Raw genomic sequence first — 72089 nt, 5'->3', positions numbered from 1 at the left:
TGGACATGAAACCTTTTATTAAAATAAAATCAATTATAGGTACAGCAAACCAGGCCCAAAAGTAACCTGGCCCAAAAATTAAAGCAAAATAAAGAATATAGGCAAAGAGACAGATCATCAGCATAATTAGGAAAGTAGGTAGAAAGCTCCACCCATTCACCTTGCTCAAACGAAATAACCATAGATTTGCTCAATTGTTAACTTGGTTTTGCGAAATCCTCCTCTGCTTCAATGCTCATCCTCAACTATCAGCTCAAAGCTCCATCTCTAAGCTAAGTGTAGAATCTTCCGTGTTTAATTGTTCTTCCTCTTCTAACTTGGTTTTGCAAAATCCTCCTCTGATTCGATGCTCATCCTTAACTATCAGCTCAAAGCTCCATCTCTAAGCTAAGTGTCGAATCCTCCATGTTTAATTGTTCTTCCTATTTTCTTTAGATCGACGGAATGATCTTCTAAGAAGCTAATACCACCATCAAATCGAAAGAATCGATTTAGAAACAATAAAAACTGACCTTATGATGCCAATAGGCTTTCATGTCTTAATAGTTATAGCTACATATCAGAAGTGGTGGATCTATTGTTTGGATACTCATATCATTAACACCCCAAGGTCTCACCGGGTGTAGGTGTTTGCATCCAAAGAAATCACTTCGAACAATAGGTATCACCTTTTCCTTTATTGTAACTCCTTATTTGAATGTTACAACGGAACCCAGTGCACAAATTAACTTCTTTGCATCATGTTTTCAATGTTGTCTGTGAAGCAAACGTTGTAAACATGGTTAATGTTCTACGTCTCGATACAAACCATCTGCAACATTTTCCAGTGAGTAATGATGTAATCAAAATTAACCTTCATTCAATCTCAAAACACTCTTTAAATTAATAAATATTAATTTATCGATTAAATAATACATCTAAAAAATAATAATATTTCATGGTCTCATCTATATTAATTTAGTGAGGTTTTACTGTATTTCGATGGTGACATAGGTCCAACGGAACTAATGGAGGAGTCAATGGATGAGAAACAAAGTACTTACATTCTTGAAGTTATCAAGCCAGAAATAAGCAACTACATTCTCCATCTGAAGGCTAAGAATTACAATAGACTATACTGGTCACTTGGCCTAATTTTATTTGTACCTCCACTGCTAAAGTATAGCCTCAAGCTTGATGCAAAGTTGTGTATTCAATTCATAAGTTTAAGGTGGAGGAAAAAGTTGATTATGTCGTGTCACAAATTTCAGTGATGTGCTTATTAGGAGGCAACCCACGATATTTATTATTACTTTTGTTTTATTAGTATTTTTGTAGTTTGTTTTTGCTTTTGTAGAAAGATGATCATGAAAATGTGTAAAAGTAAGCTAGATGGGAACTAAGTGTGGGTACCGCCAAGAAGAACCACTTAGGGGAGAATTATGAGTATCATATGGCATGACATGTCAATGTTTCTACCCTTGGTCATCCAGAGAGATTCTTTTACCCTCTTATTACTGATGGTGTATTGAGGACAGTGTAAAATTTTAAGTGTAGGGTGGGAAACTTGCTTGGATGTCTATCGGGTAGTGAATATCCCCCTCGATTTATTTTTGATCTTTTTTGGGGGAGTCTTATGAATTATAAGTTTTTTGTAGTCATAGAATAATAAGACTTTTCGGTGATGGATGAATAACGATCGTTTTGAGAGAAAATTAGTCTTTAGGTAGGTAAAAGAGAATTTTGGATGTCTTCAGAATGCTTGGTGCTCAATCCAGATACACTAGGACTAAGTTGATACCTCTCGTAACTTTGTGCATAAAAAATAGGATAATTTCATTGAGACATTTAGGCTCTAAAATCTCTAGACTAGTAAAATGGACTTAAAATGATTGTTCACTGAATACAATTGTATTATTAGGTAGAGTGTCAACAAGGATCTAGTCTAATCATGTATGTCACGAACTAGTTATATTTCATGTATATGTAGATATTTAGAACTTGTCCGGTGTGTTCGCAAAGTAAAATGAATTGTTGATTCATAGGACATGATCTAGGCATTTGTTTATGAAGCCATGTTTTGACTTTGTATTTACCTACCTTGACCATATCCATAGTTAGACCCTTGAGCTTTTTAGCTTATTTATTTTATAGTCGCTTGATTATCCATTATGTGTTGTTGATTATCCTAGCAAGAATTTAATCTCAAAGTTTCTAATGCACTTTAGACTTGAATACCTACAAAGAAAAGAAAAAGAGAAAGGTGAAAAACGGTTGAGAATATGTCTCAGGATATTGCAGAAATAAAACAGTTAGCTATTAGGATTTTTAAATTATGATATTAGAGTAATATTTGACTTATATTTAGGAGTTAGTTCATTTTATTTGTTATTTGAATTAAACAGATAAGTTAGTGACATTTTTTTTCTATTTTTAGTTAGAAATTATATCTATAAATGCAAGTTTCTAGATTATTAATAAAATAATTCCCTTTGATAATACTGCACTATTTTTTTCTCAAAGTCTTTCTCTGTTATTTTCTTAATTTCTTTATTAAAAAAAACCAACAATTGGTATTAGAGTCTTCTTCTTGAGAGACCTATAAGTAGAAAAATATATTCCGAAAATAGATTTTCACGAATGGCTCCTCCTATTATTGATGGTGAGAGTTATCAACTATAGGTTGTGAGAATGGAAACTTACTTGGAGGCTCTTGATCTTTGGGAAGCCATGCAAGAGGATTATAAAATTAATCTGCTGCCAAATAATCCCATCGTGGCCCAAATCAAGAGTCACAAGGAAAATAAAACAATTAAGTCGAAGGCAAAAGCAACTTTGTTTGCTGATGTTTCGACAACTGTTTTCATGAAAATCATGACTCTCACATCACCAAAAGAAATTTGGAATTATCTGAAGAAAGAATATGTTGGAGATAAAAGAATACGAGGAATGAAGGTATTAAATTTAATGAGGGAATTCGAATTGCAGATAATGAAAGAGTCTGAAACAGTCAAGGAATACTCTGACAGATTTCCAGGCACTAAATTTAAAGATACAAGAATTGTTGAAAAAGTTCTTGTTGTAGTGCCCGAAAGATATGAAGCATGTATAACTACCTTGGAAAACACACAAGATCTGTCCAAAATTACCTTGGCAGAATTGTTAAATTCTTTGCAGGCTCAAGAACAAAGGAGACTTATGAGGCAAGATGACATGGTTGAAGGAGCATTAGTAGTCAACCACAAAACTCAAAGCAAGGGTAAATTTTTGAAAAATTACCCACCTTGTCAGCACTGTGGAAAAAATGGGCATCCTCCAGATAAATGTTGGAAAAGACCAGATGCACAGTGCAAGATCTGCAAATAACTTGGTCATGAAATTGTGATTTGCAAAAGCAAATTTCAAAAAGATGAAACAGTTGCCCAAGTCACTAAAGAAGAAGAAGAAGAAGAAGAAAGATCATTCCTATGGAAAATAAGAAAGTCAGAATTGGGAATGGTGATTGTATTCCTGCAAAAGGAAAACGGTCTGTTTCAACTAAAATAAATTTAGGTACAAAAATAATTTCAGATGTTCTTTATGTGCCTGATATTGATAAAAGTTTGTTTAGTGTTGGTCAGTTAATAGAAAAAGGATTAAATTATTATTTGGAGACAAATATTGTTGAATCTTTGATTCTACTAAGCAAGAGATTTTACAAGTTGAAATGAGAGGTAAGATCTTCTCATTTAATCAAACAAAAGATACACACAAGTCTTGCAAGCAAAGGATGAATTGGAAGATTTGTTCACAAGGTCAATTTTAGATGAGACTACAATCTACAATTTCTGATCCAAGGAGGAGTGTTGAGAATATGTCTCAGGATATTGCATAAATAAAATAGTTAGCTATATTTAGGGTTTTTAAATTATGTTATTAGAGTCCTATTTGACTTATATTTAGGTGTTAGTTTCTTTTTATTTGTTATTTGAATTAAATTGATAAGTTAATAACGTATTTTTCTATTTTTAGTTAGGAATTATATCTATAAATACAAGTCTCTAGATTATTAATAAAATAATTTCCTTTGATAATACTGCACTATTTTTTTCTCTCAAAGTCTTTCTCTGTTATTTTCTTAATTTCTTTATTAAAAAATCCAACAAAAACAATGGGAATTGAAGTGGAAGTAGAAGAAAGAAAATCAATTGGTGTCCATGAATTAAATTAAATTATGTTGTTAGTAAGAAGTGAAAACAAAAGAAAGAATAAAAAGTTTGAAAATTCAAAAAATAAAAAGGAATAGAAAATTGCTCCTTACTAGCGATGTACAAAGAAAAGAGCAAGTGTAAAAAGATAAAGGGAGATAGAGGGGGGAGCATAAGAAAATTTGAAAATTTGGAGACATAAGAAAAAGATCTTAATTGTGTGAAGTTGAATGTCTTAAAGTGCTTAGAAAAATAGTCACTATTTTACCAAATATTTCCAACTTGTCCCTTAACCGACATTGCAACTTGAACATATGTGACGAATACTTTTGTTAATAGAGTGTGACACAAAGAGTAAGCTTATGATATATCTTACATGTATCATGAGAATTTCTTAATGAGAGTGAGTAAAATTGTTTTTCTTATATGCCCCCGAATTTGTGATATGTTGTGAATTAGTGAGGAAAAGTGAGGGCACATGAATGGTGAAAGTTTGGTGAACTATTTCATTTCTCTAAATAATGATGTGAATTTTTTTGCCCTATGTATTATGTTGGTGAGTTGGTTCTAGAGGCTATATCGTCTTGTTAGAATTGCCTTTGTATTGTGTTGCTAAAAGCTCTTACTAGTTGAGACTTTCTTGAGGTTTAAAATGTTTTGGTGATCCAGAAAAAGGTAGACTTGTCTGATTGGTAGTTGTTTAAGTAAAATATTTAGTGTTTAGTAGTTGTTCATTATCGAACAAATATTAAAGTGTGGGGTGGTGAGATTGGACATATTTACATATTTTTTAATCATGATTTGTCCATGTTTATATCGTTACAACATGTTAAATACTCTTGATTATCACTCACGGTAGTGTTTTGGAGCTAATACAATGTTGTAGCGACCTGAAAATCAAGCTCGTTAAAGTTTGTTCTAGTAGAGAAAAAGTTTCACAGGCCTTGTGGAGCCAAATCCAAAGCGAGGCTCCATCCCTCGCAGAGTGTGGCTAAAAAGACAAGGCCCAAAATCCTGTTTTGCCACCCCTTTTTAATTATTTCCCTCTCCTATTACTCTATTCTTAGTCGTTTTTTAGTTGGGTTGGGGGGGGGGGGGGGTCGACATATTGGAGCAAAGTAGAGATGACTTATCTTCTTCTTCTTGGATTACTTTTTTTCTCTTAATTCTTGCTTGAAACACATATCTTTGCAAGTGAAATCATATATATAATAAGCGGTTTAACACCCTTATTATAGGTTATGGCCAAAGTATGAATGTTATATCTTAATCTAAAGTTGTTCATATTTTTCTACCATATGACTTGTTATTTTAATTTTGCTATTTCTATTGCTTATTATCTACCAATAGGATAAATGGATTGTCATAATGGAACTGGATATGAAGAAAGTTAGGGATATAAGGTTGGTTAAAAGAAGTAGTATAACATCTCGCAATTTGAATTAACTAGAAGAAGCTTAAAATTGGAAACAGTCATTTTTGGAAAGAATTAAAATCTGGAAAATAAAGTTTTGGTCAACTTGAAACGACCATAATTCCTAGCTCAGGATGATTTAGGTGTACTTCCAGATATGGTTGCAAAGCTCTTGGAAGGATCTTTCCAACGCCACCGAGTTTGCACAAATCCGAGTTCGTATGACTGAATTATTTCCTTTGGAAGTTGGGCTGTTAGAATAAGGAAAGTCCAATCCGGATTTTTAAAGGGTAGTTTGGTCTTTTCCTTACCTTTTTATTTTAATTCATTTTTTGTAATTAATTAGGGGCCTAAGTTGAATTAGATCAGTTTACGCTTTTGGAAGAAGGGTTAGGGTTTTGAGAGAAGAGAAAAGAAGAGGAGAAAGAAGAAGAATCGCCAAGATCGTCGAAGTTTAACTTGTGGAATTCGCCGGGGGTGATCCCTACAAGGTATGTGAGTCTCTCATAGCGTTGGGTTCATTCACCCATGCGGCAATGTTTAGTTCAGTGAAATTCGTCCTAAAAGAGTTTGAAAGTTGATGTTCTTGATATGAACTCTTGAATTTGAATGTTGTTCTTGAATTGGGATGAATTGAGAAGTTTCTGAGTTCATTACGTCGCATTATAGAGTCGTTTCTAGTTAGGTTCTTAAGTACTTTTGCTGGGTATCTGTATCTAAAATTAATTTGAGAAAAAGAACCGAGTTTGGGTGAATTGGGGCTAGAAAACGAAGAAGAATTTTGTCGGACGAAATCAAAGAGTGGCCGCGCGTCGCACGCCTAGTGCCTAGATTTGAAGTTTCAGCTTCGCGTCGCGAAGCTGACACAAGGTGTTTTGCCTCAAAAGACGTTTTCGGAACCAAAATTTAATTATGCCTTCACGTCGCGGACCCAACTTTAAATGTTAATTTTCGGTCTTTTCTCATGTTTAGCTATCTAAAATCATTCCTAAACAACATAAGATCTTTCCAAACACTAATCATAATCCTAGAATCCATAATTCAATTCAAGGATCAGTTAAGAGTCAAGTCAAGAGCAGTTAAGATCAAAGTCAAGAGAAGTCAAGAGTCAGTAAGAGAAGTTCATTTCAAGTTTTCATAAGTCTTTTACAAACATTTTAACTTTGTTTTAAGATTTATGTTTTGAGTTCAATAAAGAGTAAAGTTGAAGTTCATTTCTTCAAAAGTATATGGGGACTGTGTATTTCAAAGAGTTTAAAATATTTTCACATTTAAACAAGAAAGGAAACCTCGATTTCCAAAGAGCCTTCGGGCTAGTTTTCAGAAAAGAGTAAATGCTTTCATAATTAAGCAAGAGGGGAAACTTTGATTTCCAAGATAGCCTTTGAGCTATGTTTTTGAGCACTAATCTCAAATCACAGAAGAAGTATGTTTTTAAACATAAAGAACTAAGTATATTTTTTAGAGTAGTATTGAGCACCGATATGGGGATGCGAGTTCATATTAACTCAAGTATCCATTAACCATGTAGCCATCATGGGTAGAAAAGGGTCATACTTTTTAGATGAATCATTTTCTCATAGACTAGTGGATCCACTTAGTGAGTTAGCTTCCTATATCACGGCAAGGTATAGGATGGGCCTTGGCAGCATGAGGTAAAGTGATGTATCATCACTATAGTTCTTAAGTGATGGTTGTCGGTTAGAGAAACTCCCACATCAGTAGTAGCATGGTTCCTTAAGGGGTTCTGCTTAGTGTGAATGGGGGTATGAGACTTCATTCATGCATTGTACAAGTAGACTTTGAGAGGGAGCATGGTTTGTTTTTTTATGATATTATGATTATGAATTGACAACATGTTTTCAACAGTTTTTCTTTATATTGCATTTGTTTTAAACTGCTTTATAATGAAATGAGTTTATTTAAGTATTCAGGAGTTGAGAAGAGCCAAGGTAAGTGTTTCTTTCATAATCTCTTTCGAGCCTATGTTGTTTAGCTTTCCAACTGGCATACTCGTACATTCAATGTACTGATGCCAGTTGGCCTGCATCGTCTTATGATGCAGATGCAGGTAACCAGGATTAGCATCCGGCGCATTCATTGATCCAGTGAGCAGTTCAGAGTCTGTTGGTGAGCCTCTTTGCATTCCAGAGGACTTATTTACATTGCTTTCAGTTTTAGTATTAGTTCATTAGGATGTCGTAGGCCTGTCCCGACATCCATCTTAGTTGTTTAGAGGCTTGATAGATAGTCAGACAGTCAGTTAGTTAATTCAGTTGTCTTTACTTTTCATTTCATATGTTAAAGACTTGAGTTTGCCTTAATGGCCAATTGAATGTTCTGTTATGACATTCTAGTTCCTTCATAAATGTTTATGTGATGAGTTAAGTCTTCTACTAAGTTAGTAAGCCAGGACAAGGGTTCGCTTAGGACCAACAATGGTTTTCGAGTGCCGGCCACGCCCAGGGTGTAGGCTCGGGGCATGACAAACTTGGTATCAGGGCCCAGATTTCAAGAGTCCTAGGGAGTCTTTGAAGTTATGTCTGTAGAGTCTTAGTTATCAGTGTGAAGCGCGCCACATCTATAATTAGGAGGCTGCAACATTTAGGAAATTTTTCACTTCCTTGATATCCATTTCGTGCGTTAGAGTTTATCTCTAAAAGTTTTCCTCTAATTCGTGCTTGCACGTGTTTCAGATAATCATGCCTCCATGAAGAGCTGTTAGAGGACGTCCTGCTAGGCGTAATGTTGAAGAGCAAGAGTTACCCAATGCACCTGAAGTGCAACCTCAAGGGGAAGTTACTAATGCTGAGTTCAGAGAGGCAATTAGGATGCTGAGTCAAGCTGTGACTAATCATGTTGGTCAGCAAAGAGGAGCTCGACAAGAAGTGGCTGACACTTCGAGGATTCGTGAGTTCTTGAGGATGAATCCTCCAAGTTTCACTGGTTCGAGCACTGCAAAGGATCCAGAGAACTTCATTGAGGAACTGAAAAAGGTATTCGATGTGATGCATGTTGTTGATACTGAGAGAGTTGAGCTAGCTGCATATCAGATGAAGAATGTTGCTAGGACCTGGTTTGATCAGTGGAAAGGGGGTAGAGTTGAGGATGCTCCATCTGCAAGTTGGGCCTATTTCAAGGAAGCTTTCTTGGGGCTTTTCTTTCCCCGAGAACTGAAAAAGCCTAAGGTGCGAGAGTTCCTCAAACTTAAGCAAGATTCTTTGAGTGTTCATGAGTATGGGTTGAAATTCACCCAACTGTCTCGCTATGCTCCTGAAATGGTTGCAGACATGAGGAGTGGGATGAGTTTGTTTGTTGTCGGGTTGTCTCGTCTATCGAGTAAGGAAGGTAGGGCTGCAATGTTGATAGGTTACATGGATATCTCGAAGTTGATGGTATATGTGCAGCAGGTTGAAGAAGAGAAGCTAAGAGATAGAGAACAATTTAAGGGCAAGAGAGCCAAGACAGGGAGTGAGTCCGGGCAGCAGAGGAGTAATGACAACCGGTCTTCTTTCCAACAAGAACAGAATGGACCTGCTCCATCATCTTCTAGTGCGCCTGCACCTAGGAACAAAGGTGAGTACAATGGTCAGAATTCCAGAGCTAAACCTGCACAGCCTTAGGATAGGGTGGCACAAAGAAGTAACTGGGCTCCTACATGTGCTAGGTGTGGTAGAACCCACCCAGGAAAGTGTCGTCAGGGCCAGAAAGGTGTTTCAACTATGGACAAAAGGGCCACTTCATGCGAGAGTTTCCAAAGAACATGCAAGGAAATGGTACTGGCAGAGGAACAAACCGCTTATATGCTATCAACAGTTGCCAAGAGCAAGAGGATTCATCAGATGTTGTCACTGGCATGATTCAAGCCTTTGACTTTACTATTTATGCTTTGCTAGACCCAGAAGCGAGTTCATCTTTTGTAACTCCTTATGTTGCTTTGAATTTTGATGTTATTCCTAAGTGACTTAGTGAACCGTTCAGTGTTTCTACGCCTGTTGGTGAGTCTATTATAGCAGCGAGAGTCTATTGTGATTGTCCCGTTTCCATCAATCACAAGAGTACCATAGCTGATTTAATTGAGTTAGACATGGTAGATTTTGATGTCATTCTTGGTATGGACTGGCTTCATGCCTGTTATACCTCAGTTGATTGTAGAACTCGAGTAGTCAGGTTTCAGTTTCCAAATGAGCTAGTTTTAGAGTGGAAAAGAAGTTCAGCAGTGCCTAAGGGTCGTTTCATTTCGTACCTTAAGGCAAGGAAGTTAGTTTCTAAGGGGTGTGTCTATCACTTAGTCTGAGTTAATGACTCAAGTGTTGAGGTACCTCATATTCAGTCAGTTCCAGTAGTAAAAGAGTTTCCAAAAGTCTTTCTTGATGACCTACCCGGAGTCCCTCCTAAGAGAGAAATAGACTTCGGCATAGATAATATTCCAGATACTTGTCCTATATCTTTTCTTCCATACAGAATGGCACCAGCTGAGTTGAAAGAGCTTAAGGATCAGTTGAAAGTTTATGAGAAAAATTACCCAACTCATGACTTAGAGTTGGTTGCTGTAATTTTTGCTTTGAAATACGACGCCATTATCATTATGGTGTTCATGTGGAAGTGTTCACCGATCACTAGAGTTTTCAGTATGTATATGGTTAGAAAGAGCTTAATCTCAGTCAGAGAGAGTGGTTAGGGTTACTCAAAGATTAAGGAAGAGTTAGCAAAAAGATGTGCATAGACATACACGATTAGGAGTTCGATTAATGGATCTCACAGAAGGAGGAGTGGTGGTGATGAATGGAACTGAATCATCATTAGTGTCAGAAGTAAAAGGAAAGCACGATCAAGATCCTTTATTGCTTGAATTAAAGGCAAGTGTTCATAAGAAAAAGTTATGGCTTCTGAACAAAGGGGAGATAGTGTTTTGAGATATGAAGGTGGATTGTGCTTATTGGGTATTTAAACTGTATGTTTGATGTGACGCCCTTAGCTTAGTAAGAGTAACCTCATTCGAGGATGAATGTTTCCAAGAGGGAGATATTGTAACATCTTGCAATTTGAAATAACTAGGAAGAAGCTTAAAATTGGAAATAGTCATTTTTGGAAAGAATTAAAATTTGGAAAATTGACTTTTGGTCAACTTCAAACGGCCATAATTCCTAGCTCAGGATGATTTAGGTGTACTTCCAGATATGGTTGCAAAGCTCTTGGAAGGATCTTTACAACACCACTGAGTTTGCACAAATCCGAGTTCGTATGAGTAAGTTACTCCCTTTGGAAGTTGGGCTGTTAGGATAAGGAAAGTCCAATCCGGATTTTTAAAAGGTAGTTTGGTCTTTTCCTTACCCTTTTATTTTAATTCATTTTTTGTAATTAATTAGGGGCCTAAGCTGAATTAGATCAGTTTACGCTTTTGGAATAAGGGCTAGGGTTTTGAGAGAAGAGAAAAGAAAAGGAGAAAGAAGAAGAATCGCCAAGATCGTCGAAGTTTAACTTGTGGAATTCGCCGGGGGTGATCCCTACAAGGTATGTGAGTCTCTCATAGCGTTGGGTTCGTTCACCCATGCGGCAATGTTTAGTTCAGTGAAATTCGTCCTAATAGAGTTTGAAAGTTGATGTTCTTGATATGAATTCTTGAATTTGAATGTTGTTCTTGAATTGGGATGAATTGAGAATTTTCTGAGTTCGTTACGTCGCATTATAGAGTCGTTTTTAGTTAGGTTCATAAGTACTTTTGTTGAGTATTTGTATCTAAAAGTAATTTGAGAAAAAGAACCGAGTTTGGGTGATTTGGGGCTGGAAAACGAAGAAGAAATTTCGTCGGACGAAATCACAGGGTGGCCACGCGTTGCGCGCCTAGTGCCTAGATTCGAAGTTTCAGCTTCGCGTCGCGGAGCTGACACGAGGTGTTTTGCCTCAAAAGACATTTTCAGAACCTAAATTTAATTATGCCTCCACGTCACAGACCCACCTTCAAATCTTGATTTTTGGTCTTTTCTCACGTTTAGCTATCTAAAATCATTCCTAAACAACATGAGATCTTTCCAAACACCAATCATAATCCTTGAATCCATAATTCAATTCAAGGATCAGTTAAGAGTCAAGTCAAGAGCAGTTAAGATCAAAGTCAAGAGAAGTCAAGAGTCAGTAAGAGAAGTTCATTTCAAGTTTTCATAAGTCTTTTACAGACGTTTTACCTTTGTTTTAAGATTTAAGTTTTGAGTTAGTAAAGAGTAAAGCTTGAAGTTCATTTCTTCAAAAGTATATGGGGACTATGTGTTCCCAAAGAGTTTAAAATGTTTTCACATTTAAACAAGAAAGGAAACCTCGATTTCCAAAGAGCCTTCGGGCTAGTTTTCAGAAAAGAGTAAATGCTTTCATCATTAAGCAAGAGGGGAAACTTTGATTTCCAAGATAGCCTTTGAGCTATGTTTTTGAGCACTAATCTGAAATCACAGAACAAGTATGTTTTTAAACATAAAGAACTAAGTATATTTTTGGGAGTAGTATTGACCACCGATATGGGGATGTGAGTTCATATTAACTCAAGTCTCCATAAACCATGTAGCCATCATGGGTAGAAAAGGGTCATACTTTTTAGATGAATCCTTTTCTCATAGACTAGTGGATCCACTTAGTGAGTTAGCTTCCTATATGATGGCAAGGTATAGGATGGGCCTCGGCAGCGTGAGGTAAAGCGTTGTATCATCACTATAGTTCTTAAGTGATGGTTGTCGGTTAGAGAAACTCCCACAGCAGTAGTAGCATGGTTCCTCAAGGGGTTTCGCTTAGTGTGAATGGGGGTATGGGACTTCAGTCATGCATTGCACAAGTAGACTTTGAGAGGGAGCATGATTTTTTTTTATGATATTATGATTATGAATTGACAACATGTTTTCAATAGTTCTTCTTTATATTGCATTTGTTTTAAACTGTTTTATTTAAGTATTCAGAAGTTGAGAAGAGCCAAGGTAAGTGTTTCTTTCATAATCTCTTTCGAGCCTATGTTTATTAGCTTTCCAACTGGCATACTCGTACATTCAATGTACTGATGCCAGTTGGCCTGCATCGTCTTATGATGCAGACGCAGGTAACCAGGATCGGCATCCGACGCATTCGTTGATCCAGTGAGCAGTTCAGAGTCTGTTGGTGAGCCTCTTTGCATTCCAGAGGACTCATTTACATTGCTTTCAGCTTTAGTATTAGTTCATTAGGATGTCATGGGCCTGTCCCGACATCCATCTTAGTTGTTTAGAGGCTTGATAGATAGTCAGACAGTCAGTTAGTTAATTCAGTTGTCTTTACTTTTCATTTCATATGTTAAAGACTTGAGTTTGCCTTAATGGCCAGTTGAATGTCCCTTTATGACATTCTAGTTCCTTCATAAATGTTTATGTGATGAGTTAAGTCTTCCGCTGAGTTAGTAAGCCAGACAAGGATTCGCTTGGGGCCAGCAATGGTCTTCGAGTGCCGGCCACGCCCAGGGTGTAGGCTTAGGGCATGACAAGTAGAATGCATTTTGTGGCTAGGATGGAAATCATACCTAGTTTGCCCTACTTGTCTTTCACATGAGATATAAATGCATTTGGATTAATTACGAGTATATCACTTAACAATATAAGTATGAGGTCAACCTAGATAGACAAAGGTTCGACAGGCCATGACTATAATATCAACCTTGTGATTCAATGTCGTAGTATTTAGAAAGATAATTAAGGTGTAAACATAATGTGATCATGCAAAGTGTCATAACCTTGGAACCCCTCTCTTACTATGTTGATCTTAAAATATATTCATTAGTTATTCTTTCTATTTGTAGTTTGGTAAAATCATAAATCAAATCTTGAAAATTCATGACTTGAATAAATAACTAGAACTAGTTTAGTAGAGGACTAATGGTAAGTCTATGTAGGTTCAACCATCACTATATAAATTGTACATAAGTTGGAAGGGAGCAACAATTGTGGAAACGAAGATATTATCAATATCCATGATCACAAATACATGTTGAACACTCGGTTGATCAAGTCCATAAATGTCGCCATGACCAAGAGGCAATAACCCATGATATGAATATTATCAATAACCATGACACAAATACATGTTGAACACTCGGTTGATCAAGTCCATAAATGTCGCCATGACAAAGAGGCAAGAACCCATGATATGAATATTATCAATAACCATGATCACAAAAGACATGTTGAACACTCGGTTGATCAAGTCCATAAATGTCATCATGACAAAGAGGCAAGAACCCATGCTATGAATATTATCAATAACCATGATCACAAATACATGTTGAATACTCGGTTGATCAAGTCCACAAATGTCACCATGACCAAGAGGCAAGAACCCATAATATTCATATCGGTTGTATTTAAGATATCTTCATTTACTGTGGTACTCTAATCTCAAATCGTCCAAGACCTTTTTACCAGCCAATTAACAAGTGTTCTCCACACACATATATACATCAGCCCGTATCCATCTTCCACACTAATTGTGATCAAGGCTTCATTCTCATATTAATAATCTTGCCATCAGAGGAAAAGCCAAACAAATTTGGTTTTTTTAGGATATTGGAAGGTCTTTTAGCTCTTTTAACTTAGGGATTCACACTTCTACAGTCTAAATCTATAGCAATATACTAGATAAGTCCCGTTAGTGTTATATCTTCTTAATACAACCTCGAAATTATACATCCAACTCTTGCAAAATGTTCTCTTCCGCCACAACAAATTAATTATACAGAATTTAACAGTATAAACTCCAACTCTCTCCTATACAAATTATCATGAAATAATAAATCAATGATGTTCCTGAAAGCAACAAGAATAAAAAGACTCCTAAAATACAAAATTAATCATGTAACCAGTGGGGATTATCTTAATCAAACAGCTGAAAGACTAGCCCATTTTCCGAGCTCATAGGGATCCGCATAATAATACAACTTGATTCTATTAGCCAAAGACAGTCCTGCTGCCACAATCCGGACCCTAGCATCCGAGTCATCCTGCTCTGATGGATCATCAGTAAATGCACCAACATCTCCAAGAAGCCGAAATGAGATTCGACGAGTACTAACTTGTCTAGGAAAATCAAAGTACATTGCTGTCCCCACCTTCACTTCTGGCAGCCTGTATTCTGCAATGGTGACCATATTGTGTGGTTCCTGTAGATGATTATCATGTGAATTTTCTACTGTAACCACTGAAAATAACACCATATGGGTATATTACAGAAACCAGATAACAGCTTCTAGATATAACCAGACAAGTGTTTTTTTTTACAGCTCAACAAACTTGTCCATACATTAAAAACCATATCAATCTCGCATGCGGGGTAAGAAACATTTCCTTTGGGAAATAAGATTATAGGAGGGATTGTTTGGGGCTCCATCCTGTCTTGGGGGTGACCTATCTAGTATTGGCATAAAGTACTTAGCCCAAGAACTCTTACTACACATACAGAAGGAAAGACATTCAGCTAAAGATGTGGTTTTGGTGGTCATAAAACAACACAACATTATCTTGAAGTTCTAATTATTGGCATGTTCACCAAGGATGTCTAGATGGAGAAGCAAATTCTAGTTCGAAGAGAAACATATTATTCTCAATGTAATAGTTATTTGGTGACTAAGAGAATAACATATAAATGCCTGTTTATGTTCAGATCTTCCTGTCTGTTGGAAGCATTGGCACAAATTTCTCACTTTTCTCTAGAGGATGTAAAATTCTGGCCAGCTCTAACCATTCATCACTAACAATGGAATTCTAACGATGTTATGTTTATCTCTATGGAAGCAGAGGGATACACCAAAACGGTATGGATTTATTGCTGGAGTGGCATATTTACCTCTATCTACCTACTTCATCCAAGGTCCAACGGTACTAGCTTACTGAACACAGAGGAGGACCCACAAAGTGAATGGCAAACCAAGAGGAATGTCAAAACTCAAACAACATTAATTACATGATGAAAGAGAAATCACATGAACAAGAAGCAAGTTGCTAGGAATCTATCTCAACTTATACAGAGTGAATTTTGTTTCTCTTCCATAACTTTAAGTAAAACATGTAAGTATACTTGTTGGATTTATTTATTATATTTTAGCTTTAATTTGATTTGGTTTATAACGAAATTGCTTATTGTTCAATACTGAATTTTTTGGCTTAGCATATAAGTTCTCTAAATTATTTAGATAGAACTTTGGTCAAAATTTAAAAGATCTTCAAATTTTTTCGAAGTTTCAGTATAGTAGATAGATAAATTATTCTAAAGACAAATTTGAATAAATTTCAATATATTGATATGGAAAATTTGTTCATTGTCCAAAAATAACGAATATGATTTAGAGATGATTGTATCGTGATGGCACAATAAGAAACAAGAGAAACAGAGTTGCAATTCTTGCTTGCTATGCCTGATGCTGCCTCTATTCTTGGCTATTGTGGTATTTATTTGAACCCGCTTGTGCAAGACTATAGGTCCGCCACTGACTGAACCTTTGAAACATGGCTGTCAGGTGATTACAGGAGTCTTTTTTTAGATAAGGGTAACCGTGTATTCACAAAAGTCTCATCATCAAATAATGATGAGCATAGGTCGCTTACTAAAATCATCAGAGCATATCAAAACTACCCCTAGGGAGATTACAAATTGCCTAGGAAATCAACAAAAAATTCTATATCCCCCGTCATATCCTGTTTACACCAAAAATACAAAAGGCTAAGGCTATTCATTCTAATCTTCTGAATGTTGTTACTCTTATCCTCAAAACATCTAGCATTCCTTTCTTTCCATAAAGTCGATCAAATGCAAGCTGGGATTAACTCCCACCAGTCTTCAGTAGAGTGTCTTCTTCCTATCTCCTTCCAGCTGTCTAGTAGACCCTTAGTGGTCTGTGGAACTACCCAGCACACACAAAGGATGCAAGAAAACATGTTCCATAGGTTGGTAGCTACCTTGAAGACTTCAACATCTTGATCACACATAAAGCACCTTGAGCAAATTCGTCTTCCTTTTTTCTGAAGCATTTCATGTGTTAAGTATGCCCTTCTACACACCAACAAAGCAAACCATGAGACCTTTAGAGGTATTATTAGCTTCCAAGGCCAAATTCTATTTTTTCTTTGACCAGCATTGCTACTCCGGTAACAAGACTTCACTTTGAACACTCCTTTCCTTTGCAATCTCCACATAGGCTTATAAGGCTCAGTGGAAGTGCCTGGAAAGGTATTTAGGATCTGAAATAGAGTTGTGATTCTCTCTATCTCCCAATCATTAAGGGCTCTTCTAAACAAGAAATTCCATCCCTTGTTCTATTGGCCGAGTATAAACAGGTCTGGAAATAACGTTGCTAGGCATTCTTCCCCAATCCATAGATCATTCCAAAAGTCAATTTTCCTTCCATTTCCCACCTTAAGTGAGATGTTACCTTTGAACAGTGGCAATAGTCTTCTGATGGTCTTCCAAACACTACACCCAAATGTTCCCAGAACCTCCTCAGACCAATGACTTTGCAATCCATATTTTTCAACCTTACTTCACGTGATTCTATGCAATTTTTTCGTATTATCTATTTCTTTATGTCATGCTTATTTTCTCATTAGCATAATTTTATTAGTATTCTAATTTTTAAATTAAAATAGAATTTATTGTTAAGTAAGGTTATTGTTATAGACTTGCGTTTTCTTTTTTAAAAAATAAAAAATAAAAAATAAAAACATATTTATGTATGCTATGCTGAAATTTGTGATAAGAGTATTATGTTAAATTTTTTGTTTTGAACTTATAACTTATGTTATATTTTCAGTTTCATTAGTTTTAGTAATATTGAATTTACAATGCAAGTCATTTTTCAATTAACTTGATAGATTATATTTTTGTCAAACATTTTAATAATTTATGACATTTTATTTCTATATTAATCTTTTTAACACACATACATTTTACGATGTTCGTAGAAACTTCATACTTTTAGTTTTTATGATCAATTCAATTGAAATATATTAATTTGAAAAAAAATAAATCAATTATATTTTCATAATATTAGTTAAGAACATATGTTTATTAATTAATATATTTTCAAAAAATGATATCTATCTTAAATATTTAATTTAATATCATTTATAAAGTTTCTTATTTGTCTAGTATAAATTTTAAATAATTAATTTTTATTTTTAAAATTTAATATAATTTTATGATTGCAATTATGCATCCAAACAGAACATGTGTAATTACACTGTGACATCCTGTAATTACAGTATAATTCAGCCTAATAAACAAGTCAGTGTAATTACTAGGCTGGTAATTACTACCCTAGTAATTACACCAATTCCAATTACCAAGTGCTTTCCAAACAAACCCTTAGTGATCAGTTTGAAAATACTCTTATATATTCCCCATATTAAGCAAATTGGTCTGAAATCTTTTCCTCTGCTCCAGCTTTTTTAGGAATCAATGCTATGAAAGTGGCATTGAAAGATTTTTCAAAAACTTCCTTCTAATTAAAGTTATGAAAGGTCAACATCAGATCTTCCTTTAATATTTCCCGGCATGACCTGAAGAAACTCATTGTGAAGCCATCTGGTAGGCCTGGAGCTATCTCCATCACACTGTTTTAAGCATTTCAGGACCTCTGCCTAAGTAAAAGGGCTTTGCATCCAAGTATGTTCCTCTTGAGTTATAGTTGGGCAATCCAGGAAGTCAAATCGAGGTCCCCAGTTCTCAGGTTCAGTGTAAAATTTCCTATAGAAATCAATCATAGTGTTTTTTATTTCTATAGGATCTTCTACAATTTCTCCTTTGTCTATCAGCCTGTCAATGGTGTTGGTCCTCGTGTGTGATGTTGCCATTCTTTGGAAAAACCTTGTGTTATTGTCCCCTTGTTTCAACCATAATAATCTGGATTTCTGTCTCCACATTGATTCTTCATTTTTTGCTAGCTCTTCCAACTCCACTACTATGGTGGCTCTTACCATATTCAACTATAGTTCCACTCTAGCTTCTACTGTCCCACATCATAAGCACCCCCCCCCCCCCAGGTACCCTCAGCTTCCAGGTAACCACATTTCATCCATTGGCATGACCATAATTGCTTAGCCATTACTTCAACGTCCTTGCTGATCTTTGTTTCTTGAAAGCAGTAAACATCCCCCTTCCATTTTTGCATTAAACTCTTCACCATTGTTCTCTTTTTTTGGTCGTTTAACCCCCTTACATTCCATGTCAATAGATGAACTTTCATTTAAAAGTTAAACTCAAATTCCTCCCCCTACTTCTGCTACCTTCCACTTCTTCATTAAAGCTAGATTTTAGATTTTTCAATTCATTTTTCCCAATTCCTCTGCTCTTTGGAGTAGACATTGCCTTTCCAGACCCCTTATTATCTAACAGGCATTCTCTCATCAATCTTCATTAACAAGGCTATGGTTTCTTTTTCAAAGCCTCTTGAGAAATTGGAAGTTGGATATTGACTGGATCAGCCTCATGAATCTGTTGTATCTGCAAGTTTTGTTCTGTCTCTTGCGTGGCATTGGCTGTTTTGGTTTCAGACTCTTTTCCTTCCTTGACACGGAGTCTTTCTAATAATACAATTCATGCATTCTCTGTGAGCTAGATTAACTTGAATATAGAACATCTAGCATCAGTCCACACGTTTGTCAGCATGTAAACACTATAAATATGCATGGATGAACTATAGCCATTTGAGGGAGAAACTGACATATCTGTTACATGCTGGCAAGACATACTAGAGTAGTTTTAATTTACTTAAGACGGTACTTGAAAGAATTCTTAGGTTAAGGTTATCATATCAAATTTAATCACATGTTGCAGGTCATTAGCAAAGTGACATTTTGCATAACTGATGAGATTCATCTAAAATGCAATAGTGTCTAGTACTGAAATAGGGACGACCAGTAGCTTTACAAGATCAAAAAAGGAATCTGTTCGTAAGAAGGATGTGGAACAGTTTGTTGATATAGAAAAATATCAGTTGATAAAATGTAAATCACATCAATAGTATCCTCATACCTGGAAAGCAGATACTTGAATATACAATACAGCTGGACTAATGAATCTGTCCTCCAATATACAAGAAGAAACATCCCATGGATTCACCTGTGAAGGTGGTGAATGGGTGACTCGAGGTTTTATTGCACTAAAACCATCGAGACGAAAACCTGCCAGCATAGGTGAAACTGGGGGTAGAAACTGTTCTAAAACAAGGTCGCTGTCAGTTAACCTCTCAACCTCAATTGGAACCTGAAAAGGGAATGGATTAGAATTATATTTTTCTTTATTATTCAGGAGTTTGACAAAATTTAAATGGTAAAAATTGCTAGAGAGTTGCAAGTTTGCTTCACCTTAAATCTGTTTAGTGGAGGACCTTTATCCAACAAATTGCTTGTATTTATCTGGTCAGAGCCTTGACTTGGTGCCCCTACATCTTTCCTCAATGGGTTTCCAACCACCAAGATTCTTTTAGCATGAAGACATGGGTCACTTTCAACTGGTCCTCCAAATGAAGCACGCCTTACAGGCTCTGCGAATGGGTTCTCCTCTACGGACAAATGACTAAAGTCTTTCTCGAAATTTACAGAGCTCGAGCCAACTTTTTGTAGACGCAACGTTATCCAAATAATGCGGCATCGAACAGGATTACGGAAAGAAAACTTTACATGTCTAGGCACTTCGGAAGACTTCTCTTGTCCACAAAGCTCAGAGGAAGAGGTGATCATAGATCTCATATCCCATTTCCCCACACATGATCTTTCTTCCTTGTGTATTTTACTGCTAGCCCAAATCTGAACCTGCACAGACAGAATAAGTTTCCGTTCTTAAAGCATTAATACAGTGGTGTAGGGAATGAGAAACCACATCAATTATACAATGGGAAGAGAAATTGCATGAACAAGAAACAAATTGCTAGGCCTCTCTGTCATAGGCAAGTTGGTAAGCCTACAGGTAAATAACAAGTTATTTAAAGCATGAATTCAGCAACACAAGAGGAATGTCAAACCACATCAATTACATGATGAAAGAGAAATCACATCAACAAGAAGCAAGTCTCTAGGAATCTGCCATACACACAAGTTTCATGTCTATGGTCAATCTAGGGTCATTTAAACGTATAGGTATGTGGTAAATTAATACAACAACGAGCTTAACAGATAGTAGTTCCTGCTGCTGTTTCAGGCGAGTGTAACTACTAGACAAAAACATTTAACATTGCTCTTCTCAGGGAAAAACAAAGCAATCACAGGAAACAGAATGTGAAATATCTTATTGATACTTATGAGTTATGTCTCACCATAAAATTAAAAAAATAAAAAGCTTTCGCTGATCACAAGGATAGGCAAACCATGTAATGAATAACCAAAGGGGTCATACAATATTACATGCAATTTTGGTTAGACAAGTTAACATACATACCATTTTTCTTCCCAGCAAAAGGAAGAAAAAAAACTATCATTGCTTTTGGAAGTCAATCTATGAGATAACATTAGATAATAAACTATAAGAAATTGCACAACAGCATGAAATTTAATCAGGTCCAAACTGTCTTGGATTTTCCATATTTGAATATGACACAAAACCTGCTAGAGCTAAAAATCTTGTTAAGTGAGGAGTAAACTTACAACAGGAGTGTCTGCCATCGAGTAGCCACAAGGACTAACTAGAAGAACAACACCACAAACATCAGATAAATCACCAAGGACAATGACAAATTCAACAGAGGAAGCACTGGGGGGAGCTCTCCAAAACGAATCTTGTGCTCCAGAATTCAATGGAGCAAGCAACGACATGAATGGTGCAGATCCTGCTGCAGTTTCAACCTAAAAAAGAAGGAGAAGGATCAAATCTACGTTTTTTTAAGCCCATCAAATATTTCAGTATCAATGCTAAGACCAACGAGAAGGATATGTCCCATCATTCAACTTCATACTTCATGGGAGTAAAAATGAAATCACATTTGGTTCCTGAACTTGTATTTGATCGTACTTTAAACTTATGGTGGATCAAATTTATATTTGATTGTAATAGATCAAACATATTTCAGGAACCAAATGTTTTATGCCAACAACTTGATAAAGGTCTATAGTTGAATTTGGTAAGATCTATGTTTCAAGTGCTTATATCATTCAAAATAAAAATACGCCAAAGAAAATATTTCACTAGATCAAGGATAGGGTGTGAAAGAGCGCTCAATTGAAAGTAGAATCAGGAGAGAATTAATCAAAATATTTAATGAAGACACAACCTGTCATCTATGGCCTTACATTTCTTATTCCAGTATTTTTCATCACTTGCTTACTTTTGCCATGATCCTTCTACTTAATCCTTCAAAAGGAAATTTTAGATGGAGCAAACCAAAATAGCTAACCTCTTAAAATTCTATCTTCCTAGTCATTTCGAGGAAAAGGTGCGGAAGGCAAAGGATCAACAGAGGGACCCAAATCAGACCATAATAGGATAGTATTTCTAGAGATTAATTCTCAGGATATAAAAACATTACCAATGTTTTTTTTCTACTTTTCGAGAACAAGAAAAAAAATGATGAATCATGTAACTCGGAGTTTGGACAATTTTTTATTGAAGTTGAGAAAAAGTATTTGAAATTTAAGTTGAAAAGAGCATCTGGAATTGAAGTTGTGTCTAGGCATGACTTCCACTTGGAAAAAATTTAAGTTTTGTGGGTGAAAACCATTATTTCACTTGAAATATTCCTCAAACCAGTTTTTCAACTTCAAAATTTTTTATTCAAGTTGAAATAATGGACCAAATACTAGAACAAACATTGATCTGCAAATAATATTTCAAGTTGAAGTTTAAAGAATGAAATATAATTGTTTAAAAACAAATGATAAGCATGTATTTGGACAAACATTATTTGCAAAACAATGTTCTATCATTTTGACTATGTTTTCAACGTCAACTGGAAATACAGAATTTGAAGTTGAAAAACTTGATTGGTAGGTACTTCAAGTGAAATAATAGTTATAGCTCATGATTTCAACTACTATTTTTCAACTTCAACTTAAAATACTCTTTTTTTCGACTTTAGCTAAATATTGTCCGAATGGGGATTTTATTGGCATTGTTTGCAACATAAATACAGCCTAAATCAACAGAAAGTTGTTGGTTAAGTTGATCTTTGCCAGCTTGAAAGCCACTTAGATGGTGTCTTGGGGAACCTTCATCACACAAATCTCCAACTAAATATAAGCTAGATTTTGAAATCCAAGGACCCTTCTTATTCTTTCATATCATCTAGCACTAACCCCAGTAGGAACAAGAAAGTTATTAGATACAATACATTTTATAAAGTCGAGTGAAGAAACCATGATGTGAGTTTCTGTTGAAGATTTAGTTGTTAACCTTAAGGATCTAATCCAATAGGCTTCTATATGGAATTCGGAAATAGTCTCTTCCCTCCCTTCAACTTTCTTGTTATAATCTATCCAGATCCACCAAGTAATCTTAGGCCCTGTTACTGGCTACCTAATTCTTTTTCTCCATTCATCCATCTAATACTATCAACTCTTATTGCCATCTCAGAACAAGCCACAAAATAGCTTAGAGACCTCCACTCTTCCTTTGTGAAATTTCAGGCACGGGAATCTGGTTTTCTCATCAGGACAGAAATAGAGAACTGACTTCTTAAAACTTTAATAAAGTATGGTCGGCAAGAGTGGCACAATGTTTGAGCTAAAACCTAGGTATTCCATCAAATCAAGGTTCACCTAGTTATTGCATAGTCAGTTGCAGATGGTGCTAGATGGAGAAAATAATTCTTTCAACAGAAATTAGTAAACAGGCAAATTAAGTAGTAGCCTTTTGCGTTCAAGATAATCCAGTTTTACACCAACCATGAGATGCTGTGTCACTCACATTTGATTTCCACAGATTTGTGAAAACGTGGAAAAGATTAAATTACTCCTCTTGCATAAAGTTTTAGAAAAACTAAAACAAGAAAAGGTTTTCTAAGAATATATATATATATAGCTAATATAATTGGGATTAGGATAGGTACAAAATATTACCGGGTGCAAAAGGCTTGCAAAAGGAAATTCAGCAAGTGATTCCTCTCCATTAAACAATTCCGGATATGCAGTTGGTGTGGATTGACAATCCCCCGAAGTAAATTTGATCACATGGTCTACAGCTTTTTGAGCAGCACTATCTGCACGTGCATTTCTCCTCTGGCCAACCAAAACCCTGATGTAGTCCAAGGTTAAAGCCTCAAGCACAACATCAATGCAGCAGGCTTTGCAAATGACACCATCAAGTGTCATGGAATGATTTGAGGATAAATCAACTGAGTTTACATAGATTGCTCCCCCCTGGCTGCTTACACCATTGTAGCTGGGAACCTCCTTTGAGTTAAACATAGCAAGTAAAAGAGCTCCTTTCCCTGCACAACAAACTTTACAAACCTTTCTCTCACATTCAGAACACACAAAAGAGGTCTGTGCAGCAGCTGAAGTTGATGATATAGAAGGCACATTCAATACAGGTCCATCTTCATAATGAACTTGACATGCCCCACCAATACATCTTTCCCCGATTCCTGCTATATTCCAGAAATCTACAGCGCTATCATCGGCAATCTCAAGACCAACGGAAGCAGTAATTTTATCCTCAAGAGAAGCCTGTCCAAGCAAAGCAAGGACATTTGCTACCCTGCAGAATCCTCCCATACGAGAATTGTCAAGAAGTAGATTTGGATTTATACTAGCAGGGTCAACACCAATTGACAACAATGCCCTATCCCTTTCAGCAGCAGAGAGGTTCAGGCGAAAGCGTTCAATTTCAAGTTTCATAGCTGCCATGTAGCTTATCTTTCTCTCCTGCATAGTTAAATGATAACAATACGGGTGTAAATAGATCACAAATCTTCTGCAGCTGGATCAGAGTCGGAGTACCACAAATAAACATGCACATAAAATGGAAGTTCTACTTCTACAAGTGTAACAGCCCCAAAGGGACTATTAATAATAAGTAATAACAAACTGGAGTTTCATACACAAATTATTAATAACATAGGACGGATGATCATGATAATCATCTTTTGAGAAGCACTAGGGAAATGATGAAAGATGTTGAGTTCCCACATCAGTTGTGGGATGGGTATTTGGTCTCCTCGTATGGTCTTGCGTAATCCTTCCCTCACGAGTTACCTTTTGAGGTTAAGTTATCCCCAAGGTTCATTTTTTTAACATGGTCCCATCCCAATTCATTTTTTACTTGATATTGGGTTCTCGTCTTCTATTGTCCACACCGCAAAAGGGAGGAGATGTTGAGTCTCACAGCTGTGAGGATGAGGAAAATTGGACTCCTTGTATGGTGGCAATACTTATTGTTGAGCTAGTTTTGGGGGTTGAGTTAGGCCAAAGCTCTATTTCTTTATCATGGTATCTATGGTATCAAGGCAGGATCCATGCCAATTTTTGGTTTCCCCATATTGGGTCCCTATATTAAAATATTGTACACGCTCTAGATATCCAGTCTTAGCGCGCAATAGGGTGTTGAGGCCCACATCTGTTATTAAAGGGAAGAGGTGGTCTCTTTATATGGTCTAGGGCAACCCTCCTCTCATGAGCTAGCTTTGGAGTAGAGTTAAGCCCAAGGTCCATTTCTTCAATACCAACGTCAGGCCCATCCCAATTCATTGTTTACCCGATTGGGGGCTCACCTTATATTATACACACTCCAGCCCACATCAATTGTGGGATGGGCATTTGGTTTCCTTCCATTCTTGGGTAATCCTCCTCTCATGTGCTAGATTTTGGGGTTAAGACAAGTACCTTACAGACAGTTAAGAACTTTAGAAATCCAATGGTTTTGTTGTTTAGAGCTTCATGATTGTTACTTTTCATCACATTGTAGCTGCTGGATGTATTCTTCGTGTTGATACACCCTCTCAAAATGGAGTGGCTAAGAGAAAAAATAGACATTTGCTTGAGACTGCTCATGCTTTGCTATTTCAAATGAAGGTACCTAACCAATTTTGGACGGATGTGGTATCCACAACTAGTTTTAAATTAATCGCATGCCATCCACAGTGCTTAATGGTGATATTCCCTATGGTGTTCTCTTTCTTAATAAGCCATTATTTTCATTAGAACCAAAGGTGCACATGTGCAACTCCATGTTACAAAACTAGATCCAAAGGCCTTGAAGTGTGTCTTTTTGGGATATTCTCGCTTACAGAAGGGTTATCGGTGCTACTCTCCAACCCTTAACAGATATATGGTGTCGATAGATGTGGTGTTCCCTGAGAGCATTTCATTTTTTTTTCTCTCCCGACACTTTTCCCACTCAGGGGCAATAGGAAGAAGAAGAATGGCTCATTTATAGGACCACTCCATCGAGATCAAAACACCATAAGGAAGTTCCTGGTAGTGTTGAGCAGTCAATGGAAAATGTGTCTTCTGATGTTCCACTTGCTTAAACAACGCCGCCGATAGTTCAAGTTTATTCCGGGCTACAAGTGACCAATGATAATGTCCTGCACCAACTTTTCGTCATCAGATCCTCCTCCAGTCAATCCCTCTTCAACAGAAAATCTTGACATTCCCATTGCTCTTCGCAAAGGTAAGCGTCAATATCAATCTACATATTCCATTGCTAATTTTATCTCATATGACCACTTGTCTACCGCATCTTGCTCTTTGATTGCCTCTCTAGATTCTATCTTTGTACCCAAAACAGTTCAAGAAGCTTTGACTCACCCTGGGTGGTATGATGCAATGCTCGATAAGATACATGTGTTAGATGAAAATCACAATTGGAATTTGGTGGACTTACCAAACGGGAAAAAGGCAGTGCGATGTAAATGGGTTTTTACAATCAAAGTAAATCCTGATGGTTCTGTGGCTAGACTTAAAGCCAGATTGGTGGCTAAAGGATATGCTCAGACTTATGGGGTGGACTATTCTGATACTTTTTCTCCAGTGGCAAAACTCACTTCCATTCGCTTGTTTATTTCTTTGGCTGCTTGTCAAAATTGGTCACTACAACAGTTGGATATCAAGAATGCATTTCTTCACGGTGATCTCCAAGAAGAAGTGTATATGGAGCACCACCCGGTTTTGTTGCTCAGGGAGAGAATGGGAAAGTCGGTCACTTGAAGAAACCTTGTATGGTCTGAAATAGAGCCCACGTGCTTGGTTTGGAAATTCAATGAGGAAGTTCAGAAGTTTGGGCTAACAAAGAGCAATTGTGATTATTCAGTCTTTTACAGACAATCAAAGGTTGGCATTATTCTTCTTGTTGTATATGTTTGATGATATTGTCATCACTGGGAGTGATTATGCAGTGATTATGCAGGAATATCTTCTCTCAAATTATTCTTGCATTCTATGTTTGTTGTAAGTGTTGAGTCAGTTCATGTCCACGCCTACCATCAAACATTGGGCAGCTTTGGAACAAATATTATGTTACTTGAAAGGCGCCCCTGGACTTGGCATAGTATATAGAAACAATGGACATACTCGCATTGAGTGTTTTGCAAACGCTGATTGGGCTGGATCCAAGATTGATAGAAGGTCTACTACTGGCTATTGTGTCTTTGTGGGTGGAAATTTGGTATCATGGAGAAGTAAGAAACAAAATGTTGTATCTCGATCTAGTGCGGAATCCGAGTATAGAACTATGGCACAATCCACATGTGAGATTATGTGGATACATCACCTCTTAAGTGAAGTTGGGTTGAAGTATCCCACACCATCGAAACTTTGGTGTGATAATCAAGCTGCCCTTCATATCGCCTCTAATCCAGTGTATCATGAAAGAACTAAGCACATCGAGGTGGATTGCCATTTTATTGGTGAAAAGATTCAAGAAAACTTGATTTCCACGAGCTATGTAAAGACAGGAGAGCAACTAGCAACTAGCTGATTTGTTCACAAAGGCATTGACTAGAGCTCGAGTTAACTATTTGTGTAACAAGCTGGGCATGATCAATATATATGCTCCAGCTTGAGGGGGAGTGTGACAGATTGTTGTAACTATTATATTACCTTATATAGTTAACAGAATCATAGGAGAGATCTGTAGGATATTTTCTTACCTTTTGTATAGCTTCTTGCTAGTGTATATATACATGTAATGTTGAGATATATAAAATAAGCAGTTCTGTTAAACTACACAGAAGAACCAAATTATTGGGGTTGAAGGTTGGATAGTGATGGGTAAAGTTTGGGTTTACTTTGGGCTAGCTTTTGTCATTGGTTAAGACGGGTTGTGCCCAAACTGAGCCCATTTGTAATATTAACCCACATCCAACCCATTAAAACTTAGGCAGGTCAAATGGGTTTGGCTGATTTTGCCACCCCAAGTCAGAAGCATAAAAGTAATATAAAAATCCAAAAGATACATACCATTTGGGGTCCCACAAGGAGTTTGAAACAATCCAAATAGCGTTGAGTGTTATTGTCAGTAGGCCCTTTAGACGTGCTGTTGGAAAAAACATTAGCTTCCTTTGGTTGTTGGACAAAAGCATCATCCAAGAAGTCAAGCAGGTCATCTCCGCCATGGAAGACAGTTTCAGCCACTGGCTGCCTATTAGAATCTGAAATTCTGCTTTCGCCTGTTAAAAGGTCTACCCATAAGTCAACGGACGAGTTTGCTTGTGTACCAGTGGTTAAAGAAGAAGCAAAAGGATTTTCCCTGGGCTCAGTCAGAAAAGGGTTAGTAACATCATGATGGGCTTCTGCTTGTTTAGAAAATCCAGTGCCAGAGCCTTCATGTTTCAATATGAACCTCCATGGAAGACATACCCCAAGTATCTCAATCTGCATGTGTTTTTACAAACAGAAAAAAATGTACTGAAGAGATTGAAGAAAATATCATGCAACAGCATGGCTCCATAACTGAGTAAAGCCATCTTACTTGGACCACATGATAATAAAATAATGATGGTTTTGTCTAGCTGGATTACGTTCTTTCTGTAATGTGTTTCCAATTTTTTTTTAGAATTAGATGAACATTTCCTTGTTTTTCCAATCAGGTAACAAAGATTCCCTTTTTGTACTGGTTATCTATACAATAATAAAAGTGTGAAACCATAAAATTAAAAAATTGATTGACCAAAATACCATTTTAACAATATGTTTATAACTTACGTTAGTCATCAGACTTGGATGATGTCTTCTTTATCATATGCAGATAAATGTAGTCAAAACTTCCACACAAGACTATGTTAAAGGATGTAAAGAAACTTAAAAAATTTCTTTAGAAAGAAAGGATCCCTAAAAGTAAAATTATCTTGTTTCTTTGTACCTCACCAAGAGTTATAGGGCCTCCACCATCTGCAGCCGGATAAAACGTGAGTGCAACAACACGAGTAAGAAAATCCACTTCTCCTTCAAGTTCCTCAAAATCATACATTAATGGAAGCGTGGATGCATCTTGGGCATGAAGCCGTGCACCTGCACCAGTGATAGCCATGTCCTCTGTACTAATTGGTCCTGACAATGGAATTAAAATATTTGTCCCATTTGCACACTGAGGAATAGAAGCTCCCTGTGAACAAATTCATGCAAAAATTGTGAACTTTTGACAGTAACCCCAGACATATATGCACAATTGCACATGAAAAGTTTAACTATTTTATATTTCTATGAAAGGTTTCCATTTTCAGACATTTGGTAGGATTGTAGCCTGTAGAAATACAAGAAAAATAATATCCTCCATCAGAAAAAAGGAGGCATATGTGCATGTTGTTTTCCCAGTAACAGATGGAAAACGCAAATTCCTCTCAGCCTATCCTAGATACCTTTAGCCATTATCAGAATCTAAAAGGCAAGGCACAAAAACTCATCACAGTTGAGAAAGAAAATGCCTATAAAGCAAATTGCATGAGCATCACATAGATTTGAATTTTTTAGGTAGCAAAGAAGCAAGTAACAACCAGGTACAGGCATAACAATTTCACAATAGAAATGGAACAAACCTCCAGAACAAGTTTAAGTCCATCCAGATAACGCCCTGTCCTGACATCAACTGTTGATGGGAACGTTGAATCATCAGAACCATGTGCAACAGTGAGAAGTAGCTGACAAACATGACAAGGCTCGCCGAGGTAAATAAAAAGTTCAACTACATCAGTGGCCTGTGGAGTAACCTGTAAGAAGATGTGTACACAACTGAGACAAGGTGCACAATGCTGCGGATATAAATGAACCTACTGTAGATGAAACAGCAGGGGATTTTTTTTTTTTTTTAAACTTTGAAACAGCAGGGGATTTATACTGTAAGAAGATTCTTTTATCAAATAAAATGCAGTTTAAAAATGTCGAAAGCATTATGCATGTACCCATGTCATTGTTTTTCTTTTAAAACTAAGAAGATTTGCTCCACCATCGGAAATTGGAAACATATTCACAATTGGCTTTAGAAAGCATCCAGTGGGACGGGAAGTGACCTGTCATCAGCACAAACAATGGTGAAAGAATAAATTTCAAATGTCTTTCACAAAATAAAGTTAGCTCACTCCAAATATATAACCTCAACTACAACAAATTGACGAAAATATCTCTGATTACAACAAATACAATATATCCCATGTCATCCCTAAGTGGGGCCTGAGGATATGCGGATTTTTAGGCTTATGCCGCTTTTATCATTCAGTTTAGAGATAATTAAAGTGGAGAACAGTTTCCTCTTTACAAGGAAAAAGCTTGAGCAAATGTTTCAGGATGTTTTTGAATCCAGGCAGTGCTGAACCCAGAAAGTTTATCCAGTATATTATTATAACACATATAGGTCTTTTTTTTTTATGACAACATATAGGTCATTTTTTTTTATGACAACATATAGGTCATTTTAGTTTGTAAGTATACATTTTCCATATGTGGTGTCCTTTTTGTCTTTGTAGAATCATAATCAGAGTCCACACATAAATACAACCTCAAAAGTTAGGAATCAGGAAAATTGTGTCGTAACATCTTGAATCCTTTCGGAGTCAAATTGATGCAACCTATTGTTCCATAACTTTGGGAGTTGTCCCTTCTGTCGCCAGTTTCAATATTATGCCTTCTTACCAGATCTATATTAAATCTTTTTAATACTTTTATATATAAGATAGAGCCAGAAAGATGATACATAGACAAAAGGCATTGCAGGAAGAAGAATCAAGAGCCTGGCATGAGCGGGAAATAAGAATGAGCAGTAAAAGGGAAAAAAGCAACAAAAGAAGCCTGCACAATCTGCCTTCAAAAAAACATAGTAACAAACCATGAAAGATACTGTTGTTATGAACCAATAAGAAACCAAAACAAAAGGATTCTACTCTATGTTGCGTGGACTCTTCATAATCCCTGCCGCACCCATGAAACATGATATGGGCGTAGGTGTAGAGTGAGTGTGAGTGTAGGATCCATAGCGGATTTGGTCGATTTACCTTGGGTACTTTGAACACATTCTATGACTGAGACGTATAGATTGATTGGATATTTGTTTTATTTTTTGGTTTATGTCACACACACACACACACACACACACATATATATATATATAAAGTATGAGAATGCTTTTCTATTACGCAAGATAGGAATAAAATATAGGTGTTTATAAAGAATGAAATTTTATTATTTTTAGTTCAATAACTTTAAATAATCAAAAAAATATACTCTCTGTGTCGTAATATACATTTATTGACCATATCTGCACTCGGATCCATAGCCCCGAATACTAAAATTTATATGATGAAGAATCCGACCTCAAGATCCGCATCCGGATCTAATACCTGCACTCAAATCTGAGCAACATAGATTCTACCCAATAAACACTCTTCAGTCATGTACTTGTCCAGGATTGCACTTTATCAAGCTAAAAACACCAAGTATCCAATATAGTAGCTAGAACCTCGTTTCCACTAAAGGTTGGGATGAAAAAATGAAAATTATGAAGAAGCAACATAGATTACAAACAGTTGGGATTTTATTTATTTTTTTGGGTGCTGTCCGGAAGTAAATGGGAAGGGAGAAAAAAGTGAAGAGATATGCAGCTTCCCAAGTCAGCATGTCAAACCCTCTGACACTAGAAATAAACTTCATCTCTAGTCACCCAGCAAAAACTGCAGGGAATTATAAATGTTTCATCAAATGGGACCTCCCACTGAACCAGACAGATCTCATCTAAGCAATAGGTGGAGTAAGTTGTCTTCCTTTCCACCTTCTCCTCTTCCTTACCCATTCCCAACAATATCCAAATAAAACAGACACTTATTAGGAAATTATTGAAGTTCAACGTGATTTGAACAAGTTGAGGTTCAGGTTTATGGATCAAGAAGAGTGTAGGAAAGGATAACCATTATTGTAATGTATACATTAGAAAGACCCAGGTGGCTAACAATCATCAAAGATTTAAGTGAAAAAGCCCCCTCCTCGCTTATATGGTGATCAGAGGTCAACTAGGATGCATTCATTCGGTGTCAAGAAATAAGCTTAGAAGAACGTCAATATGAAGCTAAAAAAATGACAGTTAAAGAAAACAATATTATAAGCAAAAGAAAAGAAAAGAAAATGAAAGAAACTAGAGTCACATGTAACAAGAGTGAAGGAGAACAATATAAAACATACATATAATGGCTGGGTTGGAATTGATGGAAAATGCTTGAAAAGCCTTAATCCAAGAAAAATCTCTAGTTGCTTCTGACGAGAACTATCTACAACAGCATTCTTATATCTTCTCTGAAGAGTAATTTTCATATTCTGTGCAGCAGAAAACTGTTTGAATTTGCCTGCTTCTTCATTAAATATGCTAAGAATTTGGCTGTGCATAGCTTTGGAGCCAGTATACAATGTTGCATGGATGTCACCAGCAAGCAAAAATAAATCTGCTAATTGAGAGACAGGTGATAAGATTGTCGATCTCTTGAACTCATCGAATGTCATATCAAATCTCTTCCAGGGTTTATCTGGACAGGGATGATTCCAAGTAGTTGTCCTTGTATTGTGATCAATAAAATATGTTTTCCCAGTTACAGCATCAGACCGTTTCTCCCAGCCAGGAGGTAATGGAGCTGTGTATCCCCCATTGTTGTTATATGACTGATAACCATATGCCAAATCACTGTCAAGTGATATACCTAACCGTCTGCACTGCTCCATAAAAACCTGGAGGGCACCAAAGAAACTAGCAGCATTGGTCCTATCTAAGGAATCAGCGCAATTGAAACGTATCACTCCATTTTGATGCGATCTTAAGCAGAATGCTCCATCAATGTCATCACTATAAATTACCTCACCTTTGCAATCTTTGATGCGCCGAAGAGAAGGCAGATAATCCCCTTCAGTGATGCTAATAGCAACTGTGGGTGCTTTTAGAAGGTACCAAAGTCCTTCAATTGTTTGTTGTTCTCCTTTCAACTTCACACTGGCATGCCAATCATAGTTTATTAAATGAACCCGAGTATGAGGTAGTTTTCCAATTGATTTAACATAATTCAAAGATTCCTCAAAATGCTGAACTAAAATCGATTCTGATTTGCCTTCACCATTCCTAAGCAAGTTGACACATATAATTGGAACAAAAGCAGTCTTTCGCTGGTTCCCACTAGCAGCTATATCTAGGTTTCGTGCATCATATCTCTTAGTTAACCTTTGATAGTATTGAGCACTTCCTTTATAAGGATCACGATTGGCGACATAGATTTCTGCTTCTGCAGCAGTCAACTTTAACTCCGCACCCCACCACATAGGAATAGTGCCTCTTCTCCAGATGTAAGTATTAAAAGGAACACTTTGAACAGCCCTTTTCGGAACCCATACAAGTTGCTCACATTCAACTTCATTGCCTGTCCATCAAAAAGTAGTGAAACCAATATAAAGGGATCATAATTACAATTATAAGCCTCATTTATTTTTTTTGAGGCTGAAAAAAAAAATGAGGCTTATAATTGTAATTATGAGCCTCATTTATAGACTCGGAATAGATTACAAATTGACAGGTGCTGAAGATAAACATATCCCACAGATTCTTTTTCTTGCAAAAGATGTCCAGCATATCTCACAAATTAAACTATCTAAACATTGTAAGGTTTTATCAATTATTTAAATTATCAATTATTATTATTATTATTATTATTATTATTATTATTATTATTATTATTATTAATATAAACACACATATACATGTCAGGGGAAATACCAGAACATACTGTGCTGGAAAATTGAAATTAAATTAGGTCTAACTGATACCACCATTCTATGCAGAGAACATAAAGTATAGAGAATCCCTGCAGGGCCGGACCCACCTTATAACAAGGGATGTCATCCAACAATGCTTAGACGGAAAGTTTAGTTAAAATACACACACACACATATATATATATCAGAAAAAACAAAACACATGTATATATAACATATAATGACAACAGCTAACACAAACTCCCGGATGGCTTGTTGGTTAAGTGCTTCCTTAATGTGGCTGTCACCCCGAGTTTGAACCTTGATGGCAGTGATTTGTATATTTTTTAAGAACTTTTGTAAGCTATTATTACTATATTAGTTGCTAAACAATATAATTTTCATTTTAAAGTGTCATTCGAACCCCAAAAAGCCTCCCCTTGAGCTCTTCAAATTAAACAAACCAATCAATCAAGATTCATTTTTGCATGTCTTCGATGTTAAATTACTTTACCACAAGCTTGAACTGTATTATAGCCTGTTTGGCCAAGCTTTTAGATGTCAAAAATGTTTATTTTAAAAAAATAAGGTATTTAACCAAGCTTTAGAAGAAAAAAAAAGTGTGTTTCAGGAGTAGCAAATGTTATTTTTCAATATCTAAAAAAATTAGCTTTTGTCTAAAAGCAAGTTTTTGAAAAATATTTTTGAGAAAAATACATTATTTACTTGGCCACACACTAATTGCTTCTAAAAAATATTTTATAAATTTATTGGTCAAGCATAAACCACTTCTCGACAAAATAATTTTTTTGAAAAAGCATTTTTGAAAAAAAAAAAATACTTCTTAAAATAAGTTTGATTTTAGAAGTTTGGTCAAACGGAACTATTAATCACGCTAAACCTAAAATCCTAGTGTTCAAAAATTAGTTAATCTTTTCTTTAATTTGATCATTTGTTCTTCCCTTTAAGTGACGACACCACTTACAAAAATTTCTGCGTACACCACTGAATCCCTGGACAATTCAATCAATAATAAAATGAGCACAGAAATGCTCGAGAAAGAAAATAGACAACTACTTTGCACCAGAGATAAGGTTTGAAACGTAATGTACTATCGCTAACCAAAGCATGCAGAGTCATGCAGAATTATGTCAAACAAACAGTAATGGGAGAATAAATGAACAAATGCAGAGCTATTATAAAGGAATATTCTTAACCATATCCATAAGAACAAAATCCACAAAGAACCACAGTAAATAATAACCTGGTCTCCGTTCTCGACAAATGATATAACCTGGTCTGTTCCCAAAGGCAACAAAAGGAAAAAGAAAAATTCAAATTCAAGATGTACGGGGTAATTTTATGCTACCTGTACTATAGCAAGAATTCAAGCCTCTTGCTAGATACCGAGTCCCAGGATGGAGCCTACTACGTCGAGCAGTGAGGGCAACAACCCCTTCTTGCTGACCTAAGCTTCCAAAACTTCGGGATTCTGCAAAGCCCTATGGATTATCATCGTCCCAATGAGAATTCATATTATCACATTCAGCATAATGGTTCATAACAGTAAGAGTTCTGATCCTATTTATCAAAAAACAAAGAATATTGCACCTAGAGGTACAGATACAGGAGATGAAAGATAGTTACAACTTAAGTTTTCGATTCAAATACAGACAGCATAGATAGGAATAGAAGAACAAAAGCGTGGAATAAACTAGAGCAAGAAAACAGCTCAGATAGTAACCAATCAAATCATCAAACCAGGGTAAGTAATGAAGTTCTACCTCCAATTTAACCAACAATCTAATGGTTCTTTCTTAATTCTTTCGAGAGTTGTCAAAAAAATTGAAAGTCCTAAAAGAAGACCACATGTTAAAATAATATGTGGAATGATCATGTCACCATTTTACTAGCATTTTAAGTCAAAATGCATAAGAAGAGGCGGTTGATAAGATTTCTCAAATACACACTCAAAACAACCAGGATAAAAGATCAAAAAACAAGAAGTCATCAGATTCTATTTGTAACAGCGACCATTGTGCAAAGGACCAACATCATTGCCATGAGGAGTCTATCCATGAACGGATCAGATGATATTTCTATTCAAGCAAAAAAGAATAAATTTGACAGTCGTGTTGTCAAAGGCGCGCTTAAGCCCTGAAGCGAGGCACAAAATGTGTTGAGCATTTCGCCTAGCTTAATGTGCGATTCAGTATCGTCATCAAGGTTCTAACGCATACTTTTCCTTGCCAGTGAGCCTCTTCTAAAGAGGCGACACTAAACAATTGATATCTCGCTTTATCGTAAAAAAAATCAATTTCTTTGTTCATATATTTATCATATGCTTATAATTATTAGCCTTGAACTAAACATATATATTTGTATCTTTTTTCCTTTACACCGTTTTTCATTAAAGCCCATGCTTTATCTGACTTTGCGCTTAAAACCCAACAGACCTTAAGACTTTTTTTTTGCTTTTTGCTTTAGATAACACTGTTTGACACATAAATTCACAATTTTATGTCTTCAACTTCTCAAAAGGCTGGTACAGAGCATATAACTTACTGATAAGCCAATTACGAAGTCACTTGTTTTATGTGGGCAGCTTTGCACAATGCATACCTTACACAATTTTTTGAGACTCAGGTAGATCTGGAGGAGAAAAATATTTTTTCCTTAATAATAGCAAGGAGTGCAAACATTACAATTTCACTTTGAAGACTGGTGCTTGGTTTCAACTTGCTGGAATAGTAACAACTGTATCTTGATTTTCATAGAAACTGTTTTGATTGGGAAATTCCTAGGATGGCCTTGCTTTTAGATGATCTTGAGAAGGTGTTCCTAGAAGAACGGGTACCAGGTACTTCAATATGGAATAGGCAGGTAGATGGAGTTTTCTCAGTGAACTCTTGCTATAAAATTCTAGTGATTATGGAAGTTGAAGACTCCTTACGAAGTCAGTTGTTTTATGTGGACAGCTTTGCACAATGCATACCTTACCCAAGGCAACCTTAAGAAAAGAAGTATGTAGCAGCCATCTTTTTGCACTGCACAGTCACAAAACAGATCTGGTCACAACTTTTTTATCTTTTTAGTCTCTTTTGTCATGCCTTATGCAGTAAAGGATCTTCTAGCCAGCTGGGCAACTAGGGGGCTGAGTAAATCAGCGAGGAAAATTTGGAATACTGTTTTAGCATGTGTTGGGGTAATAGGTACAGATGTTTTGTAGGGAAAATAGAAGGTGTACAGAAGATTAAGTGCACCTAGGGGTGGGCGTTCGGTTCTTCGGTTCGGTTTAATCAAATTTCGGTTCGGTTCTTCGGTATTCGGTTTTAGAAAAGTGTGCACCATATTTCAAACCAAACTAGATCGGTTCGGTTCGGTTTTTTCTACTTCGGTTCGGTTCAGTTCGGTGTTTTAAAATCGGTTTTTCGGTGTCAACAAAAATAAAGAGAGAATATGATAAAGTAACAATTGTTATTCACTTCACACTTCAAACTTCAAAGTACAACTAACCGTCTAACAATAAAAGGTAAGAACATCAATTTGTTGTTCTCACTTCAAAGTAACAACATAAAATGATAAAAAAAAGTAGAAAGTAGAAACACCAAGTTGCTGCTCAAACTTGAATTAAATTGAGTTTTGTTTAGTTTAGACTTTAGGTCTTTAGGGTTTACTATTTTGTTATTAAGATTTTTGCTATTTAAGTTTAGGATCTAAATATAAAAATTGAAATGGGCCAAGTAAAGTTAAAAATTAAGTAATATAATAAATACTTTTAAATTTATTTAATAAAACTTCGGTTCTTCGGTGCACCGTAGTTTTGGGACCCTTACACCGAACTCCGAACCGAAGAACCGAAGTTCCGAAAAAAAAAACCGACACCGAACCGAAACACCGAAGAACCGAATTTTTTCGGTTCGGTTCGGTTTTTCGGTATTTATGCCCACCCCTAAGTGCACCTGCATATGGTTTTTGGCTTTTTGGTGTAACCTATAGAATGTTAAAGATGAGAAAATAGTATGCTTGACTTTATAGACTCACTACAGAAATAGGCTTTTGTATAGGTGAAATCTTCTCTTTCTTGTTCTGTACGGAAGAATCCTGAAAAATAACAGAAAAAAAAACCTTGGCACCAACTTAGTGCCAGATTTCTGTTTTCAATACCACTACTACCTAACCAGTTCAAAAGAAGGAAAAAAAAGGTGTGCATAACAAAAACAGTTCCTTAATAGGTAGAAGGAGATGAGAAAATCTACAATGTCAACTACACTTTTTACATCACAAGGTTTACACCAACTGTACAAAAAGTGAAAACATGAGGTTCTTATTGTTTCAAAGATCATATGGCTTTGCTTTGTTTTTCTTTCTTTTTTTTCATTGTATCATATGCATACAAGTGGAACTCATAGCAAGTGTCAAATGTCACACAAAAAAAGTACAATATCTAAAGGTACCAAGTATGAAGTAAAACCTGCAGAAGAACAACACAATGCTCTGGAAGTCCTATCTTTTTGAAGGGCATTGAAAACCATTTATTCCACACAAATTCATCATCAGGATTCAGCAAGGGCATACGACTTGGAAAAGGTCTAGTAATATCCCGTGATTCACAAAAATAATGCTTGCCATCAATATCCAGCTCCATCACTTCTTGAACATTCTTAGTTTCACCTTTGCCCAGTGGCTGAGGGTTTTGAAGTGAAATCTTGATCCATTGGGTCTCTGTTACAGTATATATACATCCACCCCCAGGCAAATTTGGAATGCTGACCGACAACTTTGTCGCAACAAGAAGTAAACCATAGATACCAAGAGAAGCATAGCCTAGCACAGCTCTGGCATAGATTATACTCTTGCACAGCCATTTTGAACCATTTGTCACATAATCTAAGGCTTCATTTTGAGAATTGAAAATATCATATCCTGTCTTTGCATTATAGCGAAGACTCCCAGTTGTGGGATCAACATAGATCACCTGTGTATCCGTCCTTGAAGACAAACTAACAATAATGTATACTTCACTAGATTCCAGAGTAACAACAACAACAGATGTATCCCGCAGACGTCCAGCTGAAGTAAGTAAAACACAAAATGAGTGAACACGCCAGAAAAATAGCATAATGCACTAAATTCAATTCCACATGGAACTGAATATCTTTTTCTTTTTGAAACAGAATTTTTTTTTTTTTTTGAAACAGATGAATATCCAAGTCAAAAGTTCACATGAACATATAGATTGGTTAACAAAGAAGCCTTGCATGCTCAAATAGAAAAGCAAGTATTTTTTTTTAATGGAGTGATTTCAGTAAAAGGCATCAAGGAGATGCAAAATGTACATGATACAAGATTTGACATTTGAGCTTACCAAAAATATAGCTGGGCCCTATACACAACTGACTAAGCTAGATCTACAGAGCGAATGAAATCCGAACATTGTCCATACTTTCAGCAAGGCAAAAGTTTGTCAATGTCGTTAATAAGGCTAGCAAAACAAATTAGCAATACACCACACCTTTAAAGAGCACTAATGGAGTTTCATCAAAACATCTCTCGTTTGTGTCTGTCTAAATGCACAAAAACAGACAAGCAGGAACCATTTCCTATTTTTCTTCATGGCTTTATCAACTCTCCATAAATTCCAACTCTTATAAGCATCCTTCATTGTGTAAGGTGTTACCCATTTGAGACCAAAAATGCGGAAAATAAAATATACCATATGACCAAGGCACCTCACAATGCAGAAGCAAATAGCAGGTACCTTCAGCTTCCTTTTGGCACATGTAACGTATGTTTGGTAGCTAGAAATTCCTTTTCATCAGATTATCTTGTGTGAAGCATGCCTCAAATAACACTGTCCAGGTGAAACAGATAAACTTTGGTGGAAATTTGGGTCTCCAAATGAGTTTCCATAGCCAGTTATTTATCAAAGAATTGCTAGAACACCTTAGCTGGTATCCATCCTTGACTGTACAGTTGCCTCCACCATAAGTCACACATTTAAGTCTCCGCCACCTGAGAATTTACTTACTTTGTTGCAGTCTAGCATAAAGGCCAAGCAACTCATGTATTTCCCAATCACAAATGTTTCTCCTAAATTTGAAGTCCCCGGTAACCCCTTCCCTGTTTGTAGCAATGACAGAGTTGGGGTTTTGGGCAATATTGAACAGATTTGGAAAGTCGTCTTGAAGAGTATAGTTGCCTAGCCATCTATCCTTCAAGAATTAGATGTGTGCACCATTCCCAACTTCAAAGTAAATATTCAGAGTAAAAGCACTTCATAATTTACCAATGTCTTCCCATAATCGTATGGGAGCAGGGTGAGTGACAGGGAGATTGAAGATGATGTTGCACATCGTATTGAAGTAGAGAGGGTGAAATGGAGGCTCTGCGATAAGAATGAGTCATCGAGGCCATAAGGTACTCTACAAAGTGGTGGTTAGATCAGCATTGTAGTATGGGCAGAGTGATGGTCGGTCAAGAACACCCACGTTCAAAAGATGAAGGTAGTGGAGATGAGGATGCACAGATGGATGTGTGGGCATACTAGGAGAGATATGATTAGGAACATAGTTATACGAGGTAAGGTGGGAGTGACCTATGTAGTGGATAAAATGAGCGAAGCGAGGCCAAGATGGTTTGGGCATGTGAAGAGGAGGTGTGAAGATGTGCCAATAAGGAGGTAGGTGAGGTTGGTTGCAGTAGGATTTAGGAGAGGTACAGCTAAGCCAAAAAAGAGCTGAGGGAGGTGATTAGACATGACATAGCACAACCTAGTTTACTAAAGACATGACCCTAGAGAGGAAGATTTGGAGGCCGAGGATTAGGCTAGAAGGTTAGTAAGTAGCGGAGTGTTGTCGCACTTTATGTGGGAGAACTAGGGAACTAGCATCCTCCTCTCTTCTCCTTATTAGTAATATTATTTAGTAGTTGTACGGTCTCTTATTATTCAATCAGTATTACTACTTGTTGCTTCATTTTCGTTGTATCTTATTATTTTGATGTCATATTTTTCTTAGAATCCTGTTTCGGAAACATTTCTTTTAAGCAAGGGTCCATTGAATACCGTTTCCCTAGGGTAAGGTTTGCGTACATCATATCCAACCCTCCCCAGACTCAACTTGGGTAATTACACTAGGTATGTTGTTATTTGTTTCAACAAGGTCACCACACAATTCAGTAATAACTCTCAAGGAGCTTCCCAACCAAGCATAAGCAGGGAGTGGAATTCTGAATGAGTTTATCCATCTATTGGCAGATTATGATTCCGTCATTGTCAACCCTGCAACCGACAACCACCGTTCCAAAGATATTCTTCTACCATTCCCATACCAATCTCCCACCTTAACTCTAATTACTCATTTGGTACGCACAGACTAAATTATCTTCGGATTATAGTTTTGGCATTATAATCACAAGACACAATTATCCTTCCTAGGAAATGGGATAAAAGAATTCCAAGTTGGATGGGATAAGGTGAGATATCCCATGATTGGGATAAAATTTATATTGCATTTGGATGACAGATATAAATTTATACAATCAACCGAACACAGTATAAATTTTATCCAAACTTAATCTTGAGATGTCCGATCGTATCCCGCATACCAAACGATCCCTAACGTCCTCTTGATGAAAAGGCATTTTGAAAAGGAATTGATTATGCGCAATCAGCTTCCATCTATTAAGAAACCATATGTGAGCAACTTCTTGAGCACTATTTAGTTCTTGTTTTTGCTCTCTTCTGCTATATTTTCTTTATTGTCTCCTTCTTTCTACCTGAATTAGTTGCACTTAAACTGAGGGTCTTTCGGAAACAGCCTCTCTACTTCCACGAGGTAGTGATAAGATATGTGTACATTCCACCCTCCCCAAACTCTACTTGTGGGATTGTTGTTGTTGTTGTTGTTCTTGATTGGGAGATATGTTGAAAGGATCATTATATTTCCCAATTTGGCATTTGGCAAGAAAACGGTCATTATTGCTTTGGTCTCTGGTAAATATTGATTTTGTTTTGAACTACTACAACACCATTCATCTTCAAAATATGTTCTTGCCTAATTCTAGAGTTCTTGTCGTTGGTTGTTGTGGTCTCCACAGGATTGTGTACACTTCCATACCATCCTCCATCATCAATAACTTCTCGAATGATCACCAATAATTTCATATCACCTACCCATGCCTCAAATTTGAACATACCTACCAACCATAATTGTTAAAATTCTAATGAACTCTATAAAAGTAGCCTCTATTTTCCTACTGCATCTCCGACAAAAATTCATCTCTTCCGGTGAAGCCTCTTCATAGCACTCATGTCCATCACACATTTTTGCAAGCTTTGATTTTGCTAATGAGCCTTCTAGTGCCCTCGTAAAGTAAGTAAAACCATCTTAATCTTTCTTCGCTAATGTTAATTAATTTGAAAGCCTTATCTCCATCTGAGAAATAGGCTCTTCCGTCCATAGCGGAGGAGTGGAACTCACTGGCTAATCAGAAAAGATGTTCTTTTAAAATTGGCTTATTTTCCAAAAGTGAGTTCCCAAGAGAAAAAGAGCTTGTTTAGGATAGGTGGAAGCTCACTAAGTTTATCTTATGCAAAAAAAAGGGTTGTAATCGAAAAATATCCTCCTAGTAGACAACGACATTCATCATACCAAAAGTTGAGAACAAAAGTAATGTAGCCTTTTCCTAAATCATTCAGGACTCACATAAAATGCACATAAGAACGCAACTTCCAATATTTACCACAACAAACAAATAGAAAATCGCACTGCAGCTAAATTCTTAATAGATTTACCATTTTTAGCAAAGAATTCTTGAGCAACTGACTGAGAAAACACGTAATAGTTTAATAACCAAAACCAAACTTTGCATCCAGGAGAAAACTAACCATCACTATAACTAAAAATATGTGCATGTAGAGAGAAAACAAACAGTATAAGCAAAAGCAAGAATCTTCTTTAAGAATTATGACTTTTCAAATCTTACCAGGTGAATCCATGTCGTGATAACTAAACAGCTTAGGCACTCATGAGACCTTTGAGAATTATAATTTCAAATCTGACAAGACACATGGAACGAAAAAATGTCAGAAGATTACCAAAGAGGATAAGGAAATGTTTGCCTCATTTCTTTCCTATAGGAAAAAATTCTCCTTGCTATATAAAAGACAGAGTTCACCTAACTCACTTGAATTTACTATAACTTCACTTCATCAACATCCTCCCAAAAAAAAAAAAAAAAAAACAGGCACAAATTCTGAATATGGTTATGGCTTTGAAATCAGCAAATATAAACATCCCAAGTCTGAAAGTTCTATTCCACATGTTCCCAAAAGCAGTATTTCATCCCTGAATGAAATTGATCTACAGAACAACATGGCTTATTGACAAATAATACCACCAGAAATCCTAATCTTATCAAAGATCTTTGATAAAACCTTCAAAAAGCTAGTATATGTATATGGATCCTTTACAACACCATAAAAACATACCAAAGAACTTGGTCCAAATTAAGCTTCACTAACCAATACAACAACCCAATCAATGCACTTAATCTACATTGGCTGTTATACATAGCAAAGGAACTTAATATAGCAGTTAAAATTTAAAGTGGGATACATCACCTAACCACAAGGGCGGCTCAAAATTACAAATCCTCCAAAGAACCAAAACCTCCCCCAAATTCGTTCGGAAAAGGAAGCTCAAATACATATAGATGCACAAAAAAGAAATAAATTCGACCAAGAGGCAAGATTAAACGAAGAATCAAAAGACGCAGATAAAAGATGAAGGAGATACATACTAAAAAGAGACGACCAGATCTGATCAGGGCGATGTAAAATGTTAAATGTGAGAAGCATGTATTAAGAAAACAATAGCACATTTGGAATGACCAAAATACCTCTAAGCAGAATATAAAAAGTATTATGTATTTATTCGTTCGATTAATTAAAATTTTCTTAATAGTTTGTCACTAATCTCTTACTAATTATTATGCACATATTTTTGAAATTTTACTATTAATTTAAAATCATACATAATTAAATTTACAGTTATTTTCTATTTCTTAATTTGTCTAACTTACTTCAATTTGAATCAACTAGTATATTTTAATAGGAAAAAGAACATTTGTACCCAAAAAAGCAAATTATTTACAAGTGATTTTTAAAAAAAAATTCAACTTTGATCATTTATATAGGCAAAAGTACAACTTTGAGTTTGGCATCCCAAACTTTGACATGATTAAGGGATAGTAACAGTGTAGGGTTGTTCTACTAAGTATCACCAAAAAAAGGGGGTGTCCAGATTAGCTCAAAAGCTAATTGAACATGACATACAATTTAGGGGGCTTGTAAATAATATCGGCAAGGCTCATTGGCTTAGTTCTAAAGGTTGAGAAATCTCATCTATCCATATTGTAGAAACCTCTAACTTGCTTACGAAGGATCGAAAAAAAGAGTTGAAGAGATGAAGCCCTTCAATGCCATGACTCAAGGTGGAGAGCTTGTCTGCAGGTTTATTAGCCTCTCTAAAGCAATGGTTAATATGATAACCATGTTCTTCGATTAATTTTCTGGCATCCTGAATTGTATCACTAATCTTCCATCTCAATCTCTTTCAATACATCTTGTTAACAACATGGAGTCTGTTTCAATCCAGACTTTAGAGAAGTCTCTATTAACACACCATTTAAGGCCATAAAGAAGAGCAGTCATTTCTGCGATGTTGCTTGTATCAGGTCCCAAGTTGATGCAGTAAGCAAACAGGAGGTTCCCAATGAGTTTCTGATCAGACAACCTCCACCACAACGATCTTGAATGCAACTACCATCACTGTTGAGTTTTACAGACATATTAGGAGGTTTTATCCATTTAACTATGGTAGTGGTTCTGTAGTGAATTTCGGCATCCAGAATGTAATGAATATTTCTCCAAGACTCTACAATGTTAGCTTTGCCAAATTTCTTCTTGGTAATTTGCACAATGGTAAAAAGAATGTTAGCTTTAGTTTTGTATACATAAGGGTTAATAGCATCAAATTTGTTAGAGCATCTTGCTTTCCATATCTCCCAACAAATTATTGAGGTGAGAGCCTGAATAATAAAATTAGTAAGGAAGTTCTTTGTAAACTATATTATTCCACCAATTGAGGATGCGGATTTTAAGAGAGGTATGGGTGAGTCTCATTCCTAGTGTACCAGCAATCTCGCACCACACTCCTCTAGCATGTTCACCCTGACAGAATATGTGATTCACTGTTTCCAAGTCGTTGTTCTCATTACTCGCAGCGCAACAATGACTTCCCAAGATAATATTGATGCCCAACTTAGCCACTTTCTCATCCGTAGGAAACCTATTATAAATAGCTCTCAATGTAAGGAAAGCCATTTTAAATGGGATGCTACTGTTCCAGATCTTGTTGGTGGCATTGTTGTGATTTATTTTCTTTCTAATAATATCCCAAACAGAGTGGAGAGTGAAGTGGCAAATAGCTCTGTCATTTGTGAGGTCGTTTAGAATAATCCCCAAGTTGACGATATTATTCTTCAGATCATTAGGGAGCTCTACTTGGAGTAAATTCTAGTTTCATTCACCATTATTAAGAACAATGTTTAGCTTGATAGAGATATTCCCTTCGTTAATGGGGTAGAGCAGGTATAAGGGTTCTAGAGCAGACCATTTATTAAACCAAAAATCAACCTTTCCTCTTCCAACCTTCCAGTAAATGTGTTGTTCCGCCAATGATTAGCTTCACATATGGCTTTCCAATTCTGAGAGTTTCCAGAGGACCATTGAGTCTTTACATGGTGTTGATTCTCGAGGTACTTAGCCGTCATATAGTCTCCCCAAATAGAAGAAGAGGTTCTTAGGTTCCACCATGGCTTAGCCTTGAAGGCCATACAAACATCTGATATTTTTCTAAAATTAGCACCACCTTCTTCAAAGGGGTAACTCAAATTATCGCACTCAATCCAGTGATGCTTTCCTCCAGAATCGTTTCTAGACCAAAAGAACCTTGCAATGATTTTCTCAATGAGCTCAAGGGTACCTTTAGGAGGGTTGGTAGCACTCTGAAGATGAATAGGGAGAGCAAGTAGAATATGTCTTTATTAAGGTAGCTCTTCCTCCAAAAGATAACAATTTGGTGTGCCAACCTCTAATTTTATTCGTAACTTTATTGACAATCTCAGAGTAGTAAGCTAGTTTCTTTTTTCCAGAGGACACCCAAGGTCCTTTATCAGAAATTCTTGATATCTCATGCTAGTGTATATTTTCAGTCTATTGATGATGATAAGACTGGATTTGGATTTCAAGGAGAAGTTACTATTGTTCTTGTTGATTTGTTGACCTGAGATTTGTTCATACATGTCCAGAGTATCAGTGATTAGTTTGATAGATCTCTTGCTACTATTGCTAAAAATAATGGTGTCATTAGCAAAAGTTAAATGATTAATTCTAGGACTATTATTGCACATATAAAAACTCTTATAAGCAGAGTGATTATGTAGCTTGTTAAGCATTTGAGACAATAATTCAACACTCATAATGAAAAGGGAGGGGGAAAGAGGATCTCCTTACACCTCTAGAAGAGTTAAAGAAACCATGACGACCTCATTTACCACTACAAAATACCAATTATTAGAGATATAATTATGGATAAGGTAAACCCAATGCTCAGAGAAACCAAGATGCCTAAGAACAAGGCAGAGATAAGTATAGGAGATTCTGTCATGAGCTTTGGTCATATCTAGTTTCATCACTACATTGCCCCCTTTGTTAGGTTTGCCAATATCACTGATAATCTCAGAAGAATATTTTCAGTAATGGCTCTGCCTTAGACAAAGCCACTTTGATCCCTAGAGATAATTCTAGGAAGGATAAAGGCCAATCTGTTATTCAAGATTTTAGAAATAATTTTACTAAAACCATTACACTGACAGATAGGTCTCAAATAAAAAAAAAGATTAAGAGTGATCAATCTTAGGAATAAGAACAACACAAGTATGAGTATAAAATTTTGGAAGGATATCACCTGAGAAAAAACACAGTCACAGCTTTATGGAGATCCAATGCAAGGATGCTCCAAGTACTTTGATAAAAGTACCCGGTTAGTCCGTCCGGTCCTAGAGCACTATCGAGATCTAGAGATAATACACCGTGAGTTTACAGTATTTTTGATACATTTCACTTAGATTTTGTGTGTGTCTTGGGCTATTTTGTTATTAGATATAATGTTTTTATGTAAACTTTTGGAGAAAATTGGTTCGGAAGCGGTTGATAGAAAAATAGACTGAAATGGCAGCAATAATAACTGATGAAGCCAACGACAGAGCGTAGGTCCAACGACAGCCTGTAGGTGATGCAGCGTAGGTAAAGTTCAGGGAACTCTGACCAAGTGTGGAACCACGGAGGCAAATGACGCCCGGTAGAGTGAATGACGGACCGCCCTGCACATCCGTTGTTTTAATCAAAAAATTGAGTTACAGTACCTTAACCACGGAGGTGATCCACGGACCGTAGGTTGACCCACGGTCCGTAGGTCCTGTCGTCTGTCAAAATCGTGTCCTAAATTATTTTTCCTTATTGTTTCCTAGTTGGTTTAGGATTTAAATACTTTAAATATTAGTTGTTATTTCCGTTTTTGGATGTTAGACAATATTGGAGACTTTTGTTTCGATCTTTTGGGATTATTGTGCAAACAATTTGGCCTTTTTATTTTCGGAAGTTGGTTTATGCAATTTGCACTTTGAATTTCAATTCAAGATTTCAGTTTTCATCTATTCTAATTGTAAGTTCATGATTTCTTTTAACCCTAGTATGAATTGTGAATTCTCAAGCATGAGTAGCTAAATCCACAACTAGGGATGTGGGAACCATGAGCAATCAACAATGTATGACTAATGATTAAGTAATTCTTGAATAGTGTTTATGCATGTATTGTTAATCTTTTCGTTTAAAAGTCTTTCTAGAGGTGCATAACGTTAGAACTCGCCTCATTCCTACTTGCCTTACCAAGGGGGTAATGAATGAGAAAAAGATTAAACAACAGAGATTTAGTTAAGGATTTGTTGCTATCTAATATTTTGACTTTAATCAGTTGACGTGAGGGTGAATACCAAACTCAATTGACACGATGACTAATCTGGGTTAAAGGTAAGGATTAGTAAAGCACACACCCATAGACTTACTAATTTGCAAGTGAAAGTTCCTACTTGGATTACCAATCACTTGGGGATACCTAACTTATCATCCTTGCATGTCAAACACTAGGATAAAATTACTATTATTAGGAATAATGCGTAAAGAGCTTGTGGGGAACACATATACCCTAGTTTTCATCTTATATTGATATTTCAACTGTGAATTTTGCTTACTTGTTACTTATTAATTCAAACCAACAAACTGTTATTTTATTTACAAAACCCCCCCCCCCCCCATCCCCTTTAGTTGTTTTTCTCAGAAATAATTTGACTAAAAAGAGATAATCGTGAGTTAAGTTTAAGTCTAAACCATATTCCTCGTGGGATCGACCCCAATTTACTAGTTGGGTTCTTTATTTGGCAACAACCGCTTATACTTCTTTCGGGAGGTGTAATTTAGGCGTATCAATTTTTGGTACTGCTGCCGGTGAATACGACTTTTAGATTAAATTAACTACATTATTGAACTTTAGTCAAGTATTTCCAGATTTTATGGTTTTTGTTTTCTACAGGTCATACCTCTTGTGTATACCAAGTACACGGAGTCGAGGCGAACCCTTGACCCCTTACGATCCTGAATTGGGAAGAACTTTGAGGAGAATGGCTAAGCTTGTGGAGAACACACATACCCTGCTTTTCATCTTACATTGATATTTCAATTGTGAATCTTGCCTACTCGTTACTTATTAATTCAAACCAACAAACTGTTATTTTATTTACTAACCCCCCCCCCCTTTAGTTGCTTTTATCGGAAATAGTTTGACTAAAAAGAGATAATCGTGAGTTAAGTTTAAGTCTAAACCATATTCCTCATGGGATCGACCCCAACCTACAAGTTGGGTTCTTTATTTGGCAACGACCGCTTATACTTCATGGATCAGATGTTAGATCATCTCACTGGTAAGGGTTGGTATTGTTTTCTAGATGGCTATTCGAGCTACAATCAAATCTTCATAGCTCCGGAAGACCAAGAGAAGACCACATTCACTTGTCCTTATGGGACTTTCACTTTCAAAATGATGCCATTTGGGTTATGTAATGCTCCAGCGACCTTCTAGTGTTGTATGATGTCGATATTTTCAGATATGGTGGAGGACACGATAAAGGCATTTATGGATGATTTACCTGTGTGGTAGGTGACTCGTTTGATGATTGTTTGACACATTTGGCTGAGGTACTAAAATGGTGCGAAGAGTGCAATCTCATGCTCAATTTGAAAAGTGTCACTTCATGGTGAAAGAGGGTATAGTTCTGGGTCATTGGATTTCACAGAAAGGTATTGAGGTTGATAGAGCTAAAGATAAGATAATAAAAAAGCTTCCACCACTCATCTCTGTAAAAGGTGTTCAAAGTTTTCTTGGGTATGTAGGTTTCTACCGGAGGTTCATAAAAGATTTCTCTAAAATTGCACACCCATTGTGCAAGATACTTGAAAAGGTGTGTAAGTTTGATTTTGATGATGTTTGTCTAAGAGCATTTGGAGAGTTGAAAGAAATGTTAACTTCGGCACCTATCATTATTTCACCGGATTGGGGGCAACCGTTTGAAGTGATGTGTGATACAAGTGGGGTGGCGTTTGGTGTAGTATTAGGACAGAGGCGAGAGAAAACACTTCATCCAATTTACTATGCCAACAAAGCTTGAATGTGGTTCAAAAGAACTATACTGTGATTGAACAAGAACTCCTTGTTGTGGTTTTCGCATTTGAAAAAAATTTAGATCCTACTTGCTTGGTACTAAGGTCATAGTGCATACTGACCATTTTGCATTGAGGTATCTGATGACTAAAAAGGATGCAAAACCAAGGTTGATTAGATGGGTGCTCTTACTGCAAGAGTTCGATTTTGAGGTAAATGATAGAAAGGGAACAAAAAATCAGGTTGCTGATCACTTTTCCAAACTAGAGGAGGAAGTTATGATCAAGCTAGAGGATAAAATTGAGATTAATGATGTGTTCCCTGATGAACAGGTATTGGCTTCTTCTTATGATCTTATCTCTTGGTTCGCAGATTTTGCTAACTACTTGGCAAGTGATTTGGTTCCGTCGAATTTGTCATTTCACCAAAGGAAAAAGTTCATGTCTGATATGAAGAAATTCTTTTGGGATGAGCCTTACTTGTTTCGTATTTATGCTGATGAGATTATTCATTGTTGTGTGCTCGAGGTTGAAATAATGAGTATACTAGAGGCGTGTCATTCATCGCCTGTTGGTGGGCACCATAGTGGTATCCGAACTGCCCATAAGATTTTGCAGTGTGGGTATTACTGGCCTACCATCCACCAAGATGCTCATGATTTTGCCAATTCTTGTGATCGTTGCCAGCGTGAGGAAGGAATTTCAAAAAAGCAAGAAATACCAATGAACCCAATACTGGTGGTTAAGCTTTTTGATGCTTGGGGTCATGACTTCATAGGTCCATTTGTGAGTTTGATTGGGATGGAGTACATTCTTAGGGCGGTATACTATGTATCTAAATAGGTGGAAGCAGTCACACTTTTGAACAATGAGGGAAAAAGTGTCACTACATTCCTGAAAAATAATATCTTCTCCAGATTTGGTACACCAAGGGCAATCATAAGTGATGGAGGTTATCACTTTTGTAATAAATTATTTAAGGCGCTTCTTGAGAAGTATGGTGTTCGCCACAGTGTAGCAACCCCGTATCATCTACAGTCAAGTGGGCAAGTTGAAGTGTCAAATCGCGAGATAAAGCAAATTCTTGCAAAGACCGTAAACGCCAACAGAATTGACTGGTAAAAAAGGCTTGATGATGCTCTATGTGCTTATCAAACTGCAATCAAAACTCCCATAGGTATGTCCCCTTACCAACTTGTATATGGGAAGTCTTGTCATTTGTCTGTAAAGCTAGAGCATAAAGAGATGTGGGCACTAAAGAAGTTGAATTTGGATTGGGGCGCCACATCGAGTCAAAGAATGAATAAGATGAATGAGCTTGATGAGTTTCGCCTAAAAGCATATGAAAGTTCGCCTAAAAGCATATGAAAGTTCAGTCTTTCTAGAGGTGCGTAACATTAGAACTCGCCTCATTCCTACTTGCCTTACCAAGGGGGTAATGAATGAGAAAAAGATTAAACAACAGAGATTTAGTTAAGGATTTGTTGCTATCTAATATTTTGACTTTAATCAGTTGACGTGAGGGTGAATACCAAACTCAATTAACACGATGACTAATCTGGGTTAAAGGTAAGGATTAGTAAAGCACACACCCATAGACTTACTAATTTGCAAGTGAAAGTTCCTACTTGGATTACCAATCACTTAGGGATGCCTAACTTATCATCCTTGCATGTCAAACACTAGGATAGAATTACTATTATTAGGAATAATGTGTTAAGAGCTTGTGGGGAATACATATACCCTAGTTTTCATCTTATATTGATATTTCAATTGTGAATTTTGCCTACTTGTTACTTATTAATTCAAACCAACAAACTGATATTTTATTTACAAATCCCCCTCCCCTTAGTAGTTTTTCTCAGAAATAATTTGACTAAAAAGAGATAATCGTGAGTTAAGTTTAAGTCTAAACCATATTCCTCGTGGGATCGACCCCAACCTACTAGTTGGGTTGTTTATTTGGCAACAACCGCTTATACTTCTTTCGGGAGGTGTAATTTGGGCATATCAATTTTTGGCACTTCTGCCGGGGAATACTACTTTTAGATTAAATTAACTACATTATTGAACTTTAGTCAAGTATTTGCAGATTTTATGTTTTTTGTTTTGCTTTTGTTTTCTACAGGTCTTACCTCTTGTGTATGCCAAGTACACGGAGTCGAGGCGAACCCTTGACCCCCTACGATCCTGATTGAGAAGAACTTTGAGGAGAATGGCTAAGCTTGTGGAGAACACATATACCCTGCCTTTTATCTTACCTTGATATTTCAATTGTTCATCTTGTCTACTTGTTACTTATTAATTCAAACAAACAAACTGCTATTTTATTTACAAAACCCCCCCTTTAGTTGCTTTTATTGGAAATAGTTTAACTAAAAAGAGATAATCGTGAGTTAAGTTTAAGTCTAAACCATATTCCTCATGGGATCGACCACAACCTACAAGTTAGGTCTTTATTTGGCAACGACCGCTTATACTTCATGGATCAGATGTTAGATCGTCTGACTGGTAAGGGTTGGTATTGTTTTCTAGATGGCTATTCGAGCTACAAGCAAATCTTCATAGCTCCGGAAGACCAAGAGAAGACCACCTTCACTTGTCTTTATGGGACTTTCACTTTCAAAAGGATGCCATTTGGGTTATGTAATGCTCCAGTCAATGTTTTTTTTTGGAATATTGGGATCACATTGCGTGGCACAACACTGTTGACAACCTCAATCGACAGACTGTAGGTCGTGGTCCATCAATTGCATACACACAAATGTTTGCTAAGTTGCACACCATGGTGTGGACTATAGTCCGTTGTTCCATTGACAGACCATTCTGCGCATATGTGGTTCCAACGTTAGAGACCCAAAAATGGTCTATCAGACCTGCGGAGGGGACCCACGGTCCGTCACCGCATCGAGGACCGTAGGTACCCACCATGGGTCACAGACATAACTACAACTTGGAATTTTTTTAGTTTTTTGTCCAAGTCCTAATCTTGTTCTAAATTTTTTTATTGGTTCCTTTGGACTTCTTTAAGTACTAATAAGTCTTCCACAAGTACCATGGTACCTAAACAAGCACTCGAGTGCGCCATGAAGGGAAATTCTAAGTCGTTCACCTCGTCCCGACGTCTGTTCGATAATTGCAGTAGGGACAAATATGTCTCGGAGACTACTAGATGATCCCCCACTGCCCTCGGACTACGATGAATAGGGAAAAACAAGTTGTATCATCCAGTTACGAGGTCGAGTTCACCACCCCAGTCTGAGGAGTGGCTTCATTTGTAGGAGAGTCGCAATCTGGCTCTGAGTCACATTCCCACTCCAATTCCAGCGGTACTTCCGCTTCTTCCTTCGCTGCCACTAGTACGGAGAATTCTCACGACCCCAGAGTTGAGCCGATTCTCAGTCCCATAGATTTAAACAGGTGGTGCATTGAGGGCTACCCTAGTTCCTCTGGCTCAAGTCCAGAAGTTAGAGACCCAGATGACTACCCTACTATAACACATCAGGCCCTGGATGCAGCTTTCTGTTGAGAAGTCTGAGGCTCGTATGGAACGGATGATGGATGCGAAGATTCAGACGGTCCACAGGAGTTTAGACGCATTCGAGTTGAGAGTCTTGGAGATGTCTGCACCCACCATTGATGTGACCACTTTTCGGACGGAGTTGGCAAGACTCCGATCTGATGTTGATGCTCTCCTAGCCCCTGCTGAGACTGTACTGGAGACTGCACCCATGGATGAGGCTGATGATATGGAGATGACTGCACTCTTTGGCGACACTATGCCCCCACCCGACCCTTCCCGTGCGGCTGGGAATCGCCACCGCTCCTTTGATCATACTTTCGATACTGAGGAGGCTCGACGGCCAAATAAAAAGGAGCGACAGAAGTTGGAGGCTGCCCAGAGGGAGTCTATTATAGATGAGGAGTTGCGGTAGCAACAAGCCCATGAGGTTGATGTTGTCCTTTCTGGTTCGAAGAACACTATTGATGGTGTTCCCACTATTAATGAGGGCTTTACTTATGGCATTCCTATTGCTGATCCAATGGGTTTCGGGAAATCTGAACCACCCGCGTGTTGATGGGTCTTCGACGCATATGCACCACAGGTTTGCTTCACCCTATGCTTTATTTTTATAATTTAGTGCATTGAAGACAATTGCACCATTTTTTGTAGGAGTGGGGTAAATAGGTTATGAGTGATAGGGTGAAGGCTGAGAAACCCAACTCATAACCCTCCCTTGGGGTTTTCTTGCCTGTGTTCTTTTTTCCCCAAGGGACCGTTTTACTTTTATATTGAACCAGTATGTGTAGGATTGTATGTGTAGAAGTAGATATAAAGAATGAAAGCATGATGGCATAAGAGCATGAAATTGATACCTGTCAAAAATTTGAAATGTGCTAGATCTATAGGTATAATGAGTTGAATGTGTTGGATCTTTATGTGAAATGATAAGGAACCGGTATGATAACATGAATTAAGCTAAAACTTGAACTGGGTGCTTCAATAATCCGATAATGAAAAAATGTGCTAAGTGTGTGTGAGGAAATTGTATGTTCATGGAGTATGTGCCAATCTAGAATATGCCCTGTTTCTCATGCTAAGATAATTTAGGCTAGGAATTGGGAAATGATCATAGGCCCTTGTTCAAATAAGTCCACTTAAGCCTAAATAGATCCAACCAGAAGAAATAAATGCTCCCTTTGATCCAAATGTTTGATCCTAATGAATACCATTTATTTCAATACACCTAACTCACTTTCCCTAAAAGACTATTTTGGCCTTAGTCCCTCCTTGGACATGTGCACCTTGACTTAGGGCAAAAGCCTAAGTTGAGGGTGGCTAATTCAAAAAGTTACCTTAATCTTGGCCCTAGTTCGACCTCTGATATTGTGCACCTCAACTCATGCAAAATACATAAGTTGAGGGTGGCTATGAAAAGGAAATTGAAGAAAAGAGTATGAAAAGATATGTATAGAAGAATAAAAAGGATAGAAAAAGGTGTGACTAAATTCAAAGAGAAACAAAAAGAATGATAGTGATGCTGAAAAACAAAGAAAGAAAAAAAGTGGATATCAGTTTTCATCTATTCTAATTGTAAGTTCATGATTTCTTTTAACCCTAATATGAATTATGAATTCTCAAGCATGAGTAGCTAAATTCACAACTAGGGTTATAGGAACAATGAGCAATTAACAATGTATGACAAATAACTAAGTAATTCTTGAATAGTGTATATGCATGTATTGTTATTCTTTTCGTTTAAAAGTCTTTCCCGCGGTGCGGAATGTTAGAACTCACCTCGTTCCTACTTGCCTTACCGAGGGGGTAATGAATGAGAAAAAGCTTAAACAACAGAGATTCAGTTGAGGATTTGCTGCTATCTAATAATTTGACTTTAAGCAGTTGACATGAGGGTGAGTACCCAACTTAATTGACACAATGACTAATCTGGGGTAAAGGTAAGGGTTAGTAAAGCACATACTCGTAAACTTACGAAGTTGCGAGTGAAAGTTTCTACTTGGATTACCAATCACTTAGGGATACCTAACTTATCAGCCTTGCATGTCAAAAACTAGGATATAATTACTATTATTAGGAATACTGTGTTAACAGCTTGTGGCAAACACATATACCCTAGTTTTCATCTTATATTTACATTTCAACTGTGAATCGTGCCTACTTGTTACTTATTAATTCAAAACAACAAAACATTATTTTATTTACAACCCCTCTCCCTTTAGTTGCTTTTCTCAGAAATAGTTTGACTAAAAAGAGATAATCGTGAGTTTAGTTTAAGTCTAAACCATATTCCTCGTGGGATCGACCCTAGCCTACAAGTTGGGTTCTTTATTGGCAACGATCGCTTATACGTCTTTTGGGAGGTGTAATTTGGGTGTATCACAAAGCATGCCATTGTCTCCTTCTATGATGCACCTATGAAGAATATTAAGGGAGCTATTATCAGAGTTAGTATTGTCCTTAGGAAAAAGATTTTGATAAAATGTGATAGCTCTTTCAACAATTTTGTCATTTCCTTCGAGCCAGTTGTTGTGTTCATCTATAATTTTCCTAATGTTCAGCCTTTTTCTCCTCTCTTTGATGATGTTGTGAAAATACGATGTGTTGGAATCTCCATCTTCAAGCCATTTGTCCCTAACATTTTGTTTGAGGATAGACTCTTGAAGTTTGAGAAATCTAGTGAATTCTACCTTGAGCCTAGAGATCTCTCTCTTGTTATCTCCGGTGTTGTTGGTCACACTGTTGTCTTTAAGAGCTCTAATTTGGCTTTCAAGTCTCTTATGTTCTTCGTAGAGATACCCAAAAGCCTGTCAAGATCACAAACTCACAGCTTTGCAGGCCTCTTGATTTTTTGGTGAAGGATATATAGGGGGTTTCCATTAACTTCTTCATTCCAAGAGTTTTGAACTTTATCCAAGAAGTCAAGGTGATCCACCCAAAAATTCAAGAATTTGAAGTATTTGATAGTGGGAAGAGTATCGTTATTCATCTTAACCAAAAAAGGAGCATGGTCCAATTACGTTCTGGATAAGTGAGTAACATTAGTAGCATTATAAATATCATAACATAGAGAGTCATGGACAAGTCTATCCAATCTTTTGCAAATGGTATTGGGATCGTCTCTATTGTCGCACCAAGTATATTTAAAGCCTGTGAAACCTGCGTCTTGAATATGAAATTGTTGTTTAAAGGAGTAATATTTTCAAGGAACCGTTGGATTTGATTCCCCTAATATTCCATGATATGAAGCAAAACATGGGAAACATTAGTGGTAAGGGTTATTTTTTCTTGAATATTGGTAGTGGCAGGTTTGATGGTAAAGTTAGAGCTTCCTCCTAGATTGGAAGGGTTCCTTGGAGATAGGTTGCGCTTGGTTGTTGTGTGAGAATCCATAGAGGTACATTCAATCGATGAATCTCTCTTATCATGGTCCATGGTAACCTCACCGTCCGATTTAAAGGAGGTGAGATCCTCTTCTAAACATTCCATGAACATATCAGAGTCTCCACTTCTAATGGTGTTCAAGTGATCGAATTGTTCAAACTAGTAGTCATCCCTATTTTCTCTAATACTTTTATCAGGAGGGCCAGGGGCCTTGCAACTGGAACTATCCCTTTGAATTTCATAGAAACCATTTTGTTCAATAATGTCTGGATCTATTTCCTAGATCCCAATCATCCTTAGCCTCTCTGCGGGGCTTTTCGTAAGCTTTTTGATGTTGAGTTCAGGAAATTCAGAGTTGTAATTTCCTTTAGAGAAGTATATATCTCCACCATCAGAAATTTGTTGTCTTTCTCCCGCTAGACTAACATTAGGAGGTATTGTAATTTTATCCTTGAATTTCATTCTTTTGTTCAAAATGCTTGAAGTCTCGTGTTTGTTGCCTTCTACCAGTGCTTCTACTTCTTGAATTTGTTTTTCAACATTCTTTGAATTGTAGCAAGATTGGACCATGTTATTCTTCACATTAAGCTTCCCTTGGAATTTGTTGGGTTGTTTTTTATTTTTATCATCCTGGGCTCTTTTCCATCTCGAGTTGTCCGCAATAGGTGCAGCCTAAGCATCATGAGTAATTTGAGAGCAACTTGTTTTTCCTTCATGCGAAATATTCATATCCTCTTAATCCTCATTTGTAGTTGATCGAACCTGTTGACTTGATTTCCCGATAGATTGTTGTTGCTGGGTCTTTCCTCCTTTGGTTTGGCATCTTAGGAACTATTCCAGTAGGTCCTTTTCTCCTTTCCACTTGGTTCCATCCATCCTCAGTTTTAGAAGTACTGGCTTCCTTAGCATGATTTTTGTTGCTTTCCAAAGTACTTTTTTGTTGATCTTTTTGCTGATTGTTTACACTTCCCTGAGAGTTGTTGTGGTTGTTCTTGTTAAAAGGTATTATATTTGGTTGAACATTTTGACGATTCATGTTTGGTCTTTCTGCCTCCATAGAGTAGTCATCAACCCCTTTAGAATTAGGCAAATCAGGATTTAGAATTATATAGTTCTCGTTGCAGTGACCTTGAATTTTGCAGTGAGAGCAGAAAAGGGGAATTGTTTCATACTCAATTCTTTGAAAAGAATCTCTAATTTCCCAGTAGGATTTTTTATCTCACCAGATACTTCATAAATAAGAGCTTTGCTAAGGTCTATTTCCACTCTTAGTTTTGCCGTGGTGGGTCTTGTTTTGGTGAGGGTCACCTTGTCCATGACAATAGGATTGCCGATGGGACTAAATATTCTACATAATGCTGCCCATTCATAGAAGTGCCATGGGAGGTTCGGGAGATTTATCCAAATAGGGGCTAGGGATGTCTCTTCCTCCGCGGGTTTGAATTTCGTGGTCCATTTCTGGATCTTCATGCCATTATCTTCGGTTATGTTGACGAAACTCTTCGAATAAATCGTGTTGAAGTCTTCCTCATTTTCCACATCTATGAAGACATGCTTAAGGTCTTTAACACCAATTCGCACAACTCCTTTGAGAGGGATAGTTTTAGCAAACTCAGATCTAATTTTATCAATAGAGGGTCGGGTTTTCAAGAATTTACCCACAAATGTCCACCTTCAGGAGGTTGTAAGAAGGTCATGCTCCATTTTTTAAGACAACCACTGTCTTTCCATCTACAATCTCATGTTGTCGAAGTGGGAGTTTGATTTTGCTCTTAGAGTAGGAGCGATTTAGTGCTCCAACATAGGAAGTATGTTTCTGTTCTTAGGGGGGGCGTGGGTGGGTTAATTTGGTCTGGTGGGTCTGGCGGAATTGTGAGTGTAGGACCAAATGAGTTAACTATGGGGTTCATGAAGCCTTAGTATGAGTGAAGAGTTGTGGATTCCGACGAAGACATAACCATTAGCCGCCCAATTTTAGCCGTTGTTAGAGAAATGTACGGAGAGAAAAGTTTTGTTGAGTAAGAGCAAACTGTATCGTACTTACAAGTGGTTACCTCCTTACTTTGATGTTTCTTCAATAATTATCCAAATGATGGTTTTTCTCTCCTCGACTTGACATCAGCATGACGTTAACACTCTTTCGTATTTTGTCTTTTTTGTTTTATTTAGAGAAAGGTTCAACTTTTTTCCTTTTTTATTTTTCTTTTTAAAAATACAATAAGATTCAAAAAAATAAAAAATAAAAATAAAAATAATAAAATAATAATATATATATAGGAGCTTACTTTTTTAGACTAATAAAAATGTAGGAATATTAAATAATTAGACTACAACAAAAAGTAATTTAATAAAAATACTGAAATCACTAACTTATTTATTAAAATCAAAATTAATAAAAAATATCTTTTATATACTCCTTTTCTTCTTTTAATTTTCCTTTTTTTCTCATTTATTTTTTTATTCATTCATTTTCCCTATTTTTCCCTTTATTTTTCTCCTTTTCCCTATTTTTCTCCTCTATTGGTTCCTTTTATTTTTCAATTTCTTTATTTCATGTTTCTTTTCTTTTTTCGATTATCTTTTTATTCTTTATTATTTTTCTTCCTTTTCTATTCGTTTTTTTCTCGAATCATAATATTTTTTATTTTTTCATCGCACTTTAATTTGTATTTTATTTTATATATTGTTATGACATCATTGACTGTTATTTCAATCATTTAGTTAGACCTCCATGATATCATCACAATATATCTACATATTGTCATGGTATAATTGATACATACTTTGATCCTTCAGTCTGTTAGTGAGACATCCATGATGTCATCACTCTATATCTATATATTGTTTTGATATCATTGGTGCATAATTCAATCCTTTAGTGAAACCTCCATGATATAATCACAATATATTTATATACTTTTATGGTATCATTACAGTTGGCTTCAGTCCGTAATGATACCATCACATTATCTATATATTGTCATGGTATTATTGAAGTTTGTTTCAATCCTCTAGTCCTTGAATGATTCCATCACTTTATATATATAATAGCATGGTATCATTGCTTGATGATCAATCCCTCTAGGGGGAAACCATAATTTCTCAATGACACCATCACAATATATCATATACTGGAAGAGTATCATTAAAAAATGTTTCATATAGTCAGTAACAATCCTCATATCATGTGTGGTACCATCACATTATATGAATATACTGTGATGGTAGCACTAAGGTTTTCTTCCTTCATTCATTAAACTCCTCATGCATTAATGATACCATGACAATATCATATATTGTTATGATATCATTAAGGTTTCCTGCATTCATTCATGCACAACCAACTCGCATGTCAATGATATCAACATATTATTATTATATATATAATAACACAATATCATTGACTAATGAACGGTCCTTCTAGGAAGGAACTCATAATTTCTCAATGATACCATCACAACATATCATATATTGATATGGTATCAATAAGGACTATTTCATATAATCTAGGGATAAGGGTTTGAAAAAATACCCCAACTTTGGTCAGATTTGTTGTTGCGATACTAAACTTTCATGAAGACCTATTACCTTCCTAGACTATTTAATACCGTATTTTAAACATATATATTTGTCAACGTGGACATAAAAAATAATGCAAAATTATAAATAGTAATGTGTCCACGTGGGCACATATATACCTTTAAAATACACTATTAAATAGTTGAGGGGGTAAAAAATATGGTATTAAATAGTCTAGGGAGGTAATAGGTCCTTATGAAAGTTTGGAATCGCAACAGCAAATCCGACCAAAGTTGGGATATTTTTCAGACCCTTATCCCTATAATCTATAACACTCTTCAGATCATGTATGATACCATCACAATATATGAGTACATTGTTGTGGTAGCACTAAGGTTTTCTTCATTCATTTATTTACAAAACAAGTCATTCTTTAATGATATCATAACAACATATTCATATACTACTCTACCGTCATTTATGTACAACCAACTCATTTCTCAATGATATCATCATAACATATCATATGCTTACATAATATCATAAAAGAATGAATAGTTTTGTAAATAAATTAGTAAATTTAATATTATTTTTTATTTTATTAATATAGAAGTAGTTAGCTAATATTTTTATCTTAGTGTTTTGTTTTTGTTTTTGTTTTTTTAAAATAAAAATATCAAAAGAAAAAAATAAATAAATAAAAAAAATAATATTAAAAAGGAGAAAAAAGGATAAAAATAAACAAATAATAAAAATGATACCATGAAGATATATAGATAATGTGATGGTATCATTACAAACTGAAGTAAATTAAAAAAAATGAATTTTTAAAGATGAAATGAGAAAAAATAAAAATGACAAAACTTTGATTTTGTCTTCCGAATAATAAGCCGAGCGCTGATCCGTAGAAGGGTATTCATTTAGGTTTTGTAGTTTTCCTTCCTTTTCCCCTTTACTTGTTTATAATTATTTGTTTGGGGTAGTTTAATAAATAAAAAAATGATTTCCACCTATTTACTTGTTTATTTTTTGTCTCCTCGCTTATCCCTTAATTTATATTTATTAATTGTTTAATGTTTATTTACTTTATCACCTAGTTATTATGCCTAATTAATTAACTAATTAAATAATAGTGACCTTGATTGCTACTTGTAACCCCCACATAAATTGCATGAGATACGGTCGGGACCCACAATTGTGGACCTCGAGAGGTGCTTAACCCCTTCCTCTTGAGGTAATTTAAACTCTTACTCAATCTCTGATTTGTTGACCTTAAATTAAATTTAGTTAGGTTAAATAGGTCCCCTAACACTCCTTAATTCGCTAGGTGGCGACTCTATATTCGAACAAAACACAAAAGAGTTGTTAGGTCGTTCACCAAAATCCGTTTTGAGAAAAATGGGGCGCAATAGAATGGCGACTCTACTGGGGATAACTAAGTTCTTACCATTACGTGTTTCATGCTAGTATATGGTTTACTTTATTGCTTTTTTGGTCAATACCATGCTAAATTGTTATTTTCCTTTCCTTATTTATTGTTTATTTCCATGCTTAAGTCTCTTTCCCTTTTCCTTATTTGTTTATTTACATGCTTAATCCCCTCATTTCCTCCTTATTTGTTTACTTGCATGCTTAATCCCCCATAGCCCTTTTCCTTATTCGTTTGATCCTCTTTTATGCTTATATGTTTATTTCCTTTTACTTATGCATGTATTTAGTTATTTACTGCTTTCCGTAAACTATCTATGTGTTATCGCTTTCCATCTACATGCTAAGTGTTTACTGTTTTAATAACTGGCAGTCCGTTCATAATTCCCCCAAATGAGACCCTTTTTTTTGTTTTTTCTCGTGATGTTGTGTGACTTTGAACATCTCACAAATAATCTAATTCTCTTCAAACACCATATATTGGAGAGATGACTGAGGCATGACAGATGCAGATAGTTTTACTACCGTGGAACCATGTGTCGTCTCACATAGAACCTCTTCAAGTCTGTGTCTGCCCAACTCTTAGAAATCTTAATTAGGTCTTACATGCTGCATAAACCTTTGATGGTTTGACCCTTGGTGTCAATTCACACTTTTAGTAGCCACCTTGACAAATTGCATATTATGTGTCAATGTGGTCATAATACTTAAATCAAGCCTAATTTATGTTCAAATGGAGTTTAGAATTTGTTTGTTGTTTTACTTGCAGAATCATGTTCTCCCCATATTCCGTTAACCCGTAAATGGCCGTAGAAGTTAACTACAAACTAAGGAATTGGTGGAACTATATCAAGGAAAACCACGAAAGAGAGATTCGTCATTTGTTGGGCGGTCTTACCTACCTCATCTTTGTCATACCTGACCGTCACTTGTTTTGGGGCTTGTTGGAATTTTGGGACCCCTCGAGGATGGTTTTAAAGTTTAACAACTTCGAATTCATACCTACAATCGAAGAGATTAGTGACTTCATTGATTTGCCGTATCATGAGTGTGTGAAATGGTTGTACCCTATAAGCCATCATCAAGGGAGTTTCTATAAAGTCTTGGGATGAAGTACAATCCAACATTAACCTGTTTGGATCTTGGGTAGATTCCCTTCGACTTTTTGTATTCAAGCTTTGGCCAAGAAGGTAGTTACTTTTATTTTTATGAGAAATTTGAGTGCTCCGCCAAAGGATGGGAAGAATATAATGTGAACGCCTTTGCCATCTCACTATTGGTATCTCTAGTTTTACCCAAAGAAAGAAGGTGAAACGACCCCAAAAATTCCTGAAAATGTGCTTCGGAAACACTTATAATTGTAATTTCCATATATCTCAAAATCCGTGCATGATTTCGGAAATTCGACTTCATATTCTTATTCAGGGGGTAAAATTGAGTGGGAAATGGGTCTAACCCGAATTTTAGAGCAACCGTATCAAAATTCAAAAATCGCAAAAAATGCGATTTTCAGGGTCAACTTTAAAGGGGCATATCTCTTAGCACACAAGGAACTGGAAGGGCCACTACCTATTAAATTAAAGCCCTTCGAGTTATCCTTCCAATGCAATTGGTTTCACCTCATTCCGAGTTAGGATGAAGGAGTTATGATCATTTTCGTAAAACCTGTCCGGGCAGAATTGCAATTTCCAAAGAGCTACGTTACTGTAGCGGCTGGGACGTTTTTCTTTTATAAAAAAGAGGATTGTCCCATACTTAGTTATATTTCTTTCTAGCTTCAAAACACTCAAAAACACTCACTAATCCCTCTCCAAAATTCCTCCAAGATCTTCAACCAAATTCAAACATCTCAAGTTCTAATTCCGGATTCAAGACTCAATCTCAAGCATCAATTCTCCATTCCAATCTTCATCAAGGATTCTCCAAAGTTGAGGTATGTGGGTTGATTGTGGAAACCTTCCTTTCCACAAGTCCAACCATTTATCCTCTATTTTACTTCAAGTTTATGGGTCCTTATGATCATTTATAAACTCTTGAATTATGGAATTACTACTACACATTCTATTATGGTCTATTTTTGCATATTATCATGAAATAGAATTATTATGTGATGCTTATGGTTTTCATGCTTCCATGATCAAATTATGAAGGTTGATATATATATGTATGTTGTTGGTGGGCTGATTTATATGTATTTCGAAATTGGTTGGACTTAGTACTCTTGAAAGACATGATTTTATCTACATGAACAATAGCCCACCATGTGTTTGATAAAATGCCATTTATAGAATTCATAGGAAATGGAAGGTCCAATGTACATCCTATGAGTCGGATGATTATATAATTATTGAAATGATGATGAAAGGGATACATGTATATGATTTTCTCAATATAGTGTTGTGAGTTGACCAAGCCTAGTATGGGGGGTAGTAGGCCCGTATAACCATATCGAGGGGTTGGTACCTTGGTTGCCTAGTACGGGGGTAGTAGGCCCGTATAACCATATCGAGGGGTTTGTACCTTGGTCCCTAGCTCGGAGGGTGGTAGGCCCGGGTAATCACATTGAGGGGTTTGTACCTCTTTCGCCTCTCCAAGGGGGTGGTAGGCCTTGGAAAATACTATATTGATGGTCACTCACCACACATGTACTATGTCCCACTAAATATGATTTTTATGTAAGCATCATTATACATATCATTTCTCTAATGTGCTATCTATCGGGTATGATTATGCATTTTTCCTATGATGTCCGTCTATTGTAGCGTTGCATTGCATCCCATATACTTAGTACATTCAAACGTACTAATACATACTTTATGCCTACATGATGTCACCATGTAGGGACCGGAGCACCGCTTGACCATCCTCCTCCGCGTGGCTAATACGATTTCCTATCAAGGTTATTGGTGAGTCCTCCATTCCGGGGACGTTGCTCATGATCTTTTGCTATGTATAAGACTTTTTCTTTTTAGTTATGTTTTGACTATGAGGGTGAGCCCGGTGGCTTGTCTTGGCCCCCGCTAAGTACTCATGTTTAGAGGTGGTGTTGGACAAATTGTGTTTTATGCTTGAGCTTGACTCATCTATGGTATTTATGTATCATTCCTTTTTTTTTTCTTGCTCCGTTAGTCCCGATTTCCCCTTGATTATGCTTATCGCTTATGGTCATTTTAATTGCTTCCGCGACCAAGAATGTGTAATGATATGCTATGAGGCTTGTTTGGGGTTCCTTCGGGTTCCCCATTCGCCGATCACGTCTAGGCCCTAGGCTTGGGTCGTGACAGAAGGAAGAGCGATACTCATTTGGGGTACCTGGTTTGCGCATTAGCTCAAGGAAGGGACGAACCTAAAAAAACAATAGTGCCTATGATATTAGCAGAGATCATGAGGAGTTTGTCCACATATGTCGATGGTAGAATGTTTTTCGAAGGATACAACCTCTTGCTATAGTTGTGGGTGATAAACGCTCAACTACACCTCATCCAATACTAGGTGTAGGCGATTGTAATCTAGTATATAACCCAACGAAGAATTGAGGTCAAACCCACAAGGAGTGGTACAAGTTTAAATTCAGTTACGAAGTTACAAATGTGGTCTAATTGGTTATATGAATAGAAATTATCACAAACATTTAGCTAAATCAAAAAGTTGACAACAATTGTCAGATGGAGGAATTGGTTTGTCAATTAGCAATTAAAACAAATGCGAAAATAAGGGAATCAACAATGTAGAGAGAAATTCTCGGGATGTGATCGATTATAGGCTAATTTCGCTATATAGGTAATTGAAATTTACTAAGGATTTCTAAATCTAAGCAGGTAGGCTAGACTATAGATTGCAATAGCTTTCTCTTGAACAACTATTACGATTCAAGCGAGTTTTCTCGAACCTCGACAAGCTTAATAATAAGAACAACCCAAAACCTTAATTTATCTACTCTCTCGAGCTAGATAGGTAGAATCGAGTTTAGGATTCACTTTCTCGAGATGAACCCATATGAACCCTATAACTACAATCATTAATCGAAAACCTTGGTTCTAAAACCTCTTTCTCAAGCAAGCCAGAACTGTAAGTTAGAATTGCATTTGCAACTACAATTCATAGATTAATACACAACTATCGATTAAACCTACTTCAATTAAGCATTTAAATAAAAAATTAACAATACCCATAAGCTAATTAAGCCAATAATCACATGATCACACCCCAAGAATTGGAGTTTTAACTATACATCATAAAAAGAGGGAAACAATTACCAACTATATTAGCCATGAGCCGGGTAAAAGTTTCCAAGCCTCTACAATGCTCCAAATTGAATTAATTCAAAAAATCACTTGCAATTCCTCCAAACCAAGTGTCAAAAGCTTCAAAGTCTACAGTGGAAACTCAAAAACTCAGAGAAAACTAAAACTCTAAAAACTTCTGGAATTGGGACTTTCTCTCTTCTCTTTAAATTTCAATTTATAGTTTCCCAAATTTTGGCCTTCAGGGCCATTAGGCGAAGTAAGTCGGGCATTGCCAACCCAGTCGGCGATCCACCCTTTGCTTCAATCCATCGCCAGTTTTTAATGGCTATTAATCCTCAAGGTTCTGTGACTTTAGGCTGTCAAGGTTGATGTTACCGAGTCATTCGGCGGTCCGCCGATTGCCCATTTCGATCGCTAAGTAGGTTCTTCCCTAGGGTTGGGACTCTGGAACTTTAGGCGAGCTAACTAGACACTTGGCGGTTCGCCAAGTGGTCTTGACGATCACCATAATTGCCTTTCTTTAACTTTTTTCTTCACACCTTTTTTCCCCGGTTATGTCCTTGCCTTGTTCCTTAGCCTTTGTTGCTGCAAATCAATACTTCAACATCAGTTTAGAGCATAAATTAGGCATTTGAGGACACTTAATCCATGAAAACAAAGCCCTAAATGAGTCAAAATCTCGGACTCATCAACATCCCTAACTTAAACTTTTGCTTGTCCTCAATTAAAACTCAAGCTCAATCAGTTTAACAAGGATGTCTACAAATTGTGCTGCTTAAGACTCTACACAAAAGGTTCAAACTACACATTAAAAATGCTCAATTGTGCACTCTAAGTTTCAAATTGTGACTCGCCATTATCAAGTATACTCAATTTCACAATGCTTGCTTCAAATGCAAGTTCAAGATCAACAAAAGTATTCAAATGTCCTCACAACAAGGATGATTCCATATTCACACAAAATTTCTCAACCAATTAAGATTCCGGAATCAAATACAACTCTCACGCTCACAAAGATGAACACATGCACGACTCCACCCATAGGCTTGCCCTTATTTTCCAATCTACCTTCTTTTCAACTTACTCAATATCACGAAGATCTTTTCAAGGCATGTAATAGGGCTGAGTGTAAATGTATGACATTTTGGTTTAGTGGTTTTTACCTTCATGAAGTATGGCCTAAAAATCATTGTTTCTCATTCTCTTTCCCTTTCAAATATGTTCACAATCTACCCCATTATTCAACTAAGCGTGTCTCAACGAATACCCCATTTCTTTTGCTTCTTTCACACACTTTATTTCACAACACTTCTTTTTCATTATTTTTCATTTTCACACTTTTTCTTTTTTCTCTTCTTTTTTTAAATGGAGGGATTCCATCATTTTTAAAACAATCCATCAAGGGGGAATTTGTTTTTTTACATTTGTTGACTCTCTTCCTTTTTCACCACACTTTGGCCTAAGTTGGCTATTCAAAAGAACCAAAACTTCATGAAGGTTATGGGTAATGGGATAAAAAGGTGAAAGTTGTTCAAGTTTCTTCCAAAGAAAAGGATAGGCTCAAAAGGTGCCAAGCAAGGTTCACACTTCTCACAAGGTGGCCACAAAGAGGTATATTATCAATTTGGTTCACTCTTGAAAACTTTTGCCTAAGATCATTTCAATCGCTTGCTTCAATCAATCAATCGGACCAATGGGGCAAATTCTAGGTGTCATCAAGCATAATATTCAAGACAACCTCACCACACAAGGAATTCACTACAATTATCAAACAAGACTCCACACTTTTTAGCTAGCGTGCAATGTTCATCAGAAGAGACTTAATTGACAATCGGCTAGTCACAACGAGATGCTAAAAGTTCACATATTGCCTATGTAACTCAGTTTGCCTCATCTTAGCCACACATTCATGTCATTTGATTAAGTGAACTATTCAAGTCATCGGTATTGACCACAACTGACACTAAAATGTGCAAGAGAACAACCACAATCACACATAAAAGAGATGGCAAAAATTTTAAAATCGGTCAAAACCATTTACACTTTAAAAACAATGGACCACAATGTCTCAACAACCAAGATATATATATATATATATATATATATATATATATATATATATATATATATAAACACCAATAGGCTCAAATATTCACAAAACCAAAACCAAAACCAAAACAAAAGATGTTCACAAAAACAACCCAATTGAGATAGGTATCGAAATACCTCACCCCGCCAACAAAAATAAGCAATTGCCCTCAAATGTAAATAAAAGTCTAAAAGTAACAGAGGAGGCAGAAAGATCATCCTGCCAGGCTAGGCCTGGGGTGAAGTCTACATAACGGTAACTCCCTCTGTCTGGGCATCAATGCCTAGTATATCATCGTCCTTGGCTCCGCTGGAGCACACCATAGAAGTATCCTGGAGTGATGCCTGCCAAGCTGTCTCGAACATGGCACCCTCCAAGTCTGCCAAATCCTCATACATAGTCTCCTTTTGAACACCTCGGTTCTCCTCATTTGTCTCCGCCTCGGACTCAACATCAACATCAACGGCTCTAATCTCATTTTCGATCGTAGTATCCGGAGGAATCTCAGAACTGGCCAGAACATCAGGACTCGGCATCTCAGGAATCTCCACAGTACCAAAGAACATGGATAAATCAGTGGACTTCAGCTCGTCCACATCTTTATGCAGCCCAATAATATCAGTATTCAAGGCCATCATATCAGTTGTAGCCCCCGGCTCCTCTCACACTCCTCAACTCGCACCGTAAGAGCGTCTAATGCTAACATTTTGCCCTCAATCAAGTCTCAATGCTCTCTCATCTTACCCCTAATGGGGGCTAAGATAAAAACAATATCTCGCTCTATCAATCCAGACACGATGACTTCTACTTGGGAGGCAGGCACATCAACAGAGTTGGTCAAATGGCCCATCTTGTAAAGCATGGCCTGGGTTATAGGGGGTCTGGAGGCAGCACCATCATCACCAGAACTAGTGGGAGGGGGTGCAACAGAAGTACTAGGGGACTCAGAAACAGAAGGTCCAAATGTACCTGAGGGCCCATTGGCCTGAGGAGGAATGATTGCCTCTGTTGGCAACATATCAACGTTGACATCTGGGGATGTATCCATCGGTGCTGCCCTCCTCCTGTCAGCTCATCTCGCATTTACTCGGCCTCAATACACCGGATGTCAGTAGAATAAGTGGGGGTCACCTCTACATCCGTCTTCTCCACTCTAGGAACACGGGATTGTCTACACAGTTTGTTGATCAACACCGGAAATAGGAGTGAGGTCTGGCTCTGTTTGGCCCTCAGGGCCATCTCTTGCTCGATCAACTACCCTAGGTTCAACCTCTATCTCTCTATAATCGACCCCAGACAGGCAATTTTTGGATGGCAGAGGATGGATTCATTCTCAGAGGGCATGATGGTGCTACTCATTAATCTGAACTAATACCGAGCAGCTACGTTCAGATCCTTCTTCTCGATAGGGTACCTGCCTCAATCCATCTCGGGGTTAGCATCAGAGAGGAAAGGTACCAACCTACCCTTTAAATCCTCCAAAGTCTTCTTCTGGACCAAGTCTAGGTAACTATGCATGAAATCTTGGGAGCATCATTACAACATTTATATCAGAGCTGGTGCACTTCACCTTCCGACCTCGGACTGTCACCTAATCCATCGGCTTAAACATGCTGCCATTCTTTTTCCCTTTTGGGACCAGTTCTCCGTACGCCGCAAAAACTCTCGGACCCAAGTAGGAATGTAAGGGCCCCGGGGTTTTGTAAGAACCTCAAACTTGTGGAACATCAGAGTGTTCCACACTTCCAAATATCTATCCACCACGCCGTCGGTAGACAACCTCTTTTCTTCCAATATTGTCCTCAATCCCTCGACCTTTAGTTTGTTGAGAAACCGGGGATGAGGACCTAAACTGGTGGTGCCGGGATCACTGTCTGTGCTGGAGAGGGAGCTGGAGATGGAGCCGTGGGAGGAGGAATAGGCATCAGATGCACTGGGATCCTAGATGGATCATTCAAAGATTTGGAGCGTAGCTCCGCTCTTCGTGCCATTAAAACCTTGTCATCTTTCGACTCTGAGATGGAAGCCGGAGAATCCTCCTCAGACTGACTCTCACTACCGGAGGTAGTGAGGTGTGTGGCATACACGCCCTCACTATCAGAGCTCTCCTCCGTAGGTGTCAACTCAATGGGCGCCTTGCCCTTGCCTTTACCTCATTTCGTTGGAAGTTTTGTAGCTTTTGCCTGGGAAGCAGCTGCTTACTCGTTATAGTAATTCCTCGTGCCCGCTTTCACGACGGTATGTCTCTACCAACAACTTTTAGTCTATCCATTCCTGCAAAAAAAAGTGAAAAACGTTAGATAAAGTTAAGAGACATTTCAGGGAAAAAGTGTAGGAAGACTCGCCAAACTGGTCAGTGAGTCGCCGAACCACTTTGGCGAGCCAGGTCGGGCTCGCCGAAAGTTCCAGAACTAAAATGCTCAAAAATCAAAGTCGATTGGTGAAGTCCAGGACAATTCGGCGGATCGTCACACCTTTCGGTGAACTAAAAGTAGCTCGCCAAATGTTATAGAACAACTTCAAGAAAATAGGGCGCACAAGGGTGAGTAGGAAGCACTTTCGGTGAACACAGGCGTATAGCCAAAAGTTACAGAACATAAACTCAACATTTAGAGAATTAAAGGGCGATCTAGGAGACATTAGGTGAACTGCTGAACCACTTGGCGAGCTCGATCTAGCTCGCCGAGTATCCCATTGTGCCAGGTTTTTGCCCCATACTTCAAAACAAGCCCACAACCCACAAAATCAAAATTAAACACCAAAAACATGCAATTAATTCAAGAACTATACGACCCATTCCCTCGGGGTACTCAGACTTCCCCTGATTTGGCCAAAATTGGCCAATTAACATTTTTTTCCCTTAAGAATGATGTCAACCTCTCTATCATCAGGCAAAATTCGGTAATTAGCACAATTCGGGGTTACTTAGACTTCACCCCATAGATCCATAACATTTTAAACACAACCCAATAATTTAATCAGTTAAAGACAATGGAATTAACTATTTACGACCAATTAATTACGAATACACTTAAGAACGAACAAACCAACTATCACACGATTAACAAAATAGATATACATACCGATATCAACCATAAAGCAAAAATTGCATTTGATTTCAACCAACTATTAAGTTTGGGGTTTGGAAAACCAACCTTTTATGCCGAAAGTTAAAAATCTAGGAAGCAATGATTCCCTAAAATCTTCCACGAGCAAAGATCCCAAGTAAAATGAAAATGAAAGTACGAGAATACGAAAAATCTAATATTGGTTGTGAGAGTACGAAAGTTAAAAAGTATGAAAGTGAAGGGATTTTTGAATTTAAAACCGTTTGGCCTTTTAAAACTCTTTAGTTCGCGCGCCAATTGGCACAATATGTCATACTCACCGACCCACTCAGTGATGTGCCGATTGGTACTTCAGCCCACTGAGTTTTACAGAACCTCTAGCAAGTCAGCTGGTTCCAATGACAGTCCAAATCAGGCTGGCCGATTGGACATTTTGCTCGCCTAGTTGCCATTTTTCCAAAATTTCAACTTTTCAATCTACACACTCAACACCCATTATTCAAAAAACAGAAATAAAAACATTACACTTGGGGTTGCCTCCCAAGAAGCACTTTATTTAACGTTGTGGCACAATGTGGATATGCTTTCAAGATTTATTTTTGGGTTAGCCAAGGTATCACTTGGTAGACCCCCTTTTGTCCTTGTGTTTGAATGAGATGAAATTTGACCCATTTGCGTTTCCAATTGCTTGATGAACACTTAGTGTAAAGTGACCATCTAATTAAGTGTGGAGACGTCATCTTTCAAAACTTTGTATAACCTTTCTACTTTGTTAAGAATCCGTGCAAGCATGTCTTCCGTACAAAAGTTTTGTGGGTCAGCCTTTTGATCCTTAGGCTTTTGACGGTCATAGGGTGGGATGTATCTTTCCTTGTCACCATCCATTTCCTTCCAATTAGCATTACGATCACACCATTCTCTGTCACGGTCTCTCCATCCCTCATCTCTATTCCCACCCGGATTTCCACCCGACCTTGGATAGCTCGGACGGAAACCTCCTTCTTGATTTGTAAGAAATTTCACTTCCTCATTATATAGCACCTCAAAGTGTGCTTCATCGGGGTTCGCTCCACCAATACCAATAATATTTACACTCTTCAACCCACTACCCATAACATTTTTCGACAAGATATCCAGCTGGGTCATCATTTTGGCCATGTTTTGGTCTCTCTCTTGATCTTTCTTGATCTGCTCTTTTGTCATTCTAAAAGTGAGAGGAGACACTTGGTCCTCACGAGTGTACCATGCTCTGTTAATATTGATCATGTTATCAAGAAAAACAG

The 72089-nt window shown here is 36.9% G+C and overlaps 2 protein-coding genes across 3 annotated transcripts; one reads left to right on the top strand and one right to left on the bottom strand.

The window, feature by feature from the left end:
• The first annotated feature begins 2670 nt into the window (after positions 1–2670).
• On the top strand, positions 2671–3345 carry LOC125830022 (uncharacterized). Its single transcript, XM_049509241.1, has one exon. It carries the CDS (start codon positions 2671–2673, stop codon positions 3343–3345), a length of 675 nt encoding a protein of 224 aa, XP_049365198.1.
• Positions 3346–14071: 10726 nt separating this feature from the next.
• Positions 14072–42952, bottom strand: LOC125830033 (probable phosphoinositide phosphatase SAC9). Of its 2 annotated transcripts, XM_049509250.1 has the most exons (14): positions 42903–42952; positions 42702–42773; positions 38188–38786; positions 35083–35215; positions 32166–33382; positions 29900–30007; positions 29537–29707; positions 28864–29106; positions 27963–28376; positions 23622–24428; positions 21216–21413; positions 19941–20387; positions 19609–19839; positions 14072–14743 (listed from the first exon to the last, which is right to left on the bottom strand). In XM_049509250.1, exons 2-14 carry the CDS (start codon positions 42712–42714, stop codon positions 14462–14464), a joined length of 4863 nt encoding a protein of 1620 aa, XP_049365207.1. In that variant the 5' UTR covers positions 42715–42773; positions 42903–42952; the 3' UTR covers positions 14072–14461. The 2 variants fall into 2 exon arrangements, with proteins under 2 accessions (XP_049365207.1, XP_049365208.1); XM_049509251.1 differs by lacking the exons at positions 42702–42773; positions 42903–42952 and having other exon boundaries at positions 35083–35205; positions 38188–38535.
• Positions 42953–72089: the final 29137 nt, after the last annotated feature.

Source organism: Solanum verrucosum, unplaced genomic scaffold, assembly GCF_900185275.1.
Source record: "Solanum verrucosum unplaced genomic scaffold, falcon-dt-bn FXZP01000074.1, whole genome shotgun sequence".
Taxonomy (NCBI): Eukaryota; Viridiplantae; Streptophyta; class Magnoliopsida; order Solanales; family Solanaceae; genus Solanum; species Solanum verrucosum.
The sequence above is the reverse complement of the archived record's forward strand: the minus strand, read 5'-3'. Positions and strand labels throughout refer to the sequence as shown.

What these genes read in the sequence shown, in the direction of transcription:
- LOC125830022 (XM_049509241.1), top strand. Translation starts at nt 2,671, where the DNA reads ATGGAAACTTACTTGGAGGCTCTTGATCTTTGGGAAGCCATGCAAGAG.
- LOC125830033 (XM_049509250.1), bottom strand. An exon ending in TCCTTGTGGGACCCCAAATG is followed by an intron (nt 24,429 to 27,962) that starts GTATGTATCTTT and finishes TTAACTATGCAG; the next exon opens with GAGAGAAAGATAAGCTACAT. An exon ending in CTCCACTAAACAGATTTAAG is followed by an intron (nt 19,840 to 19,940) that starts GTGAAGCAAACT and finishes TTCCCTTTTCAG; the next exon opens with GTTCCAATTGAGGTTGAGAG.